Consider the following 61,376-nt stretch of genomic DNA (forward strand, 5'->3'; position numbering starts at 1 on the left):
GGTGCCACGGGTCACCCCGATCACTCCTCGCTGCCCCCCCCCCGCCCTGCCGAGCGCCCAAACGGCCCAACGGCCGCTCCGGCCAACGACCACGCGGGCCAACGGCCGCCGGGGCGGGGGCGGGGGCGGGGCGGGGCCGAGGCCCCGCCCCCGGCCGAGCGGGGCGGCGCGGGCGGCGCTCGCCGGGGTCCAGCATCCCGCGGCGCGGCTGCTGCCCCTGTTTTTGCGGCTGCCGCTGCCCCGACGGCGCCGGCGGGCAGACGGGTGGCTCCTCGCTCCGCAACGCCCGCAGCCGAGCCGCCCCCGGCAGCGCCCCGCGGCCGCGGCATGGAGCTCGGCGCGGCGCTGGCGCTGGTGGTCGTGCAGTGCCTGGCTGCCGGTAAGAGGCACCGTCGGGGCGCCCCGCGGGGGGACGGGGCGCTGCGCCGCTGCGGCGGCGCGGGGTGCCGAGGAGGGGGCGCGGCGGCGCGGGCTGGAGCTGCGGGACAGCCGCGGGGCGCTGTCGGCCGGGCCGCGGGTCTCGCGGGGGCGGCGCGGCGCGGCGGGCGCGCCGGCGGGGGAAGGGGCTGCCGCGGACGGCCACCGACTGCACCACGAGGAAATACGAGGGGAAGCGCAGGGGAAGAGCGAAGGCTCCCAGCCCGGCCTCGCTGCCTCGTCAGCCGTCGCGGCTGGCCGCGCTGTCCCCGTCGGGGTTCCCGGTACTCCCCTGGGGGCGATATCCTGCGGGAGCCTGGGGGCGGCCTGCAGGCCTCTTGCTATGTGCCGCGCAAGCCTTGCGCAGGCTGCGCGGCTGCCGAAGAGCGGGCGCTGGCCCCGAAATCGCGGCCTTCCCGGGCGCAGGTGGCGCGGGGCGAGCCCGACGCCACCCCTTGCGCGGAGAGAGCCGGAGAGTGATGGCCTTTGCCTAACTGCTTAGGAAGAGAGGGATAGCATTAGAAAAATGTGGTAAAGGGAAGCAGCGCTGGGTTCATAGCACCTTGAATTTGTGACAAACTGTGCAAAATAATTCTTCACAGAATTCATTAATCAGCAGGCTCAAAGAATGTAAATATATTCAATTTATTATAAGAAAAGCTGGTGATCCCTTTCCCCAGGGGGTGAGATCATCAGATGAAGGTTCGCTTTATTTCAATGTCCCACATCCTCTTGTTAGACCTTGAAGTTGGCAATGCAAAAAAACAGGAACTCCACCCTGGCTCGATGAATTGTAGTGCTCTCAGCTAGGTCCTGACCATCTGCCTTTTCTTCCTGTTATGACAGAGTTTTTGAACTTTCTGGGATGTGTGAAAAGTCATTATTTACCTCTACACTGTTAACCAAATGATGTGAAAATGTCCACTTAAAACATATGGCATATACTTGTATATGATGCTTTTCTGACTGAGTAGCATTTACTTTTGTCTTGTTGTTGCTTTGATTTGAGGTTTTTCATATATGTTTTTGCAGGTTTATTTATTTCTCTGGATCAACCAAGCCTTAGCATCCAAAAAGATGTCCTCACAATAACTGCAAATGCTACTCTAAATATTACTTGCAGGTAAGGGCAAATCTGGCCAGTGTGATTTTGATGTGGGTGATTTATGCAGAGGGTTTTTGTACAGAGTTACAGATGAATCTCTCTCTCCCCTTTCATCTCTCCTGTTTCTCTCCCTTCCCTTCATGATTCCCCCTCCCCCCGTGCTTTTTCCTGGTGGGCTTTAGAAATGATCTTAAAGGGTTACAGCAAGGGAAGATCACTGAAAAGTGCAGCAGCAGGCTAGCCAAGGGGCATGGCATAAAAAGTGCTTCGAAGAAGCCTTGGTGTAGTCCCGACCACTACCCTGTGAGAGGAGCTGGGGAGCGCAGGGAGATGCGGCGCTAGCTGGATCCTCGCAGGGTGTGCCAGGCAGGGAGGCTCTTGCCTCTCCCTTTTAGGTTTTGTGTTACTTAGATTCACCATAACTGAATTCTCAAAATGAAATAGCTTCCACGTGAGTATTAATAATAGCTCGGTTCATGTGAATTTGTCATATTTGGCTCGACAATCCGTGTCAGGTACTGAAGCCAATTCTTTTTTGTACCTGTGGAGACTAGCAGGACTGAGTTTTACCAGCTTGGCAATAGTACCGGTGCCTGTCATGTGCTAATGCTTCTCTGACTTTTGCTTTCCTAGGGGTCAGAGAGCGCTGGACTGGTTCTGGCCGAACAATCAGAGCAGTACTGAGAAGCGTATTGCTGTGACAAACTGTAGCGATGGCCCCTACTGTAAGATGCTTACTCTTCTAAAAGTAATAGGCAATGACACAGGAGACTACAGGTGCCTTTACAGGGACAACCAGGCAGCTACAACCATTTATGTCTATGTTCAAGGTAAGTGCTTACACAGTTCTTATGTGATTCCCACCTATCTGCAAAATGAAAAAGGCTATCAAGCATCTCAAAATGACTTTGGCATTAAAATTTCTAAATCCTAGAATTTTTAGTCCTATGAAACTATTATTTTTCCTATTCATTTTCATGGTGAGTAGTTACATGCCAATATGCTTGCTGCCATCAATAGAAAAATATCTGTGCTTGTAATTTTAAATTAGCCTTCCCTATACAGTACTTGATCTGCTTTTCTCCTCTGCCCAGAACTTAGCCTGCATCTCTCTGCTGTGCTCTGAGCCTGTCTTCATGATTGCAGAGCTATTAATGACTTCAGTAGGAGTTTCATGCAGGGGAAGATTATAGAGATTGTATATATTTATTAAAACAGACATATCATCCACCCTTTTACCATTTGTACTATCTGATACTGTTCAAAAAATTAAACCATGAGCTTCCATACATTTGTTGACTATAACAGTAAAATCTATATTTTAAAAGCTAAGTTTCAAACTCAGGCTGTCAGTTCTATTGATAGAAATGCAGAAGTGTGTGGCAGCCGCTGCAAAGCCTTCAGTTATACACTCAGCTTAAGAAGGCACACACACTAAGGCATCTGCCTTTTTTGCACTCATCTTGATACCCATATTCTAATGCACCCTATTTCCTTTTTATTCTAACTTATGGCAACATTTTTAAAAATGGGGTGTTATTATATACATGGGTTAGCTTGTTCTATAAGATCATGAACTTACTTTTTTTTGGACTCACTTTGAAAAGGACCTTGCCATTTTGGGGGCTGTATAGCATGTCAGTACTTTAACTGATATTTCCTGTAATACTTATGCAAGCAAAGTCATACTAGGGTAAATCAGATTTTTGCCAGCACAAAGAGTGCTGTGGCAGGAAGCTATTCTCTGAATTGCATACTCCTGCTGATAACTGTTTGGAGAATAATGGTATTATAAAACTGTGTGGCTGTCAAAACATAGTCCCCTCCCCATTTAGTCTCATCATTTAAGTGTTTTATCAAGTAGAAAGAAATAAAACTGATCTGAGAAGGAATAAACAGAGGAAGAAAAGATGGAAAAATTTGCTCCAAAATCACTTGACAAATAGTATCTATTTACCAACCAAATGTTCTTATAGATTACAGATCTCCATTTGTGACTTCAGTTAGTGATCAACTTGGCATTGTATACATCACTAAGAATAAAACAGTGGTAGTACCATGCCTTGGAACTGTGTCAAATCTCAATGTATCTCTACATGCGGTAAGGAAAAAGCCCGTTATTATTTTAACAGTTAGTTAAAGTCAATATGATTAAATACATCATTTGAAGTATAAATATGTTTCTTAAAAACTTCTTTCTCTCTCTGGGAATTTTACAGCCTATGATTAGAAGGTGAGTGCTGTAACAATACTCATCCATGCCCCTGCACTCTGAAAATACAGGGTGATTGTCTGTGAAAGGAAGATTGCCTGAGTTAAGATGTTAAAACTAGGCTTGTGCTGTTATGGAAAATATTGGACTTAAAACTTTGTGATTGCTTGATTTTTTTTTTTAAATTTGATCATATATTTTATCAATATTTTAAACAGAAATATCCAGAGAAGATATTTGTTCCTGATGGTAAATCAATTTCATGGAATAATAAAAAAGGCTTCACTATACCCAGTCATTTAATCAACTATGCGGGCATGGTCTTCTGTGAAGCTAAAATAGATGATGAAAGCTACCAGTCTGTGATATACATAGTTGCAGTTGTAGGTAAGCCAAAGATTTTTCTCTATAGCCTATGTTATTTTGCTTGATACAATTTACTGAACCAATTACATTTTGTTAGACTGTAGGTTATTCAGCACTGACAATACAGCTAATGCAAAATGGATGTTGTGATATATATTACTTTGCTTTTAAATGCAATGTATTGTGTTCTTTCTGGTTGATTGTTGGGATAAGTGCTTCTATTTTTAGTATTTTACATGGATGCCGGGGATTTTTTTTTTCCAACAATGCAAGCCTTTTTTCCTAAAGTCACTCTCTTTTGTACTTTATTCACTTATCTAGGGTCCAAGTCAAAACTGAAGGGAACTAGAGGCAGGCATCCCTTAGCAGCAGATGGAAGGGAGTTGCTCTGAGGTGATACCAAGGGAATAAGGAACTGAAGAGGGGGTGTCACACTAAGAATTTGGTTGTCTTGTCTGCCTTCATACTTAAGTCCTGACTCTGAAAGAAATTTATACTCTCTTGATATCTTGTCAGTTGTTCATCAAAACTCAGAAATAACATGATGATTCTGTGAAGGCTCAAGCCTGAATTAAAACTGCATTTTTTCCTCTTTTGACTCTGAGGACACAACGACCACTTGAAAAGGCTAGTTAGTACCTAGACAGTCTCACTTGCCTGGCAGTGCCATTGAAGCAGGAAGACATAAGTGTAACAGCCCTCCATCTTTTACTCTGTGTGGCAGACTCTTGCTTCTCCACCTAGTTCATCATTCTTTGCTCTGATTTGGAGCAAATTCAGAATTTCTATATATTCTGGAATATTTTAAATATTTGATTGCACAAAGAAAACTTTGGGTAATTTTACCAACATCAGACTGTCATTCTTAATAAAGTTCCAAGTTATTGTTGGGGTGGGGATTCATCTCCTTTAGCTTTAGGTCTCATAGGGCTAAGATGGTGTCTGAGACTGGCCAAAGGAACTGCTCTGTGGTGGTGTGCCTTGCCTTTCTCCTGTTAACTGTGGAGGAGAGAAACAGCTCATGTTAAACATCTAACTTTTAAGCGTCTAGAAAGTATTGAGGGTGTCCTGCCCCGCATGCCTGCTTTCAAGCTGTAGTGGCAACGATGGGGAGTGGGATTTGTCACTGTGCTGTCAGGACTTGATGGCTGCTCATTGAATTTCTCCTATAATCAGCTGCTTGATAACAGATGGGGATGTCCCTTTGCTCTAACTGAGGCGTAGGATGAATTTGCTCAGGCTCAGTGCTGTGCTTATGGGGGCTGTGGCCTGGCCTCTGGTCACCTGGAAGTGTGGCAGACCTCAGTTGCACCTCACTGGAAAAGATGGTGTGGGTCAGTGTTTCCTGTCTACCTCCTACCCTGCCTCAGGAAGGGAAGGTTTCTTCTGACCACACCAGGGGGGCTCCAATCAAGTGCATATGTCCTGCTTCACTGCTGTCTGATGCAGCTCGCACATCACAGATCAGAAGTGGTCAGTGCAGACATATCCCTTCTCTCCAGACTTCTTTAGCCAGTCACTGCACCATGCTAGAGCTTCGAGAGGATGAATGTTCCTGGGAAAGTGGCTGCTAAATGCTGTGAAGAAAGTTTTTCTTCCCTCCATTTTTGTGCCTTTTTTCTTCTTCTAGGATACCGAATTTATGACCTTACTATGAACCCGCATTACCAAGTAGAAATGGCAGTAGGAGAAAAACTGGTTCTAAATTGTACCGTAAGGACGGAACTGAATGTGGGAATTGATTTTAAATGGGACTACCCTTCTATCAAGGTAAAACCATAGCCTAAAGGTGCCGACATCACAACAAAATTAGGCTTAGTTAGAATGTTGCTTCCTCCTTTGTAATATTAACAAAACAGCTGATAATACACAAAGTCTAGTCTGTTGTATATACAGTTCTGCAAAGGATGAGAGGAAGAATAAGAATAAACCAATTCCAAAACAATTCTATCTTTTATCTGTTACAGGAAAAGCGTGCAACCATAAGGGATTTAAAAATCACTGCAGGAGAAATAAACAAGTTTGTAAGCACTCTTACCATTGACAGTGTGTCCTTAAGTGATAAAGGTCGATATACTTGTGCAGCATCCAGTGGCCGTATGAACATGAAAAACAGCAGTTACTTCATTATCCATGGTATGGGATGTTCAGATTCAGTTCTGTTGGTTGTTTGAGAGTTGGGATTGATTACTGGGATGCAGAATGTCCATATGATATATATAGGCTATGTTATATAATGAAAAACTTCAATGTACAGCAGTTAACCAAATTGTAGCTACAGTATTGCACTCACTAGCATGTGCTTCAATAGAATTATATTTATATCACAAGATTATCTAATGATAAGCTTTTAAAGGATAGTGTATGTGATTGTTACTGAAAGCTATAAAATCCCATAGGAAAATGAACAGTAAAATAAACTGAGGATAACTTCTGATCCTCTTCTGTGTTATCCTCTCTGAAGTACTGTAAAGCTAGTTTGTGTGGATAATTGTGTAAAGGTTGGCTTTTCTCACACCAAGTGAACTTAAGCTAGATTCTGGTGTCTCCATGGGACGGGAGTCTGGGTCAGCATGAATGAAGCTAGGAGAATAAAACTTTTGGCCTTTATATTATGAATATCTGAATCAACTCTAGTTCTGGTCATACAGAAATGATGCAAAGGAAACAACTCTGGTTAAGTGCATAGATAAGTACGAGGCCACATCCTACAGTCTTTTTCTCAAGGCCCTCTTGTGCAGAGCCCCAGCAGCTTCCACTGGCTTACTTCTAGAAAACTTACCAGCATGAGAATGGCAGATTTTTAATTAACTTCTCAGACAAAGTTTTTTATGTTTTGGAGGAGACTGTGGTTTTCCTGAGGTCTGATTTCAGAGGGTTTAATAGCTTTTTTTTTTTTTACCTTCAAACTTCTTATGTGACAGTGATTCAAGATAGAAAGGACCCAAGAGAAAATTGAGTCTCTTTCTCTTCAGGAGCCAAAACCAGATCATTTGCTATAGTGAGTGTACCAGATATTAAATCAATACCACCCTAAATCTTAGCCAATGGGCCAATCACTGTCTTAGTCTGAATGAAGGTTTTTAAAAAGTAGAGTAAATCATTTCAGAGTATTCTGTGACTGCAAATAGAGTGTTCAAATAAATATTTTCAGCCTCTCCTCAATTATGTAACTATCACATGCAGTTTTGAATACTTTATTTCCTGAAATGAGTCAGTCAAGCCTGTTTTCTGATACACATATATATAAGTGGAAATAGTGGAAAGGCTAAAATGGGATACTGTGCAGCTGAGCATGTGCCTTTCACGTCTCAGAATTGCTTTGTCACAAAGTAATAGTGGCTAGATAGACAGTGTCTGATAGGTGGTGTGCAGTCCTGAGAGCTGAGTCTTGTCTTCGTTGCTCTCAAGAGCTCCCCAGTGAGGGAACTGGTCCCTTCCACTGTGTGAGGGAAAGGACTGTGGGCATGGTGGGTCCGTCTCTCCAGAGCCCAACTTGGGGTTTAGGGCTCAGGCTTGTCTCATAGATCATACGTTTGAAGCTGCCCGTGCTGTTTCAGTGGCATCCTATCATGGACCTTTCTCTGTCAACTGCTGTTAAACGCAAACCCAAATGGAGACAATTTAGATTTCTGTCAGTGTGAAAAGACCATGGTTTTTTTTTTTTTTTTTTTTTTTTTTTTTGCAGAAAGTCCTTTTATTCATCTGGAGAAAATGGAGAATGTGGTTGAGACAAAGTTAGGTGACACAGTCAAAATTCCTGTCAGGTATAAAGGATATCCTCCACCAGAGGCAAAATGGTAAGAATCAGGACACACAATGTTAGAAAAACTGAACTTAGTCAAGGTAAATCCCTGAAGTCTTCAAAGCACCATATATTTTCTTTAGGTATAAAAATGGAAAAGCCATCAATGCAAATCATACAGTTAAACTTGGCTACACATTAGTAATCACTGAAGCAACTGAAAAGGATGCTGGGAATTATACTGTTGTACTTATAAACCCCAATAACAAGATGCAAAAGAGACATACGTTCAACCTCTTTGTGAATGGTAAGTGATATATGAGTGATACCTTTCTTTTACATGTAGACAAAGTATACTACCATTTCTAGGATTAAATTTATCTCAGTGCTATGAAGATTTCAATGGTGGGGGGGGAAGGCGCCTGAAGATTACTTAAAACCTCAGTCGTGGGAATGCAGAGATGGCCCATCCTTGTTTCAGGATTTACCTCTCGAGAGACTGCAGACTTTTGTTGTTGTGATGATGCTTGTGTGTGTGTGTGTGTGTCTCTGTGTGTGTGTGTGTGTGTTCCTTTTTATTTTCTGTATATTATTTCTTTGCCTCTGTGTCCTGCTCTCTTCCTGCCCTTTACGCTCTCTCCCTCTTGCTTTGCTGCCAGAGTCCTCCCCCACCCTGCTCCGTCCTGGCCTGTCTCACCCATCCTTCCTGCCCCAGGCGGGCTGCTCCTTCTCTTCTGCCCTGCCCCGCTGAGCCCTCCTCCTCCTCTCTGCTCCCCAGGAAACAGCCTAGCCTGAGTGCTTTGGAAGCCACAGGTCTTGAAAAGGGCAGTGAGCCTAAATGCAGTGGGGTCAGGGCTGGGAAGTAATATGCTTTTAATGGCTGGAGTTAGTAGTGCAAGTTTGAAGGCTACATTTTAAGCCTGGAGAGTAATGAAAGAAGTTTTTGTTAGAGCTATTAAGCATTTTGTCTTGAGGGCCTGATCCTGCAAGGTGTTGGGCATGTTCATCTCTTCCTCATATATACTTTTTCTTTGGAGATGTTCTCTGTTGCAGTCAGATGGCATTGAGGACAGCCAGCTTCCTACAGGATGAAGCAATTTGGGGCACTGAGTGACTTAGTTGCCATGAGAGGTTGTTTATACCATGCAGTCCAAGAACATCCCTCCTTTCTAGCAGAAGAGGGACTGTCCACCTAGGAGGTGTAACATGCTGGATCTCTCTTCTAGTTCCTCCTCAAATTGGTGAGAACTCATTGCTGGCGCCTGTTGACTCCTACAAGTATGGTTCGACTCAAACACTCACCTGCACTGTCTACGCGGTCCCGCCTCCCGCCACCATCCTGTGGTACTGGCAGCTGGAGGAGGAGTGCACTTTCAGCCCCCAGTAAGTGCTAAGTGATACGGCAACTTTTCTATCTTCTGTGACTTCTGTAGCCCCTTGGGGATTTTTTTTTTTGGTATCCATTGGCTTATCACCTTTGTGACCAGGCTCTTTACTGAGTACAAATTTGAGCCCTGTGCAGACAGAACTTCTGATATGAGGCAGAAAGGCAGGAACATTAACTTCCCTGAGAGGCTTTCCCAGAGGGCAGGGAGCTTCCTGGCGGGGAATGAACATAGCTGGAAAATTTCTCTGCTTTCAAGGTCGCTGATTGCTGAAATGTCCTCTTAAGCCTGCTCTCAGCTAGAAACAGAGTTAGCACAGCTAGCTAAAGTTTTAGAGCGGGGTTTGATCAGAATTGCAGGGTTGGAAGGTAACCGTGATGTCTTCCTCCATTTCGATTTCGAACTGAATTCAGCTGAGCTAGACTGGAAAATTAGGGCCACCCTGTACAAGTATATATCGCTGGACAGAGAGTTGGATACAGAAAGGTTCAGGCTCAGGAACTGTTGCCACCAGATAGATCTCTCTCTCTCTGTGTTTTGCTCCCATTTAAGTCATGGCTGAGCTTTTGCTTGTGACAACTATAGGCTCAAAGTGACTTCATGTTGTAGGACATGGTTAAAATTAACCCAATAACCAGTCAAGGAAAGACTGTGTTACTTAATAGGCAGGCTGCCACAGTCAGGCTCTGCTGAGGTTGTAGGCAATGAGCTGTAAAGGCAAGGGCCACCCTCAGCGAGAAGCCGGCAGCACTCATTTGTTGTCTTCAGGCCTTCTTGAAGGTATCTTGGTTTGTGCTGGGTTTCAGAGACAGCTATCTGTATGCTGTCCCATCAGATCTCTCATTGGGCAGCTGCAGGCCCAAAACTCAATCCCAAACACAGGAAATTTGCTGTTTATGCTAATTACAGATCTTTGTGTTTTTTTTCTTGCTCTGGTCAAGTGCGGAGTATATGGTGCTCTTTATCTGTGTGAAAGTGTATCTCAGAGGAAGTGCACTGCTTGATGTTGGGGAATGATAGAGAGAGTGCCTGACTGAGATTCATGCAGCTTTCCTTATCTGGGCCTGCCATAAGCCCAGATTTCCTTTTTAAAAAAAAAAAAAAAAAGGCAAAAAAAAAAAGCATTCTTCTTTCCTGTTGTTGTTTTTAAAATGACTTCCACTAGTTTCTTCCTTTGGTGCCTGGTTGCTTCCTACACAAGGGCTACTGTCCTCAAGAAATTCTTTTAGGGACTTCAGTGATTTCTATGTCTCTCTGTCTTCCTTTGAACTAAATTAACTTGAATCACCCATTTGTGAATGGAGGTTTGTTCCCAGAATAGCTGCTTCCCTCCAAGCATCCTGATTGAGCTGACATAGCCAGATTAATTAGGAAATTCACCTTTAGGCTTGGGGAATTCTTATTTTACAGAGCATAAAGGTCTCAGAAGGTTATAGGGTGCAATTTAATAGAAATGTTTCCAGAAACATACTCTTCCCTCTCAGATGTAGAGTATGGCCACTTATCCATCTGATTTATAGATAAGTATCTGTATATTATAAAGAGAACAAAAAAACCCCCACATTCTTGAAGGGCTAATATTTACCTTATCTAAAGCATATGTCTCTACTTCTCTCTCAGAAAAGTCCGCTCGGGAGCCAGTCCATATGCATGCAGAAAATGGAAAGTGATCTCAGAGAGAAAGGGTGGGAATCAGATTGAAATTAAACATCGAGTTGTTACTATTGCTGGAAAAACGAAGGTGAGCAGATTTTCTTTTCTATTAGTTGGGAATGATTAGCCCTGTTCAGTGGTCCAAGGATCTGGAAATATGTCATTAAAGATTAGACTCCTTTCATCTAATGTTAGCCACTTAAAACTTAGGGATCTGCTCTAGCCTAGTCATTCAAATGCCTACTGAAAGTAATAGACAGAGATAGATGCTTCAAATATTTGAGATGCTTACCCAAAGTGACCCTCCATTGAGAAACCTGACTTACTTAGATTTCAGTGCTTACTCTTTATGGGTTTGGAGTTAGGTGAGTTAATGTCACCTTTTAACTGCATCAGGGGGAGTTTGGAGAGACTGAAGAGCAGAAAAAATTGTGGGTGCAGCGTTTATTAACATGTACACTGAAGTGAGCATTCTGGCAGGTTTTTTTGTTGTTTTCTTCTGTCTTATTGTTACACACCTAAGCAAAAAAATGTAAACAGCAGTAACAAACTGTGCACACGACATGTCCTGGGTTTGTGGGGAGGAATTTTCAGTTTTGCAGATACCTACATGATACTTTGCTGAGCTATTTTGATGATTAGGCTCACCTGCATTGGCACTAACACTCGATTGTTCTTTTGTAGACGGTGAGCACCCTTGTGATTCAAGCAGCAAATGTGTCTGCTTTGTACAGATGTATGGCTACAAACAGAGCCGGGTCAAGTGAGAGAGTTATCTCCTTTCATGTGACCAGTAAGTGTACCTTGTTGAAAACAGTCGTGTTAAATTAATCTTATTTCCTCTGCTTCAATAATGACATGAGCTTCAACGCTATTATTTGATTCCTGTCTTTTTTAAAATCCTTTAATCCATATGGCCTACTGAATATTTTCCTAATGCAATCTTTAAAATCTCTAATTACCTTTTACTGAGTGGTTAGTTTTATTGGCATCAATGGAGTGACAGGCCCATGAAAATGATGTAGAATGGGCACTATTGTCCTGACAGTAATTGCTATTGGGCTACTGTAGTCACTGAAAAAAAGCAAGGGAGAAATTGTGCTAGTGTCACAAGATGAGTGAAGTTGTACTATAAAAGCTAAGACTAACATTTTCAAAACTGGGTGAAAAAGAGCTTCTGTCTTTTTGAAAATCAGTCTCCATATTTACATGCTGAAATAATATTTTAATTCAAATCTAAAAATTAACCATAAAATAATGCTGAGAATCATCTTAGGCTGCCAGAAATTTCTATAGGAAGAGGAACTCTATTCATTACATGGGCCTATCTTTGATCTATATTAAGTGTGTTGCTTTAATGAGATTATTTTCTTTATAAAAATAATTGCTCTGATTTGTAAATGTTTTATTTCCACATTTACATCTGGGTAAAATGAGGATAAGGCTATATTTGCAGGTTTCCAAAGAAGCTTTCTCAAGTTAATGTTGGCAACAAAAACGTACAACCTAATAGGAATTTCTTTTATTTTTTGATTTGCAGGGGGTCTTGAAATTAATCTCCAGCCTCGGAATCAACTCACAGAGAAGGATAACATGTCCTTGCAATGCACAGCAGACAAATTCACCTTTGAGAAGCTATCATGGTACAAACTCAGTGCTCATGCTTCACAGACTCCCTTTGGAGGGCTACCCATGCCTGTTTGCAAGAACCTTGATGCTCTTCAGAAGCTGAATGCAACGGTTTCAAATACCGATGGTGAAAATGTCACCTTAGAGCTCATCCTCCGTAACATCTCTCTCCAGGATGGAGGCGACTATGTTTGCATTGCTCAGGACAAAAAGGCTAAAACACAGCACTGCCTGGTCAAGCATCTCACTGTTCAAGGTATGTATCTCTAACTGCGAACCAAAATGTGTTGTTGCATAAGAAAACTACTGCAATAGTGTCAGTCCTTGGTATGTTCAGGCCCTGCGTGTGACGCTTAATGGTGCGCTCATTTTGTTAAATAGATTTAGACTGTTTGTTGTAAACAAAGGGGATGCCTTGAACGTATTGACTGCTGCTGATATTGTGGGTCTGGGAGTTGTGCAGGCAGCAGGGATTTACCATTTCATCAGTACCAGTGAGAAAACATTGACAGTGCAATTGTGCTATGCAAGGAGTCGAGTTTGGCTTTTGCCCAGATAGTGTCACATGTTGGTAGCTCAATAACTTTGCAATTTTACATTTCAAAACACCTTTTCCTGTTTAGCTGTAAACGCCTGTTTATATTGGTGGCATTCATGTTACTGCATTGTGTCACTGATTCTTGAGTTTGAGATTATATGTATAATTTAAAACTGTTATCAGATAACGCTGAGATTTAGACACCAGCAATACAAACTTATAATCAATTAGCTTTTGACACAAATAAAGATGCTTTTGTTTTGGGGCCTAGATATCTAGGATGATTAGGCAACTGTGGTGCCAATTCAGGGAAATACCTATGTGTGCTCATGGGCTGTCCTGAACCAATGTCTGCAGGACTGACGGTATCAGACTTCTTGTAACAGGCCTGAAAATTGAAATGTGAGGGAAGCAATTTCTCACCTATTCCTTCTTCCCTCAGCAGCCTGTACAAATTGTACAGTCCAAAGCAGGTTACATCAACACTGTTAAAAACTTTCTTAGTATTATGATTTTCTCATAAAATATGGAAGGTTAACTATGATCTTTATATGAACCTTGGGACTGTTGATGTTATAAAAGGATTTGAGACTTCTTTACTGGGTCAACTGTGTCATCAAATACTAGTACTGCAAAAGTAGATGTTTTCTTAAATTCTCAGAGATTTTTTCTTATTTTTGTACCAACAGAGCCCATGGCACCCACACTTGTAGGAAATCTGGAAAATCAAACAACAAACATTGGTGAAACTATAGAAGTATCATGCACAGCGAATGGCATTCCTCCTCCAAACATCATGTGGTTTAAAAATAATGAAACACTTGTGGAAGATTCTGGTGAGGGATTGCTCGTTTGTTATGAATTTTATATCACTTAAGGGCTTCCTTTCATGGAACACATTGCTAACTTCCATCAAGAAAAGTTTCATTTTGAATTTTTAAGAATGTCTCAATTTTTTTCTTTGGAAGTGACATTTTGTTTGTATGTATTACCCACTGTTACTTTTTAGAAAGTTTAAAAATGGCCTGAAACTTGAAGCCAACCTTTTTAGTATGGGCCAGGTTAAATGTTCATTTGATATAATTTAAAATTATCAGACTTTTCCTTGTCACAAATCTTGTAAAAAAAAAAAATAAATAAATAAATAATTTTTTTAGGTAGGATTTAGTTCTACCTTTTTGCTTCTGTGTTTTTTTTAATTCCTTATTCTTCTCACTCTAGTGTGACATACTTGTTAAGATTATGTGGACAGATATAAAGCTAAAATAAGTTTAATTCTTTGCACAAACTGTCAAAAAGCTAGCAGAAATAAGAATAATTACTTTTTCCAGGTATTGTTTTGAAAGATGGGAACAAAACATTAACCATACGTCGAGTGAGGAAAGAAGATGGTGGGCTATACACCTGCCTTGCCTGCAATGTCCTTGGATGCAGAAAAGCAGTGGCTTTTTTTGCAGTGGAAGGTTAGTATCAGTTTGTTTCCAGACTGTGCATGAAATTGTTATGAACACTAAAAGGAAAAATCTACCTGCTATCCTGATCAAAATTCTAAAATTATATCATGAGGTTTGTCAAAAGTTCTAACGATTCCCAAAACCTCAGATTGCATCCTGTCATAACCGACTGTCAGCATCATAATTCCAGCTGTTGAGGCTGATGCTTTATTCTCTGCAAGGTTTATTGCATTTCAGCAAAAGCCAAATCTATTGCAAAGAAAACTCTGACAGTTTAAACTGCATATATACCTATAAAGCATAACCTGCCTAAACATGCAGAAGTCCTGGGACACCTCTATTGTCTTGGTAACTCAGCTGTCAAATGATGATTTTTAAAGAGTAATAACTTTTAAAACTATCTAATTGATGTCACAGCATCTAAGAAAAACAGAGTGAAGACTTTGTGCAGCCTGTTGTAATGCTGTCCGATTTCAGTGATAGGAGCAGATAGTGTTTTGGGGTTAAGGGACTCCAGGCTTAATCCACCAAGCTCTGAAATTAGTGGTTGAGAGACCCATGTCTCATTTGTTCCCATCCTATTATGGCACACTGAACTGCAACCCGCAAAAATAAAAAGTAGATCCCAGCAAGGGGTTAGTCCACAGGCTGAGGAACCACTATGGACTTTCCAAGAAGAGTTAAGACTTTGCAATTAAAAACCTTGAACTAAAAGCTCCCTGGCCATGATACTAGTATGTTTATGAAAACTAGTCATTGAATCCTTCACAAGTCTCTGTCATGTTAGTCAGGGTGATTGTCCATTCTATTACATTAAGCTATTTAAAGCAGTATTCTGTTATTCATAGATGCCATTAGGATATCAAGATGTTGCGCACTATGTTTACATGAGGTAGAAATTATCTGCAGATAACATTAATGTAGATTTCAGCTGATGTAGTAAATATAGTTGGGTCATGATCTGCAAGTCTGTAAAAATCGGAAATGTTTGTATGACATTGTTTCATTGTCAGAAATTTATAATACAGCTTATGAGGGGCCAAACAATGGAGAAAACTTAGTGTGTTATTATATAGGAGAAACGATATCCTGCGAGGGATAAAATGGAACATAATATGGGGGATGGGAGCTGGAGAAGAGAGCTACTTTCACGTGTCACTAGATGCTCAAGTGGTGTTCAAGTGCTGGTGACTTTTGAACTGGAAAAGGGATGCTGTAAATAAGTCTTTATTTTCATGTGTTGTTGCAGAACCAAATTTTTCATACCCCTGCTGAAGCATGTAAAGAGACAAGAGAGAGATTGTTTTCTGAATCATTCTCACAGCACTTTATTTACTACATGATATACATATTTTTCTTTTCTGGAGAAAGAATCATTCATTTGGGGTATTCCAAAACAACGGTTTCTTTTTAAAATACGAGATTTTACTTCTTATTAGCTGTCAAAGGTCCAGATTCTGTCCTTGGTTATCCCCATTCAGCATTTGATGAACAAAGCTGATGCTAAGCAACTGTGTGGTGTAAAACAACACAGAACTAAGAGTAATATTCCAACATAAAAAGCAAGCTTTTTGTTTTGCTTTGCTTTCATTTCCTTGCTACATGTTGCATTTTTAAAACGAACCTTCAGAACAAGGAACTTCATTCTGTATTTTAATGAATGAACAAAACCAATGTGTTTCCAGCTATCACTCAAACATTCATTTATTTCTTCCCAGGCGCTGAAGAGAAAACAAACCTGGAGCTCATTATCCTAGTTGGCACTGCAGTGATTGCCATGTTCTTCTGGTTGCTTCTTGTAATCATCCTCCGGACCGTTAAGCGGGTAATGAAATAATTCTCTTACTGTCCTATCAGCACTGGTCTTGCATGACAAATGAAAGCTGACTTGAGTTCTTTTGTGTTGTTTCTTTCTATTGTTCTTAAATCAACAGACACGTTTTTTCTCTCCATGCCATAACATTCTTGCTTGGAACTGAAGGCACAGAAATTTGTTTTTAATTGAACTGGCCCTCAGAAGAGAAAAAGTGTTTCAATTGTTTTTGTTTATTAAAAATACAAGTAATTAATGATGATCACACTGACAATGACAATGTGTAGGGGAATGGTAGCTTGACATTTCTGGGAAGTAGTAGAACGCTACAGAGTGAGAAACTGGCACTTTGTCTCTACATCTCCACTAAAAAATCTGCAACTACAACTAATATCGTTTTCCAGGCCAATGGAGGGGACATGAAGACTGGCTACTTGTCAATCATAATGGATCCTGATGAAGTCCCTATAGATGAGCACTGTGAACGGCTCCCTTATGATGCCAGCAAGTGGGAGTTTCCCAGAGACCGGCTAAAGCTAGGTGTGTTTTCACTACATAAACCATTTAGTAATATTGCAGCCCTGGGCCGGGAGGCATTTTAGAACATGGCCTGTTTGCCTGCAGACTACTCTGCTGCTGAAGCCCCTGGGGGAGTACTCTGAGGCTGATGCATGCAGAACTGGCACTGTAAGAGAGCGGTTCTTTTCTGTACTTGGGTAAGATGCCAAAATGCCCTTCCTCCATATTACCAGTCAAAGCTGTAGGAGACTGCTGGATCACAGCCTCATCTGACTCCACGCTGGAGAAAAAGTTAATGATTATATTTAATGTATCCTCTCCTCTCAAATATATAATTTGAATTTACAGCTGTTGTTTATTCTGCATCTTTTGCCCACTGTGTCAGACAAATAAATCACGGTCTGTTCATCTCCTCCACTGAAGGCAAACCTCTTGGACGTGGAGCTTTTGGCCAGGTGATAGAAGCAGATGCATTTGGGATTGACAAAACCGCTACCTGCAAAACAGTGGCAGTCAAAATGCTTAAAGGTAAAAATGACGACTAAAATTTTGCAGAATCATGGAATCACAGAATGGTTGAGGTTGGAAGGGACCTCTGGAGATCATCTACTCCAACCCCCCTGCTCAAGAAGGGTCACCCAGAGCACATTGCACAGGATCGCATCCAGGCGGGTTTTGAATATCTCCAGAGGAGACTCCACAACCTCTCTGGGCAACCTGTTCCAGTGCTCTGTCACCCTCACAGTGAAAAAGTTTTTCCTCATGTTCAGATGGAACTGTCTGTGTTTCAGTTTGTGCCCGTTGCCTCGCGTCCTGTCACTGGGCACCACTGAAAAGAGTCTGGCTCCATCCTCTTGATACCCTCCCTTCAGATACTTGTACACGTTAATAAGATCTCCTCTCAGCCTTCTCTTCTCCAGGCTGAACAGTCCCAGCTCTCTCAGTCTTTCCTCATAAGAGAGATGCTCCAGGCCCCTAATCATCTTTGTAGCCCTTTGCTGGACTTGCTCCAGTAGTGCCACATCCCTCTTGTACTGGGGAGCCCAGAACTGGATGCAGTACTCCAGATGTGGCCTCACCAAGGCTGAGTAGAGGGGGAGAATCACCTCCCTCGACCTGCTGGCAACACTCTTCCTGATGCACCCCAGCATACCATTGGCCTTCTTGGCCACAGGGGCACATTGCTGCCTCATGCTTAACTTCAGTCTTCAATTTCACCTTGAAGACACAGTGTATGGGTATTGCCAGTCTCATAACCAGCAGATGGAAAAGGGAACAAAAACAACCAAAGTATTTGTACCAATGATGTATACAAGTTTAGCTTAACAGCTAGTGTAATGAGGCAAAGACTAGACTAAGTACATACATTAACCTCTTTAGTAATTACTAAAGATCAGTGCCTCTGTGGTTTCTTAGCCATTATGTTGTAAGTCTACCAACATTCAGAACGTGAACTTGCTCCTGCAAGCAGTTTGCACGTGTCCATTTTTGCTGTATGCTGCCTGACAGGGGGGCTTTCTGCCAAGTCTCAAACAATGACTTAGCCATGCTCCAAAATGAGTAGTAGTTTTGAGCAGCTTTCTCCTCACTTTAGAACATGTTATACTGCCTCTCATTCACCACAGGAAAGTTCAAAGCTACAGTTCCCAGAAACACTGTTCCTGAAGAGGACTTAGCTGGAACAGCAAAGTGGGGCTCTTTGTGGCTAGGGGATGTATCCCAGCCCTGTGCTGTACTGGAGGAAGGGTGGGAAAGGCCTGGGGGATTTTTGATGGTACAGTGTGAGCAGTTGCAGAGCTTAGGCACTGTTATTAACACTGACTGTTGTATACTGCCAAGACTCATTACCAGTGGGACAAGTGTGCCGTAATGACAGGGGTGCAGCCCTGTCCCTCCAGTTTTCTGGCGCTCAGGCAGCCTGCAGAGACCTGCCTCCTCTGTCTCTCTCTCCTTGTTGCTTCAGCTCTTTCCTCTTCTCCTTTCTGTCTATGCGAGATGGGGACACCTGCCTCATCTCTAGCCTTTTGGTAAGGCTGGGGGGTCAGACCCTCCACCCCCTGGCCATATCTCCCCCAGTCTGTGGACCCATCAGATCCAAGCATGGACCTTAGCAAAGGCTATGGGGTGATGTTTCTACCTCTGCTCGGCAACTGACTGCTGGGTGGGCTGGGCCTGGAGGGTCAAACAGCAGAGTATGAACTACTCAAGAGGTTCGTAGAAAAGATGATGCTTGCTGGTCTGGACTGTCTGTGTCCCTGTTGTGATGTATTACCCTTGCAGAGTTTGGAAATGGTTTAAAAACAGAGGAGAACCAACCCTGTTATGTGTGTGCCTAACCTTTAGAGGAGCCCTGCAGCATTGCTGACCTAGGCTAACCAACAAGACTTCTCATTAGATGGGCTGAAAAAAATGAAGGAAGGGGAGTTGGAGGAGGGAAAACCCTTTCTGTCTGCAATGCTTCTCATCTGTGTTATGTTACCTTTACAGAAGGTGCAACCCACAGTGAGCACAGAGCACTTATGTCGGAGCTGAAGATTCTCATTCATATTGGCCATCATCTAAATGTTGTCAATTTACTTGGAGCTTGTACAAAACCAGGAGGTAAGTAATGGGGTTGCCCTCCAGGTTTTCAGTGAGCAGGAAAGTGCTAATGAAAACCCCGTGGAGCACAGAGAAATGAGTTTCATCATCAAGAGTTGGAAGAAATTGTCTTTTCTAAATGATGGCACCAGGGTGATTCCTGATAAGAGTGAGCAGGTTCAGCGACAGGGAAAAGAGGTCCTAAGCCCTGAGTTCTGCATCTAGCTCTGTCCCTGGGTTGTTCTGTCACTTCGTCTTTCTGTACCTCAGATCAGTTTTTATAGTGGGCACCCCATGTATGTGGGGCTTGGAGTCTGAATCCAGTACCAGATTTCACAAGTCAGTCTTATTCTCGTCACTGTCTACAGAGCAACTGCAGGCTCTGACTCCCCTCCTTGGCTTTGGATTGTGTGTGTGTGTGTAGGAAGGGAGATTGCAATTTGGATTCCAGCTCTGGGTGAATGAACCTATTTTACTTTATAATCTGGGACAGATATTTAGTTTAACAAACCATCGCTGCATGCTGATTTGGAAGAAATTCAGTGCAAAGTAACTTTGCAATGATTTTTCAGGGAAGCTGACTTGTTGGTTTACTCTGGGATCAGAATTTAGTTTGTAAGGTTCCATGAAAGTTTTTGAAGGAAACATAGTCCATAAATATTTATTTTCTTGTTTATTCCATAATAAAATAGAATGTCTGGTATCTGGAAACTAGGGTGGAAATTTGTCAATGTAACATGCATATATGAAGCAATTTGAGCATGAAATAACACGTTTGGGCTGTATGTTAAGGCATCTAGGTTTGAAACAGATTTCTGTTTTAAGTTTTTAGAATTTAACTGTCTGCACAAAAATGCATGGCTAATCATATACCTATGTATTTTACTGCAGCTGAGTGGTTAACTGCACTGAAGTTCATTCAAATGTATATGTTACAACCTTACAGTGTCAATTAGTTTAGACAATTATTAGCACTTTCATGTAAATATAAACACACATATAAATACACTTTCACATACCAAATTAGGCCCATTCTTTTGAAAATCAAATGCTTTCTTTTCTTTCCTTATACAACAGAAAAGGAGTAATTTCCCTGCTTTGAACAGTGTGTTGTTTTTTTTTTTTATGAGTATTTTTAAACCTTTGGGAAAGCAGTAGAATGCTTTTTGAAATGTATATATTTCTAATCACAAATCATGCTTAAGATAAGTTGGAATATAAATGATCTTTTTACATAATTGCTTTGTGTATTGTACAGGCCCACTCATGGTGATTGTGGAATATTGCAAGTTCGGAAATTTGTCAGCTTACCTGCGGAGCAAGAGGGGTGAATTTGTTCCATACAAGGTATTGGAGTCAAGATTAATTGTATGTTTGATACCTTTTTTTTTTTCCACACACAGTTTTTCTGCTTCTAGTGGAGAGTGTAGTGGCAATTCTTGAGGATGCTTAATAAGAGTATCTAGTACTTCTTGTGGGAATGAGAGACGGCAAAGACATCAGAGGTCATCTAGTCTTTCCCCTGGCCCCTGCATTGTAGCTATTTTGTTATTGTTAGCTTAAAATGTGCAAAGAAACTGGGCTTCCACTATTTCCCTTGGCAGATTATTCTACACTTGGCTGAATCTGTCAGGAAGTTTTTTCTGATTATCAGCCTGAATTTTTTCCTTTCTCAGTTAAGCTCCAGACCACCTTAAATAACTGCACTCTCTGCTTAGTGTATATATGCATCAAATATTCGTAGATATTTTTCAACATGTCATGATCTTTTCCACTCTCTGCTTGGCTCATGGTTGAACCAGCCTACACATACTTTGCTCAGTTAATCTTTTTGTATAATCAATATATCTATTGAGTTAGTTAAACTTTACATCTTGAAGGTTCTTTACAAAGGAGGACTTGCATCACATCCCATGTTTATATTCCTATTTTAAAGGGAGATGGAGGATGGCATTTTCAGGCTTTTTTCTGATACATGTGTGAGGGGGTTTGATTTCCAGAGAGAGCTGGGTGGATTCAGTCCCTCTGAGAATCACATGCCTGATGAAGAACACGGCTGTGGGTGCTCAGTAATGAACATCATGATCAGGAGGCCTAACCCTCTTCACCAAAACCCAGAGGGAGGCTCTTGCACTGTGCGCTGCAGTGCTGGTAGGCTTACGCTTCTGTTTTCCTGCAGCTGCTGTATTTAGATCAGAGTTTCTTCAAAATGTTTATCAATTCTCCAGGGGGTTATTTTTCTTTATCCTTGGAGCCATTGTTTACTACTTTATATTGGCAAAGGTAACTTGTTTTTGTGAGGTAAAAAGGATAAACAAATATCCGAGAGGCTGTGAAGAAAGAGGCAAGGTTTCAGAAGGGTGTTGACCCTTGCTTATACAAGCAATGGGGGTGGGAATCAGTAATGGAAAAAGCTAGTGCTGCCATGGGAGGAAAGTAACAAAATCGAAGCAGGAGAGAATGGAAATGGAGTAGAGGAAGTCTTTGGACCTGGGATTCTCTCCAGAGGCATTCAGTGGCTTAGGAGAAGAAGGAAATAAATCAGATTTTGAGGGCTGTTTGGGGTTTGGCCAAGGTTAAGGTTTAGCGGAATGGTCTCTGCTGCAGATGAAGCAATAGTAGTGTAGAGAGAGATTCAGCAGTATGAGAGGGGATTCACCAGCATCATATGTGCTTAGCAAGTTGTGGGGACCAGGAATCCAGCCAGAGACAGGCCACAGGCTGTGAGAACCAGACAGCCCGGCATTTGTGAGCATGGCTTTCTTCCTAAAGATAAAAACATTGCCCTGGGGGCAGCTGAAAGGATGCGGGGACAGGCTAAAGATATTCTGGCCGTGGGAAGTGGAGTGCTGTGATTGAGCCAGTGGACACCGGAGCCAGTGAGCCCGTGTGGTGATGGGCTGGAGGCTGGAGGCTGGCGCTGGCTCACACAGTGTCTGCTAGTGCAGTCACTGTGCCAGCCCAGATGGGCAAGGCAGCACCTGACTGGGGCCAGCTTGGAGCTGAGCAGCCCGAAGGCACCTGTACTGGGCTGCCTGCCCTACCAGCTCTGGGGTTTGGGCAAGTGGCCTGGACACCGAGGCCCACACAAGCTGTCTCGACATGACTTCAGTGATGCCCCTGTTGCAGAACGGGTGGAACATCATTTCCTCTATTGGAAAAGCTTCTGATATGTTTTTTTTTTTTGATTTCCCTCCTCCTCTCCCCTTTTCCTTTCTAGACTAAAAGTGCCAGGTTTAGGCAGGGGAAAGAGAACTACGTTGGTGATATCTCCGCTGACCTGAAGCAACGGTTGGACAGCATCACAAGCAGCCAGAGCTCAGCAAGCTCTGGGTTCGTGGAGGAGCGGTCCCTGAGTGATGTGGAAGAGGAGGATGGTAGGATATGTCTTCTCTTGGTTTTGGAACAGCTTTCATTGGCAGGGGCTGATGTAGGGCATGGGTGACTGAGTGATTTCCAAAGCTCCCTTGTAACTGTGTGCAGAGTATTTCCTGGATGACCAAAGTTCCTGATTTATGGATCACCGTAGTCTAGCATCCCAAACCCTTGACCCAATCCCAAATAATTTACAATCTAGAAAGGGTGTATGTATGTGTAGTGCACTATTTTCTGAAGATCAGTCTTTTTAACATTCCAGTGTCTTCAGTACAAATCAAGGGGCAAACACTCTGAAGGCAGTGCAGAGGGGGATGTGCCAGGGTTTACCAGAAAGCTAACAATTTCCTCAGTGTTTGCCCAGAAGTTAAATATCATGAAATGCCATATGCTTCACTGCTTACTAGCAGAGAAGTTGATTTGCCTTCCTTCTCTGCAGATGGTATGTCAGGAACAGGAACCTGATTTATACTCTTGTTTAAAGCCTCCCCTGGATATGCATACTCTTTGCAGTGGTTTCACTGATACATTTGCCATGTTCTGCTTTGGCAGTGGTAGTCCTAAGTGCTCAGTGCAGCCAAAATGTTTCACAGATAACTGATTTCAGCAAGTGGTAGGATCAGACTGGTCAGGATGGAGGCCATAGCTCAACTGTGCGTGTCTGGACTTCTACTAAAAATCATTTAATGTAAAGAAAAACATCAGTAGATTAATGAAGAGGGTGATCTTGCTGTTTCAATGTGATCCTAATAGATGATGTCTGGCATGCACTTGGTTGTGCATTTCCACATCATTTTTGTCCTTTTCAGACCTCTCTGGTGTAACCACTGACCGTCTGAGCTGGGATGATGTAAGAAGTAGTCAGCAGGCCTAAAGTAGGCCTTGAGATGAGGGCTTATACACCAGTGTTGTAATTGTTGATAGATTTCTTCTTAAAATCAGGAGCTGAGCAGAGACCCTTTGTTTATTTCGGCAGGAACAAAATGCTTAGGTAACTTTGTTGGTACTTGAGTACATTACTCCTCTATGTTGCTACAGGATGAGGTTAGGCTGCTTCTTCCCTAAATTAGCAGGGCTTTTTGCCAAACTCAGGTCTTTCTCCCTGTGGCATACTCTTCCCCCATAAGGACTAGGTGGGGCCTCCCTCTCATCAGTCTCCAAAGTCATCTGTTGAAACGAAAGCAAGCCTTTCCTGGCCTAGGAACTTGTGAGCTGGGTTTTTGGTTGTTTTTCTTCTGGGAGTGTTTTGCAGCTCTTTCCACTGGTGAGACCTGTGGAAATAAGCAAGAAGGTATGGGGTATAACGCATGATCTTGAAGTTTATTTTGCACAGGACTAGTTTGGTGTGAAATGCGTTGCTAGTGCTAATGGATGTGGCCAAAAAAAAGGGCTTGGTTTCCTATGGCATAAGTTTAGCACTGGCATCTACCTAAGAAGCAGTTTTAGGCAAAATCAGTGACAGAGGGCAGGCTTGACTGTCATCTGATTCTTTGCAGCTGGTCCTGAAGACCTTTGCAAGAACCCTTTGACCATGGAGGACCTCATCTGTTATAGCTTCCAGGTGGCGAGGGGAATGGAGTTCTTGGCTTCACGCAAAGTAAGGAACTTCTCAGGAAGAGTGGCATGTTATTTATTTGACTGTAGGAAATAGTGCTGTAGGTCTATAAAAGGAAACAGTGTGTTCATCTTTGGGCTAACAATCATCTGCAATGTTTTCTTTTTGCCCTAAAACATGTCTGAATCATAATACTGCTGAGTGAAACAGGCCATGCATTTATTGACACAAATGTTAGTGATCTGTATATGATTCGTGGTCATTGATTCTCAGAAGAATGATTAAGTAGTTGGAGGAGGGGAATTGACTTATGAGGATGATTAAAGGAATTTGGGACAGATTCCTAGTAAGTGGAGCTAAGCAAGAGTAAAAAGAGCTTGCTCTGAGGAAATTGCCTATAGCTTGTGTGGTGGGATTGGAAGGACAGTGTAAGGAGAGATGATGCTTGCCTGTGAAACTCCATGAATCTCTCCTTGGAGAATCTTTTGCCAAAAAATAAATACTCAAGCAGTCAATAACGTCTCCACTGCATTTTGGCCTTCTCCTGTGGGGTTTGATCCTAAATACATATAGTGCATGTTTCAAAGGATATAAATGCCAGTAAGGGAGAGAATTGCCTGCAGTTGTAAAAAAACAAAGAGTACTTACACATGGGAAAAGGAAATAGAAGCTGGGAGTATAATCTGCTCTAGAATGCATGTTAGGTGTAAAAGTGCAGACTTCAGAGCCTTTTCTGTAAACATGCATTTGTCTACATTTTATACATCCTGGTTGGTGTATATATGTATATCTTTCCAGGATCTGTATTCCTAGTCCATACTGGAAGCAAATCTGCAGCCTCCTACAGAGCCTGGCTTTTTTGTCTCAAGCTATTGAGGCTTGAGTTTTAAGTCTTTGGGTTGTTGGCTAAGCTGTCATTCTATATAGGTAAAAGTATGGACTTTCCTCTCTCTAATCAAGATTACTTTGTGTTGGAATTGAATTTAGTGTGCTGTGTTTTCAGAGGAAGAGTAGAGCATACAGATTTGAGTGAACCTACATAATTCTAAAGATAATCAGATCTGAACCTTTTTTGTGTCAGCTTCTTAGGATAATTAATTAGCTAACTTCAAAGGCCCTGTCTGCATAGTGGATAAACAGATGTATGTTTGGACTTGGGAATACGAGTCTTTCTGAGCCAAATCAGTTGTGACCATCAAAAAAGCACTTAAAAATCTGTAACAGTTGATGATGAGGTTTCTTTTGCTTAAAAGGTTTTAAGAACTGTCTGGCCTTTGAGGGTGGGAGAGCACATATGTGAAAGAGATCAGCTCTGTGGACAGAGCTGTGACAACAGGCAGCGTATCAGGTTGTTTACTTCTCTTTGCAGTGCATCCACAGGGACCTGGCTGCTCGTAATATCCTCTTGTCAGACAATAACGTGGTCAAAATCTGTGATTTTGGTTTGGCTCGAGACATCTACAAAGACCCAGATTACGTCAGGAAAGGAGATGTAAGTTTGAGACTCTGTGCTTGAGAAAGATTTAATTCAAAGTCATGGCTTCATTTTCACCATAAGTGTGTTTGTGGAAACTTATTGTTTTACTAATCTCTATGAGATGTTGGATTTTTTTCTTAATGCTTTCAGGCCAGACTACCCCTAAAATGGATGGCGCCAGAAACCATTTTTGATAGAGTATATACCATTCAGAGTGATGTATGGTCTTTTGGAGTTCTGCTGTGGGAAATATTTTCATTAGGTGAGTCATTTCAATTTCATTACTGAGCCATCTTCAAATTTAAATGTCTGTTAAAGAAAATAGTAGAATTGTTCTTGGATCATCTTTAACATTTTACTTCTTTAAAAATTCAGAATTATGAAAATCTTTTTTGTTTTATGCTTTTCTCCATCAAAATAAAATACTCAAATTTCCTCAAAGTACAAATATAAGAATGTGGACTTGAAATGCATCTTCATACAATTTCAGTATGTGATTATGTGCCTCATTTACTCAATCAATTGCCATTGCCATCACAAAATAGAAATTGTTTGCACATCCTAATATGCTGAACTACCTTATTAACTCAGGCCGTAGTGAATTATTTGTTTGAAAATTAAACCAAGAATTTAAGTGTCAAATGCATTAAAATTGCCATTGCTCTCATTTTAGGTGCTTCACCATACCCTGGAGTGAAAATTGATGAGGAGTTTTGCAGAAGACTAAAAGAAGGAACAAGAATGAGAGCACCAGACTATACAACACCAGAAATGTGAGAAACTGTTCTAGCTGTCCACATATATCTCACAATAATAGCAGATGTTCAAATAAGCAATATGCTCTTTTTTCTTCATGCTAATATTTTAATGGGCTTGTCCTTCTAGGTACCAAACAATGCTGGATTGCTGGCATGGAGATCCTAAGCAAAGACCAACTTTTTCTGAGCTAGTGGAACACTTGGGAAATTTACTGCAAGCCAATGTCCGTCAGGTACATGAAACATATTCTGAGTTTGGTAAAACCACCAGCTGAACCCCACCTGCCCCCCAGCCACCGTGAAATCCTGTGGCTGGGTACTGACTGCTAGAGCCATGTTGGAACTCCAGGTTTTTCTGTTGCTCCCATCATTTATCAGCAGTTGGGACAACTGTCAGAAAAGAATGGCTTGGGAGAGAAAAGATCCCAGAGATCTGTCGTGGTGACCAAAAGCCACCTCACCCTGCCAGCAAAGGTTTCCCATAACACCACTGCTTTGGCTATTTACCTTTGAATAACTGGGTTGCTAGTGAGTTATCAGCACAGGCTCACTTCCCTGCTCTGTCTCCATTTTCCATGTATATATCTAACTGCAGAGACATTTCAACAGGTTGCTCCTACTGATTTTACCACTAAAGAAGATAGATATCATAGCATATGTAAGGATATGGGCCACAATGTCTTAATGGCTCCCCTGGAAAATTAGGGCACAGGCATTTTGCTGCATATCAGCGGCTCCATGAGTATAACAGTATTAAGAATCGTCAAGTGTTGTAGTAAGTGAGCCTTTCAGTTAGAGTAAACGGACATCCTTCTGGTTCTCCATCTTGTGACTCCCTCTTCATGTACCGCAAATGTGGACAAGGCCTGGGAAATGGATGCAAACCCTTTAGACTGAGGCTGGATTTTGTCTCATGTTCTCCCTATCCTGCCTATTGGTAGTGATGGGAATTCCCTGTCCTTTAAAATTATCACATCTTCTGTGCAGGCCAAAACTGAGAAAGGATAGTTTGTTTGCTTTCCTAAAGAACCTCTTGAATCTTATGTATGGTCAGAGCACATTTTGTGCACATTTCACCATAACCAATGTGGTTAGATTACTAATGATTTAGACCATCTTGCCATGAACTGTAATGTAACTATAAAAGACAAAAGTGATTTATGCCGTGATAGCTAATAGTTAATTATATGTGTATCATATCATAATCCAAAAGGGAGAGATGCAAAAAATTCCAGGTTTCATAAAATCAACTAAAGGATTTCCTATGGGACTATAAATGCATTACCAAAGGATGCATAATCCATTTTTCTCTTGATACCTCAAAGGGAAATTTAAATGAGTGAAAGAACATTTTTAAGAATATTATTATTGTTATTCATATCAAGTTAAATGCCAAAGTATTTTTATAAAACTTCCCTATTTGCTGTCTGTTTCATTCTTTTTTTCATTTACCTTTTATACTTAGTTTAGTCTTTATAATTCATATGCTGTAGTCCAATTCAATCTCATTTTTAGTTTAAGGTTATTTTTTCCTTCAGGTTCATGTTCTTTGTGTTACTGGGATTCAAACATTACTAAAAATTACACTTTTAATTTCAAAGACATCAAAAAAATGCTGATTCTGCTTTACATTACAGTATGTCATTTAAAAATCATAATTTTTTATCTAAAACTATTTGGTAGTGGCTCTTTAAATTTCCTTCTTTTGATATAGCTGCTTCTGCAAAGGTATATATTCATATCAAAAGATATAATGCTCATAGCTTAATAAAATAACCAAGGTAGTTCTGTTGAACTGATACATTCTCCATGTATGTGTGTGTAACTGTTTATGTCTATATATCTGTATAGCATATTTCATTTTTGTATTTTTCACTGTATTTTGCAGGATGGTAAAGACTATGTTGTCCTTCCTTTGTCAGTATCACTGAATATGGAAGAGGATTCGGGTCTCTCTCTCCCAACTTCACCTGCTTCCTGTAGGGAGGAAGAGGAAGTCTGTGATCCTAAATTCCATTATGACAACACAGCAGGAATTAGGTATTTTATATGGTGGACATCCTATTGGGGCCTCTCGGTGATTTTTGTTCGTGTTGGGGGCAGGGAAAATGAAAGGAAGAGAGTTCAGCTGCTCTGGTCCATATTTAACCTTGTCCATAGGGTTAAAAATGAATCTGTAGAGTTTCTGTAGGCAAAAACTAGTTTCTTACCTCTCCAGATGTTAGTGATAACCTTTAGATTTTTTTTTTTATTGTTCTTTTAAGATTTGGTATTCTCATTCAGGAAAACACAAGAGTATTGTTATTTATTTTTTAAGAAGCAGAACAAATAAAAAGTTTTTCTAATCCAGCTGTATTCACACTCTTATATTGCAGCTCCCTAGGATACTAGTGGTAATAGATATGTCTGTAGGTAGCCTCCCTGGCATTTCTGCTTGCTGCTATTTGAGGAGGAGGAAGAGGAGGATAGAAGGACTTAAATGCAAAAGATCAGGGCAGAGATGGACTCTGCTGATAGCTTTCTTATGGTTTCCACAGTGCTGTCTGAGCCCTCTTCCTCACTGCTTGTATTATACCTACCAAAGACAAAGTTCTCTATGATTTTGGGTGGTGTGGGATCATGGTTTTTTCATGGTCATGGAAAGGACTAGCTAGGCACTGCACAGTTAATTTCAGGTAAACTTGTGGTCCTAGAGCTGAACTCCCAGCCTTGTGTTTTACTAGTGAGGCAGTTCAAAATACAAATATTTAAAAGATGCAAAAGTATGATATGACACTGAAAAAATCACATGTAATTTTAAACTTTTAACACTTCATATATGGCTTTTCCCAGTCCAAACTTCTTGTTATGAATAGGAGTTAAATCTCTCCATCAAACTTTTAATGAGACTTTGAGCAGCTTTTGTATTGTCTTACAGTGTGGCAGAGTTTGAGAGAAAGCACTTGTGGAAAACATGCTAGAAGAGGCAAAGTGGAGACAATGAGACGTGTTTTGGGACTGTCTTTTTCTATTCTTGGAGCTGAAAATTATTTTGCAGGCATGGATCTTACCATGCATGTAGTGGAAAATGTTCATCTGTTCAGTGATGTCTCTTTTAGTCTTCACAGAAATAGTAGCTAAGATGAGAGGCTGATTCATGCAATCCTCAAAGCTGGAGGAAAAGAAGCAAGCACGGGGGAAACATGGTTAAAGAATATTTAGATTGCTGGGGTAAATTTTAATGAGTAAGACCTCATAACATTTGCCATGTTTGGCTTAGGAACTAGCTAAGGCAATTTTTGAACCTTGAAAGATTGTCATTAAGAAAGATTGTCAGGTGATGGTGAGGTAAAAAGAATTTGAAGAAGGGTAAGCATAATGCCTGTCTTTAGAAAGAAAGAAAAAGGAGTCATCTGGGAATAAGATTAACTTGATTCCTGGGAACTATCCTGGAATAAATGATTAAATAAATAATGGTAAATGCCTACAGGAAAATAAAGCAATTAAAAACAACCAACATGGATTTGTCAAGAACAAATCAAGTCAAACCAATCTAAGTTTCCTTCTTTGAAAGAATAATTGGTCTAGTGGATAGCACGGAAAATTGATTCTGATTTTCTGTAAGGCTTTTTGGACCTTTATGTGTGTTATGTGATAGTTTAATACAAAATGCAAACACATTTCAAGAAATACTGTTAGGACGTCAGCTGAGAACCCCAACCATGAGGCTGGAGTCAGACTCCATATTATTGTCTCTCTCTGGCTCCACAGTATTTCTGATTCTGTTTGCACAGTAGTCTAGCTTAACAATGAGGATCTCATTCATTTTAGCCAATCCAGAAGATGTAGATTGACTCTTCTTTGGGCTGAGCAGAACCAGGACTTGCATATCCTGGGTGGTCATTCAGATCATAAAGTTAATATACAAAAAGTAGGATTCCTAGTCCTTACTGTCCCAGGTAACCACAGTCCTAGTCATGTCAAGGTCCCCTGCAAGACTGAAGAAAAATTGGAAGTAAAAAAGGGACCTATTTATCTAGAGATGTTTTGGGGTGGAAGCACTTGCGACAGGCAATTCTGTGCCTGTGTGGACAGTTAGATGTAAGCATACAGGGAGCTTTCAGGCTAAGAAGGCAAAGGTGTGGAATGAATTTCAGGTCACTCAAGGTTGGTTAGTCCAGGAGAGTGAATGTACTAGATTATGGTCTTGGAGATAGGTGGAATCTAGGTACTTTTGGTCCTGGCTGAATTGGGTGGGAAGTGAGTTACAAAGTGGATTGGATACCACCAGAGAATAACAGAAATAGAAGACATGGTCAGTGCAGAGAGCTCCAAAGAACTTAGTTTGTTTAGTCTAGGAAGAGAAAATAGAGAGGGAACGTGGTAACAGTTTTCAGTATATAAAAGGTTGCTCTAAGGAGGATAGTGGTCAGTTATTCCCTGTGTCCCCCAGCAATAGGATAAGTTTTATTTGCAGCAAGAAGGACTTGGGTTTAATGTTTCAAAAACTTTCCAAATTGTAGCTGAGCATCTGAGCAGGCCACAAGGGGAACTTGTAAAATGCCTGCCAGATTAAATGATTGTCTGTTGGAGATGGGCAGGACTCAACATAGTTGGACTCAAAGCTGGGAAATGGGATGAATAATGCTCTGAGTTGCCCTCAGCTTTGTGCTGCAGCATGGCATGGCCCTGCTGAGAGATAAATCGTCCTGGGCAGAGCACCCCACTACTGCGTGCAGACTGCCCTAATCACCTCCTTTAGAAACAGCCTGGGTACCCCACCACAGCCTCGCCTGGTGAATGCAGGTGTAACTCCACAGCTTCCTGGAATACCTTTTTCTTCATCAGCTGTTAGGAAGATAAATTGGTCCTGTTTACCTAGTGAGACAGTAGGGATGAGGTACAAGCAGGCTTTTCTTCTGAGACCTCAGCTACTGTTGCCTTTCCTTTCTGATTTAGGCTGGCCAGACCAGAGACAACATCCATGTAATTACATTGCCACTTAGACAGAGAGAAAGTGGAGGGTAACTGCTGTGTTTGTTGTATTAGTATCTCCATCAAAGGCCACTTTTTTTTTTTTTTTCATTGGGTTACAGACGTCATCCAGGCCAGAGGACTTCTTTTGGAGAAGAGCCTTCAAGAGAGATGTAGCGCTCCCCTTCCTGACCCCCACGGCTGTAGGGAGGCAGACTGCTGAGTCTGCAGTTGTTGTCCTAGGTCCAGCCAGGGGTCTCAGAAGTGCAGTCCAAAAAAAGACTCATATGCCTGTGCTCCAGGCTCCTCTGTTTATTGTACTTCTAAGCTAAGCTTGCAGGAAATGAAGCCCTCCAGTATAACTAAGGAAAGGAACTGTTTTCTCAAAGCTATTTCTTAGAATTTGCTTGGGGATCAAGGTTGTCAAGAGCAGAAGGTCAGAAACGTGCCATTTTCTAGGCAGTTCATCCTTTTCAATAAGTGAATATTTTGAGGTTTGCATAAAATGTTTTGACAAAAGGATTAACTTCTCTGTAGAGAGATAAAAGGATTCTGATATCATTGTGCCATTAGCAGCCAAATCGAAGACAGTGGGGGGAAAAAAACTTTTTTTTTTCTCTTTTCAGTCAGTACCGACAAGGTAGCAAAAGAAAAAGCCGACCTGTGAGCGTGAAAACCTTTGAAGATGTCCCTTTGGTAGCCACTGTAAAGGTTGTTCAGGAGGTAAGGCTGTCCTTTGTATATCTCTTCATTTTGTTAATACAGCTTTTTCTTTTTTATCTCTTTGCATTTAATGAATTTCTAACATCTTTACAGGAAAACCAGACAGACAGTGGGATGGTTCTTGCATCTGAAGAGCTGAAGACACTGGAAGAGAGAGATAAACAAGTGAAAATACCCTTTAGGTAAGGCTCAGGCTGCAGATAGGATTGAATATGACCTTTTGTTTGCAGTAATTCAAAAGATTCATAGCTGTGTGAATTTTCTTAAAAGACGAATTCTTTTCTTACTATACCATCAAAAGCACACAATGAGAAATAGTGCACGGTATGCCTGGTCATCTGTGTTCGGTACCAAAACTCCCAGGTGCACAGAGATGAGAGGTAATACAGCTGTTAAGAACATCAGACAGCACTGCAGAAAGGACTTGTATTTCTCAGCTGCAAAAGCACCAACAGCCCCAGGCCCAGTGCCACGCAGTCGGGCAGTTTTGTGATGGCCTGTCTGCAAGGTTTCTTTTTTTTCTTTTTTTTTTATTTTTTAAAGCTGACTCTTGAGTTTTCAGGATGTACCTGGGTGTATTTTCAGAGCATTGTACAGGGCTTTAATTGTGCAGTTCACAGGAAACACAGTAGCATTAATGTAGCTGAAATCTCACATATACTTTCAGAGAACTTCTCAGAGGAATTATTTTTTCCAGGACAGCTTTAGTGCCAACAAAGGTATGGTGTAGTTACAATTGCAACATGGCTGAAAGGTATGAAGCCTCTCAAAGTTTTCTCTGTTTCATCTGTGGTCACAATCTACCCCCACAGCGTCAGGCTGTACTGTCATAAAATTATCTTTATATGTATTAGTGAAGCTAAGGTGAATGAAAAGGTCTCTCCTTGTGATCTGGCGTCTGTTTAAAAGGGCTTAAAGCCAATTTTGTTAAATGTACCATTTCACTTTTTTTTTTTTTTTTTTTTTTATTGCTGTGATGGGAAACAGCTGTCTGCAGGGATCTCCTACCTGCCCTGCAGGAGAAAGTCTCCACAGCTGTTTCAGGCCTGTTTGTGTTTGGTTTTTGCAGCACGCTTGTGCCCAGCAAGAGTAATGAGTCTGTCATGTCTGAAGCTTCCAACCAGACGAGCGGCTACCAGTCCGGGTACCACTCGGATGACATGGACGCCACTGTCTACTCCAGTGAGGAGACTGAACTCTTGTGTGCCCAGGAGGGTTCGCCCCTGCTCTGCTGCACACAAACGCTTGCGTACGACAACGCCGTTCCCCTCTCCTCCCCGCCACTCTAGGGCGAAGCGAGCAGCTGTGGATTCCCCTGGGATGTGCATTCATTGCTTGGGCTGGTGGTGTTCAGGTTTTATGTATAGAAAGACTGCGTTCATGAGATTAAGATGTTTATTTTTTGTGAAGAGGATACAGGAGTATCTTGCAGCAAAACTGTGCAGTGATAGGCCACGGGACGCTTTCTTCAAGAGACGTTGGTAGCTGAGGACGTAAAGCCCTCTTGCTTCTGTGAGTGTGGGTGTTGTGTTGCCCTGATGGCAGAGGCAGTGTGGTGGCCTTTGGGACCCCAGTAAAACACAGAGCAACACTGAGTGTCTGCCCAAACAGACAGCGGGATGGTGTTCAACTTACTGTTTCTAGTTGTACGAACTAAAGATACGGCCCTGCTTTTTTGTTTTTCCTCTTGCGACTGGACTCCAGGAAGGAAACAACATGGTTCAGGCTTCTTGTTTCTCAGAGTTATGCCTTGCTTGCACCTCCACAAACAAAAAAAGGAACCTCCAGCTCAAGGCTCTGGCACACACTGACGGTTTGTGACTAAACATAGGCTGGGCTAAATATAGATGGGGTTGATGGTCTCTGTCCTTGACAGGGAAAAAAGTTGCTGTACAAGACCTCACGAGCTGCATTACCTTGAGGCAGACTTCCTGGTCAGGTTGGTTAATATGGGGGAGGCAGAGCTCTGATCCAAATGATGGGACACATATGGCTAGGGCATGCTTCCCCTCCGAAGGTGGTTTTGGGGTTGGCTTTCCCCCCTTTCCTCCCCTGGCCCCTTAGCCTCTGCCAGTTACATACCTGTTTCCAAGCTAGACTGAAATGACTGCAAAAAATTCCCACCACTGAATCGCCACTGGGTCAGCCTATAAAACAGGTGGAAAAGGCAATGTAATTTACTTTAGGACTATAGGGATCCGTGTCCTACGAGGTTTCTAAAATGTAACCTACCTTTGCATTTTATCCTCCCTCCCCCAACCATAGGTCAGATTCTTTCACTTGCAAACTCGGAATTTGTTTGCGCCAACAGAGATTTTGGCTTGTGCAGTCTTGCGTATCAGTGACTGGTTTCATGGCAGCTCAAATCCTCTCCAAGTGGTAATATTTTGATTAATTACTGGACAACTTTTTACCTGTATTGTTGTAGTCCCAGAGCTCTAGTGATAGACACAATGCAGACTACAAGATTTTAAAACGTAAAGCTATTTCTACTGAGTTCTTTTTTGTATTTTTTTAGTGTTTGGGGGTTTTTTTTGTTTGTACTTACTATGTCAAATGCTGGAAACCGTGAATATAAGGCATATACAGTATTTATAGCCTCTTTATGTAGAAATAAATGTAATATATTAAAATATAAATATATATATTATATAATGGATATTGTACTATTCACATTTTGTATCTGTGTTCTGTAGCATTACAAAGGTCACAATTTTTAATAGCTAAAACTTTTCACTTTATTAAAAGGGATTGGAAGTTTAAAGGCAGGGCCTATGAGTAGATCTGTTTGCTCTCCTTGCATTTATTTTCTTAAATTCCCTCTATTGACAGGGAAGCTTTTCATCTGCTCTATATTTCAAGTACCATCTAATGAATCTAGTTATTTATACCATCATGCAGGACTAGGAATGTTTCTGTGGGTACCTATGCTAACTAAACTTCAGCTGTTTTTGATAATTGAAAATAGTTGTATTCAGAGAAATGGTCAGAGGAATAGATTATTTGTACAGATTGAATCTCTTCTGAAAGCGTTTATGATCTTCAGTTAGAGAATGGTTGATCTAATTGTATTGTGCCTTTTGCCTGGGGAGAAGCTGTTTCCCTTTAAAGCCTTATTCATCTTTTCCCATTTGTTTTTCTTCCATTTCTGTTCTTAGAGCTGAAATACTGACTCCCACTCTTGTGCAGCAACATTTTCTTTTATTTTAAGTCTATGCTTAAAAACTGTACCTTTTGACCTTCTGTATTGTGTGTTCCTTCATTCTCAGTGCAAGGTTGTCCATCATAAACATATCAGGAATCAAAGAATTCATAACAACTTATGCTAAAAAATATGTAGTGGAAATTAAGCCACAAACTTCAAATTTTAATTCAACTTCTGTTTATTGCAGTTGGAAATGAGACCTTCATAGGCTACTGCGTAGTGAGAGCACTTGTACACAAAGCAGAGATCTTACTGCGAAACTCTCCTCAGGCTGAATACTGGGCAGATACCTTGTACACACTAGATGAATCCCCTGGTATAGGGTGTAGCTTGAGGTATTTCTCCATTCCCCTCCTTGAACCTAAAGCATTTTGTAGCCAGGAAAGCAAGAGCTGGGAGGCCAGATAGAAAAGTAAGTTGGAAACTTCTTAGATCTGCCATAGGGAAGGACTTCTAGGAAGGACTTATGTTCCTGTTTATGTATTTATGACATATATCTTCCTTCATGGGCAAGACTAGCCAGTAGACTACAACTGAGAGACAATGTTGCATTCTTAAAAAACAAAACAAAACAAAAACAACCCTCCCACTTTGTTTGTTCTTCAATATCTTTAATGAAAGTATTCTTCTGCATATTATTATATGATTGTCATAAAATACTGAATCTGGCAGAAGCTCGAAGGGTACCCTGCAGAGCCACAAGTTGGAGAGCCCTGGCAGAGAGGTGAAGATGGAGACTGGTCATTGATGTCTATCTTCCCTAGATCTGGAGTTCCCCAAGATTTGGGATGTACAATTTTGGGGTATAAATTTTGTATGTTTGGTTCATCTGCAGCTTAGGGTAATAGAGAGTATGTGCTGCACACGTAATCAGATGTGCAAGTGCAAGTTAACAATGTTTGCAGTACATCTAAAACAGTTGTCCACCATGATGCAAACTGATGAAATTGCAAAATGGCCATTTCAGCTAGTGAGTTTTGACTTGAAATCCTTGACAGCCAATGAAACTGTCTTGTGGGTTCAAATCATTTTAAAAATATCTGGAAAATGTGTGAACTAGCCCACCTGCTTTAGGAAAGGAAATCAGATTAAAAAAAAAAAAAGTATATTCAGTGTCAGGAACAAGAAAAGCTTCTATAAATGTGTTCATTTATTTGGCACCCAGTTCCACATTTCTTTTCTTAGACCATGGCTATTACATCCTTTAAAACGCCTGGACTTTTTGTTATATTCTGAATACAGCATGTTCAGCTATACTCCAGTCAAGCTACGTCTGTCTTGGTAGGTGTTTTAAATTCTAAAATGGCTATTTCCAATGATACAGCAGGTACAGTGCGCAGATTTGCAAATGCCTCACAAACCAGACCTATTTTTATCCCCATTCTATAGCCATGCAGTGAAATGTCAGTATTTGGATCACCATCCCTCTCCATGAAGTTCATGGGAGATTCCAGCCTGGATTTGAGCCCAAGAAACTGCAAACAGAAGGGGTATTTGCAAGATTTGGGATCTGAATATATCACTATAAGCAGCTGTGTAGGAGTGGGGAGAAGTAGTGATTGGGCTGACTCCTCCAGAATGACCTGGACTTGCTGGTGGGTTTGGAAGTGGGGAATCGAGCAGAGCAGTGCCTGAAAGAGGCAGTCTAGGGGCTTGAGGATGGCCCCGATGTCAGCTCTATCAGCGTAGGCACTGAGCATCTGAAGAATGCAGGGGCATTCAAGCATGGTTGCTAGGTTTGTCTCCATGCAAAACAACTTTCAAAATGTATTGTATCCTATTCTTTGCATGGAAATGTCTTGGGAAACCCAATCCATGCCTCAATTTTTATTAACATAGCTCCACTCACAAACAACTCTTTCACACAGGCATAAAAAAACCTCAGCTGAGAGTATTATGATCCTTCCCATCTTTTTCTGATGTGAATGTCCCCAAGCACCATGCCAGACTCTTGAGATCTAGTACTCATTAATCCTTCAAGTAGTGTGTGACTAATATGGCAAACACTGTACAATCATAGAGCCATTGAAACTGGGGACAGAAATTTCCTGCTAATTACATCTCTTTTTGGTGATTCTAAGGCTGGAAAGCATACTTAGATAGCATGGGTAGCCTCCATATATAAAGCTGGAATTCGCTATTTTTATGTGAAACATTCCCAAACCATGAATCATCTGAGGTTTCCCCTCATGACTGACACTTGAGTACACACCCTGTGTTACCTCACAGTATGGGACCTAACAAAGCAACAGTAAGGGCAAGGAAAACAAAGTTAACGTTTGTTCTTACTAATTGACAAATTTATTAGGGACAGAAGCTAAGCAACAGAGACCTTTTCTTTGGATTTCGGCCCTGGGTTTTCGTTCTGCTTGGCTGCACGTTGCATTCTGTGTCATAATATATGTCCTCAGCTCCTGAACCCCTGACATTCAGGCTGATTAAGGCCCAGAAGGTCATTGGGAAACATAGCAGGAGTTCTTAACATATGGTGCTGATAAACATCGCAGAGGCAGAGATAAGGAGCTGTTCAGTGTAATCTTAGGAAGCTTGGGTTTTGTTGCCATAAAACTATACAATGTAAAGCCTAATCCCTACACAGATTTAATTAGCTGTTAAACGTATCAGGTTCATGATGAAGGGTGTTCTGGTTACCTAGATGTTATTCACTGACTGCCACCAGTTGGTTCAAATGTGAAGTATCTCTGCCTGGCAGCTTGCTAGGATGACATGCTACGGTGAATGATGGCTGCTTTGTAAGTTTGAAGAGAAAAAAGAAAGGCAAATGAATTCAATTTCTAGGCCCAGCTCTAGTGTCGGACACAGCCTCTGGTGCCAGGAAAAATGTCAGTACTGTGTGATTTCCTGAGTCTTGACCAAAAAAAAAGGCTTTCTTTAAAAGGTGGAAGATATGAACTGGGGTTTGAGGCTTAACTGCCTTCCAGGGAGAGCTGAGCTGTTCAGCATCCCACAGGGCTGTTTTCCTGGGCTCTGTGCTGTTCTCTTGTTCTGTGTAATTATGCTAAATGGCCTCCCAGCTCTAATAATGGTTTCACAGAGGCAACTGGAAATGTAGCTACTTCGAGTTTTATTTCTCTTGGGCTGATTTCACACTATAATCAGAAGCATGACTGCAGCACATTATAGATATACCCAAGGTAGTTTTAAGCCTGCCAGACTAAGTACCAGAATCAGTGAAGATTAAGCAGCCTGGGCTTCTGCCTGGCATAGCATCCCATGTGGGCAGCAGGGCATGCAGCAAAGCCAGTGCAGCTGACGCTGAGCTCGCTAGCAGAAAGTGTAGTGTACTAGCTAGTGTGCAAACCCCTGCTCTGAGGAGCCTTTTTAACACTGCAGCTGATGGGGCCGGTGGGCAGCAGGGCTTTGGGTTCAGAGTTCCTGGACTCGGCAGTGCTGCATTAGTGTGGAGCGGGGGAGAGGAGGAAAAGGTTGAAAGAAAATTTTAATAATTGCATATGTCCTTTTCCAATATGCATATGACCTTATCCTGGAGAATTTTACTTTACATCAGGCACTGAGAAACAGAGTTATGCTCATTACAGACCATCAGATTGCATGGCAGGACTGGAAGGCTATTGCTCTCTATCGTTAGTCATCTGAAAGCTGCTTTGCAGTGTGTATTTCGTGCAGAAACAGGCCCCTTTTTCCCTAAAGTTTTCTAGCAATTCACTTGCAAACTTGCATAAAGTGCACTGTTGAGTTTCTTACCCTGTTCAAGCTACAGTTTAAGAGCTGATCAGGCAAGCTGAAACATCTGAACCGGCAATGGGCCCTTATATTTAATATCCTTGGATGGATTTTTCTTCTATGGATTTCCCACTTGCTTTCTGAGCCTATGTAAACTCTTGGCATCTGCCACACTCTGCAGCAAGATCTTCTACACCTTACTCAGGGAGAGCCACCTTTTTTTGTTTTTTGAATTTACTGCATGCAAATTTTCACTTACTTGATGGCCCCGGCTATTTTCCAGTGCCTGGACCAATTAGTCCCTACTCATATTCTCCATGTTATTTATGATTTTATGGATCAGTCATTCCCTTTCCAGCCAGAAGATTCCTAGCCTATAGTAAAATCTGCTTGCATCTCCAAAAATCTGAAAGTACATCCTCTTGGTGAGGAGGTGACATCTGCTTGGCCTGAGGCCCGAAGCAGGTCTCTGCAAGACACTCAATTTCCGGCTGGAGGAGAGAGAGTGGGGGACAGTCATCAAAGGATGGAGTATATCAGATGATTTGCGTGACAGATGTACCACAGTATTTGCAAACATTAGTCAATGTCAAGATCCAGTTTGTTGGCATCTTCTCAGTTTTGCTATTTTTGGCTGGGGAAATGTTTCCAAGGGTTGGGCTGAACTTGTCTCCTGTGTGTCCAGCGTAGTCCCTTTCCCAGACTGTTTGAACTGGCTCCTGGCTGGCTCCGGGGCAGGATAAGACGCAGAAAGCAGTGGCTATATTGCTTGAATGCAGCACAAACAGGGGCACCATTTACTTCTGCAAGCTAGCAGAACAGAGTGAAAGTAGGGCCTATCTAATCAGTTACTTAGTGAGTTAAGACTTGGGGGTATAAAAAGTCTCTTTAAACTCTGGGTAATACTCACAAACAGAGCCCTCAGGAGATAACTTCACAAGTGGAACTTTTTGGGTGCACTTATGTGTAGTTTTAAATTACAATCACAAAGACATCTTTATATTTTCTGATAAAGTTCTTAAGCTGGCAACAACTATTTAACATTACAGTTTAGTTAAGTACTAAAATAGCAGGGAGCGCACAGATAAAGCAATACAATTATTAGCGTATGGTTTGGTAATGCTATTGAAACAATGGCTTTAGGCATTTCAAGCATGTTTTCAGGCTAATGTCACTAATTTTTCATGAGGATTATTAAGTTTTATTAGCAATTTGCATCTTAGTATAATTATATGGATATTAGATAAATCAATATTGTATGATGTAGAGCCCCTTAATGACTATACAGTTTGTTGAGTCTGCTATGGGACCAGTTTGAGAGTCAATTTAAGAAGAAATCTTTATAATTCTGCTGGAATTGGGCTTTGCATAATGAGCCAAATGCCTTAGATGTTGAAGAGAGCATTGCAAAATCTGTCCTCAGTCTTGATCTTTGAATTCAAGTGACAGTTTTACAAGTAAACTAAAGAAAATCGTTGCTGTACGTTTAACTGTCTTCCCCACACTCTGACTGCTAAACTACACTGAAGTTCCTTACCACTATACAGCTTTCAAACAATTTTATGAATAGATATATATACACATATATATGCATATATATATATACACAAATCAGCATGCCGTGAAAGTGCTTCTTTCTCACCCATTGCAAATATTCACTGATCTAAAGTACAAAACTGTATGCCACACTGGTGTCTGTTACAGACTTATCATCCGATTTTTTGATGAAATACTTTTCATTTTTCATAATGTCGTGCTTTCTCCTTTTAAGGGCTTTTACTTTAAGTGCGGGCAGATGACAAGTTACCAGAGCTTTATTACCATGACTTTCTTTTGTCATGGCAAAAAAACACCCGAGATAATCTCGGATAGATCTATAATTTATTAGCATCAGCTTCTTTAGTAGTCATAATACTTAGGTGGTATCTAGATACTCCAGCCAAACATGGGATAACAAGAATTCGGAAGACCATCCCATCCCAGTAACTAGACAGGCCAGGGCACAATGTACAAGCAGAGAAATATGGGACCAGGTTTTAGAAAGTGCAAAGACATAGATGGGGGCTTTGAAGGAAGAGGGGTTCCAGCTCAGCCATGCTGAGCAACTGAAATCCAGCTGAAAGGCAGAGATCATGGGTAATGGGATGGGAGCGGTGGAAATGCAAATCCCATGAAGAATATAAAACATTAAGTGAGCAATGAGACTAGTTTCTGCATGTGGCTCATGTAGGCTTTTGCATACAGTGGTTTCCTTCAAGGCCAGTGCTGCTGGCCCAGGTTCCTGCCTTTCCTCAGGCCCCTTCGGCTTATCCCTGGCCCCACACTGCACACTTACCTGTGCCGGCATAAGTGGCTGCCGATCCACAGAGTGAGTCGGGCCAAAGAGTAGAGTTGGCTGAAAACAAGCTTGTTCGCTTGTTCTTTTTGGTCGGGGTGCTTTTAGCTCAAGTGAGTGCCAGGATCCAGCTTGCCAAGCAGCCAAGCTTGCCCTGCCTGCCTGGCTGCCTCCGGAACCGCAGCCAGCTGCCTCAACGTGGACTTCTCCAGAGGGGGCATGGTGCAACCACAAGCAGTCGCCAAGGCAGCTGCAGAGGACGAAAGCCACCCCAGCCCTTCTGGAGTACTTTTTGAAAGGGCAAGAGAAAAAGGCATCTTTCCCTGTCCGCTACGTATCAATTTATCCTCTTCATTCTAGTCAAAAGGATTTTGAGTAAACTTGGAGATACTCCTGGAGATACTTAAAGTTCTCAGCAAAACAGTTCTCTGCATTTGTTTTTTCTTTTCTTTTCTTTTCTTTTCTTTTCTTTTCTTTTCTTTTCTTTTTTTTTTTTTTGTGATACAGAGAAGAAGAATGGTAATACTTGGCTAGTTCCTCACATCAGCAAGAAGTATCTCGTGGAGGGAGAAATATTCGTAGGGAAAAGCTGTTTTTTGTCTCCTCCAGCACATCACCTGAGAGTAGCAGGGGGCAAGTTCAAAGCAAACACAAGGCTATACTTCTTCATCTGTGCTCAGTGAACCTGTGAAACTCCTTGCAACAGGGCCCTAACATTTACATCGGTTCAAAAAACAGTTGGGCAAATTAATGGAGGAAGAAAAAATTTGCAGGTACTAAATATAAAGCCACCATCTCAAATTCAAAAAGTCTTTCAGCTGCAGATCTTGGGAAACTGTGAGAGGACAACTGGGAGAAGAGCTGCTATATGCTTTTCTACTCTTCCTTAGGCTTCCACTATCAACTGCTAAAAGCTCCTGGAATGGTGTTCTAGTGTACTGTAGCATGCATAAGAGCTCTGAAGTTCTTATAAGTTAACTTATAAGTTCTTATAGTTAACTAAAACATTGACTTAACAAAGTAATTCTCCTCAAGAGCTGTAGTTCTAAGGCTGCTAGTAAAAGCTTACAACGGCGTTTTTCAGCGCGCACTAAAACTGCAACTCTTGGCTGAAATGGTCTGCACTGAGCACCATGCAGGTTACTACAGGGAATTCTGCTAAAATTGCTCTAAGCTGTCCAGAGCCCTTGGAAAATTAATGTGTCTCCAAAAAGCTAATGAACAGATTCTGAATCGGACACTTTACCCAGCATGTGCGACTGCAGGGTGTGGTCTGATTTCGACGATACTTCAGCACCACCATGTACCAGCTGAACAGGTTATACTTAATGTCAGCAGCCTTTGGATGAGAGACTTTAGGCCCTGATTTTCAGCCTTTTGGCTGCAAATAAACAACACATTCCTGACATTTCAAGTACACAGCAAGAATATCACTGGCCATAGCAGGCTGATGACAAGTTGTACAGAGGAAATCTGCAGCCTCAGGAACTGATGGGTAAACAGATTGACTCGTGCTAAATATATATATCCTGCATTTCCACAGACTCTTGGCAAAGAAGTCAATCTATTTACTCTTTTTTTTATTATTATTAAGACAGAGAAAAACACAAGATGAATGTAAAACGGTAATTAATAAAGCAAAAAATAAAGCACATTTTTTTACCACTCCATGCTTGTATCTGAAAGTTTGCTAAACACTAAACCAGACCCTGCTCAGCAATGCCCAAAGAGGAAAGCTCATTGACATCACTGGGAAATGCGCATAATTCGTAAGTTTACAGGGAAAAATTTCCTGGACACCAAAGCACAGAGGTGCTAAACAACTCCTGAAAGTCAATGAGATGTAAACACTATTTACCTTTGGGTCTTTGAATGTTCCCTGGCCATATGGACCTTTCTGAGTTACTCAGATATGTTGGCCATGGGAAAGTGTCCAGTGAGAAAACACAGCTAAATACGGTGAGCTCAGCTCTGAGCTGCCGAGTGCTTCTTGCAAGACTTGCGTGGCCACGGCTTCGCTGCAGACACGTCATTGCACAGAAAATGCGCGTGAGCAGAAAAGCCACGCTGGATTTGAAGCTTGGCATTTAAAGTAACGGAGCATGATGCCAGGAGAGTTACGGCCTGGGACCAGCATCACCCCTGCACACGCCCTGCTTGCTGGGGTTAGGTGTCCAGGAGCTGGTCTGGCCCCACGCATTGCACAGCTGTGCACAATACGTATTGGTAAAGGAGCTCTGCAGGGCTGTAACACAGCAGTTAACTTGTCTTATTTCTTCCTATAATGCTTTTTACTTCTTTCCCATAATGCTGAAGAAACCGGGTCAGTACCTTTATAAAGCTGCTCCCAAAAGGGGGCAGACCCCCTGCCTCAGCTGACACCCCGCTCTCTGTGCACCTTTCCAGGGACCTGCTGCCTCCCTGTGGAGTCCTCCCCAGTGAGGGATACGAAGGCTTTTTTACAAGCTTCCTCCGCAAATATTCCCATAACACTGGGGTGGGGCCCCAGGAAGTTTCAGAAACAACTCACTTTGCTCCCCCTTTAAAAAGACTCTATCTTGAGAGTTTAAGATTAGCCTGTAAGTATTTAAATAGCTTTTCCTGTGCTTTTTCTTGCTCACTTGCTTCACACACATATGTGCACTGACACCTTAACAATTTAGTCATCCTCCCCAGTATCCTTCGAACAAGGCTGTGCAAATTCGGTCTAGCTTTTCTTAGTTATTGCTGGGGAAAGATGGACACATAAGTAAGGCTGTGATGGGCATTGCCAAAGCAAGAGCTAATCAGCCCCTGGTAACTGATGCTTACAATGGTGCTGGAAAGTAGTAGGGAAAACCCAGTTACAGCAGGATTTCTCTAAACTCAGCCCTCCCCAAATAAGGGCATCTTTAAATAAAGCTAATTAGAGAAAGATTATGCTAATATTAGTGGTAACTGGAATAAAAGGGGAAAACAGATAGGCCTGGAGCAGCCTAAAGAAAGAGAGACTGAGTCAAGCCCCTGTTGCCATAGCCTCACCAGACCTCCTTAGTGCACTGGAAGCCGGCATGATTTCCCTGCAACGATATGGTCTTTCCTAAAAATTGCATGCTTCAGCATCAGCAGTCTGGGCGCCTCCAGCAAGGGAGTCTGTGCACCCCCCCTCCCCCAGGGGATGTGTTTTCCTCAAGTCCTCCTCCTCCTCGCGTGGGTCCCGGCAGCACACCAAGCAGAGGAAAGGCACGGGAAATCCCGTATCGGGGCAGCTCCATGCTGCCCCACGAGCCGTGGCACCAGCAAGGCTGTGCTGGCCTCACAGTCACATTTCCTATGGCTTAACAAGCTACAAACCCCCATCTGAAGCCTTTTCCCAACATTGAGGTATATATGAAATGATAACATGGAAAACAAATGGATTAAAATAGTCAATGGATTAAAAAATTTCTCAGGGAGGCAGGAATAGGGGTCAGACAGACAGATGGCTACATAAGCGTGGTTTCCCCTCAGGGGTCTGTATGAACCATCAAAACAATGTTATGCAAAAAGTTAAACGGCAGGACTTCAATACATGCCATGCCATGACAATTTAATATTTTTTTCCAGGGTTCAGGGCAAACAAAAATTTTCTCTGCAGTTCACTGGATTTTGGCCCTCTTATGAACCTCTTCCTGGCAGGGAACACCATCTTGCAAAGGCAACTGAGCAAAACTCTGTCCTCGCTAAAATTCGGGAGTGTTTTCACTGTCAGTTTTAATATAGATTTAATACTTTTGTTTGGGGGGGGTAGAGACTTTACTCATTGCTATCTCTGCAGAATCTCACAGAATGTGTATAGAAAAATCACCTTTCACTGGTCTCGCAGTATTTGAAGCCCGTGGGACATTATCTGTGGAAAAAAACAAGAAGGCAAATTAAATAACAATAACGCAGGCTTCTCCCTGCAGAACAGCAGTCCACTCCCAGCACAGCTAAAGGAAGCAACAAGCCAGATGAGGAAGGTAAACTTTGGAGCTGAAAGGAAAGAGTTTCTGGTATTTATAAAAATCACAGGTTCACACGGAAATTGAGTTACACCACTGATCCTCGCTGGTCTATTTCAGGACACGCAGCCCTTTTCAGACTATATAATTTGACTCACTAGTTTTTGAATATTTTTCCTCTTTTTAACTCTTTGTGTGAAAAACCTTGCACTGGATTTAAGCCCATTATGCCCAGCTAAAATGTAAAAAGTCAGAGCTGGACACCGAAGTTTGTTGCCTGCCCAACAACAGAGTGAAAAATGAATTACAGCTTCCACATGTGATCTGTAAGTAACAGCCCATCCTTTTCTGTGGTTAACAAACTCACGATATGGAAGAAGAAGACGGGAAACCGTGTGCAAAAATCATTATAATCAAGTGCAGAGAATGCTGATAAATATTGCATTTCCAATGCTCACAGCCTCTACAGGAGCTGCATGGGCTGCGCTTAATGCCTTCTCGTAGGATCACAAGGTAACTCAGGTTGGAAGGGGCCAAAACTGGACTCAGTGTTGCAGACGTGGTCTAATGAGCCCTGCATAGAGAGGAATAACCCCTTCCCTTGACCTGCTGCCCGTGCCCCTGCTCATACAGCCCAGGAGGTTGTTGCCCTCCTGCAGCCAGGGCACACTGCCAGTTCACGCTCAGCTCGTGGCCCACCAGCAACCCAGAGCCTTTCTGCAGAGCTGCTCCCCAGCCCGGCAGTCCCCAGCCCCTATGGCTGCAGGGGCTTGTTTCTGTCCAGGAGCAGGACTTTGCCTTTCTCCTTGTTGAATTTCATAATGGTCCTGTTGGCTCATTCCTCCAGCCTGCCTAGGTCCCCCTGGATGGCAGCCCTGCTCGTGAGTGTATCAGCTGCTCCCCCCCCCCCCAGCTTGTTGTCCTCTACACACCTGATAAGAGTGCACTCCACCACCTCCTCAGGGTCACTGATAAAGATGTTTAACGCAACAGGTCCCAATATAGACCCCTATGGTACTCTTCTTGTCACCAGGCTCTAGGTAGAGGATGACCCATTAACCTTCTGAGCCTGATCATCCGACCAGTTTTTTACCCATCTTGTTACCCACCCATCCAAACAGTAATGTCCTAACTGGGGTACAAAGATATTGTGGAAGACAGTGTTGAAAGCCCAACTAAAGCTGAGGTAAATGACATCCACTGCTCTCACCTCATCCACAAATTCAGTCATTTTATCACAGAAAACAATGGATTTGTCAGACGTGATTAACCCTTGGTAAATCCATGCGGACTGTACCCAGTCACCTTTTTCTCCCTCACAAGCCCAGAAATAGCTTCCAAAAGGACTTGCTTCATGATTTTCCCAGGGATCAAAGTGAGGATGACTGGTCCATAGCTCCCTGGATTGTCCTTTTGGGCTTTTTTGATGATGCATGCAACATCTGTTTTTCTTCAATCGTTGCAGACCTCTCCTGATCTCCGCAACCTTTTGAAGGAGAAGGGCCTTGCAAGGACAGTGGCCAGTTCTCTCAGCACCTTCAGATGCGGCCCACCTGCTCTCTTGCTGTGAACATCTTTTATCAGCCATATATTTGAGCAGGTTCTCTTTATACTGTTTGTTATTACTAGCAACCTGGAGTAGCAGTAATAGTACAGAGAAATTGTTACACAGGATGCTAAAACTGGAAAGGCATGCACAAACAGATTTGCATTGGGACAACAGGTGAGTAATGGTAGCCTTCATTGTAAAACCCAGGGAAGCCAAACTAAAGCAAAGACTGATCTCACCATCTGTTCATTCAAACTAAGAAAGAATCCACCGCCAAGGCTTCGCACTGGTATAAATCTGTAGCAGCTCTACATTTTAAACAAAAACTCTTTCAAATGTTTTCACCTGACTCAGTGGTATGGGTGACATTACGTGGATGAAATATTGTTCATTGGTTCTTGGAATTTGATATTTAGGTTCTTGAGAAGTTTGGAGCAAGTGTCTGGATCCTCAGAAATACTGAGGCTCTTATCTCCAGTTGAGATCAATAGAAGAGACACGTCTGGTTTTGGTTTGGTCCTAGACTATTTCTGTCATGTAAGACAGCATCCTGGATAGCATCCAGGCACTCAAGCTGAAGCTTTGCAGTGTGGAGGATGCCCTGCACACAAATACCAGCTAGGCAAAAAAAAGAGGCAAGCTCAGATTTAATCTGTTGGGTAGAAGGTAAGTCATCAACATGGAGAATATTTCTTGGCTTTTTGTTGTTGTATCTGAGTAATTTCATGTGAGTAAATATTCTTGTTTGTGCAGACCAACAGAAATTGTCTGTCAGGCTATGTCTGCATTAGGAGTTAAAGCAGCCCAGCAGGGGCAGATCCTGCAGAGCAAGTCTGTTGATGCTGAGGAACAAACGTCCACATCAGATTTGGGGAGAGAAGGTTACCTTGGACTAGCTCTAATCTGGCCTCACAGACTGAATGCCCATCAGTGGCCAGGACACATTAGTTGTGTTTCTAGAGCTCAGCTTTCAGTTTAGTGTTGCTGGAAGGGAATACAGTTTGCACACTCTGAAATAGTGCTACAGTGTGACCAAAGCATTCACCCTTGGGAGATTTGCTGCAGAAATGGGCTTCGAAATACAACAAAAATGATATTTTAGGTGCAGCCTTAGTTACCCACCATGAATATTGTTCTTGACTGTAGGATTTCCTATACCACTGCAAGTCCGGGCACCTCTCCTTGTCAGGATCCTTTCTGAGACTTGTTAATGTAAGCCCTCAGCTTTTCTCAACAAATCGCTTTGAACTTTTTAACCTCAAAGGTTAAGCCTGCTACTCGGTAAGTATCTTATATTATCTACCTTTATAAACTGGAACAGGGCTGGTGTCATCCCAGCTATAGATACTTGCTCCACTCCTGGCAGGATTTTAAGACTGCAGGTTACACCTGTTTATCATCTGGAATAAGAAAAGCAACGTGAATCTCTCTGTAACAGCACTGTGTTTATCTGAGGGCTCAAGCTCAGGATCGCGAGATCCTCAGGAGACCACATTTCAACTTGGTATCCTGATTTGTGGCCTCTAATTGTTTGTTTTGAAAACAGAACTGTCACCAGCGTCCCTTGAAAGCAGAGCTCTGGGCTTTAACTATGTTGTAGCAGTTACTTGATATTACCGCTAAGATGAGAGTGTGTGTCGGTGTTAATTGAGGTCAGCGTCAGATGTGTTTTATTGGCTTCTGATTGCTACCATTACAATCATTATTATTACTGCTTACCTTTCCATAACTTCCTTGGTCATCCATTAAGTAGTATATCTGTTCAGTGGATTTCTTCCCGTCATAATAAATGGCAAATGAAAGATAATGAAGTTGGCTCCTGCTCCTTGAGACTGATGGAAGTGTTGCCATTTCAGCAGCATAATATCAAGCTGATAGTGTAGAAAGAGATATTATAGCATTTTTCTTGTAAAAAAAAAGGGGGGGTTATGGTCTTCAATCAGTTCTAAAGCTTAAAAGCCAGATTGCAAAAAGAAGAGGAAAAAAAAAAGAGGCACACCTGTCAGCACCATCTAGTCTAATGATAGGCATTTTCCCCTGCTTTCACTTTGAGAAGACACCCCAGTGTCTGGATGCCTGAAAACAGTCACAGGGCACATACATTCACACGTACATTCAGGTATAGTTGTTTCATGACAAGGGATCAAGAAAAAATGATGCCCAGTACCTAACCACAGATTAAGCACACTGCCAATCACAGGAAGTAAGCCTCTCATGATCATATGGGATTTGATGTGTATGTCGCATGATGTGTTGGACAGAAATGTTAGGGCGCTGTCATCTCATTACAGGCCATTCACAGACACCTTGAGATGGTAGAGGAACGGGCTAACGTGGGCAAAAGAGAACCTCGCAAAGTTCAACACAGGTCTGCAAAGCACTGCAACATCTTGTCTGTGGGGTGCAATAACCTCACGTGGCAGCACAGGCTGGGAGCTGGCTGGCCTGGGAGCAGCTCTGCAGCAAAGAGCCTGGGGTGCTAGTGGACGAGATGCTGAACACCAGCCAGCAATGTGCCTTTCCAGCAGTGAAGGCTAACCACACCCTGGGCTGTATTAGTCACAGCATCATCAGCAGGTCAAGGGAAGTGATTATTTCCCACTGCTTGGCACTGGTGAGGCTGCATCTGGGACATAAGGAGTTTGTAAAGGTGCTTGAACATTTGCTTCTCTCCCCCTGGTAAGCAAGGCTGAGACCACACCACAGGCACAGAGAAGGAGACAACCAGGTTGGGAGACCGATGTCCTCCACCTCTGGGATGAAGTGAAGGTAGGTGAAGACTCTACAGTGTCCACTCACCTTTTGCTATTTGTGTTTGTCTGAACTGAAAATATTTACTTTTTTTTTTAGTTGTTTTGTGGCCTCTAAACCTAAGAATACACATCTTGTACATCTTTGTAAAAATGTCTTTCTCTGCAGTAAGGAGACTATGGCCTTCATAGCAAGCTGAAACCTGATACTCTACAGAGTTGGTTGTAACTGGCATTTTGTTTTAACTTTTACTTAAGCATTTGGTGACTTTCTCCAAAGAAATAGGATCTTCTTTTGCATCAGCTGTCAAAGCCCCAGGAGGCCACCCTTCAAGAGAAAAATGAACTCACCTGCTTTATAAGCTGGGTAGTTTGACCAGCCCCAGGTTTTGTGTGTGGAGTTGGGACTGTGACCTCCCAGCCTCCTGCCCACCTACTTCCCCATGCTTGGAGCTCCTCATTTGGTAAAACAGGCGGTTGCTTCTCTTTCTGCTCCTGCTAGTTTGCATCTGTTCTGATCACCTGCTTTGGCTTCCATTTTTCTAAGTCAAGTTCCTGCTGTGTTTTTATTCCTAATAGAAACAGATCCAAATTAGTATTAAGGCGCCGTTATCTTCTGGCACCCTTCATTTCTGAATGGTTTCTTCTAAACCCATAAGAATTTCCTCTGGGTAATGGCAAGTAGTTCACAGAGAATCCAATGAAGAGAGACAATGTCAGAAGTCTGAGACAGACATTTTAATTTATTTTTCAAGATTTTAAAAGGGAGTGTAAGAGGAGACAAGTTTTGCAAGAACCCAGTTCCCATTTGCAGGGACATGAGTCTGAAGAAGTGCTTGAACATTCGCGTCTCTCACCCTGGTAAGCAATGCTGAGAAGTCACCAACCACAGGAGCAGGGAAGGAGACAACCAGGCTGGGACACCAACGTCCTCCAGCTCTGGGCTGAAGTAAGGGTAGGTGAAGACAAGCAGGCAGGGCAGCAGATTTGTTTCTTCTTGGCTGCCAAATACACTGCAGGAGAGGCTAGAGGAGTGCCACGAAAAGGGACCAGAAGCGGCAGCTGGGTTGAGACTGTCTTATCACTTTGGCCAAGGTGGACACTATGGTTGGGGCAATCTCTCCAAAGGGTTCCTCCAGTCTAATGAGCTTGTTGGAAATCTCCTATCGCTTTGTCTTTATTGTCTTTTTCCACACCGTGCTAGCAGCAAGTTAACTGAAAAGCATGCCTGTGATGGAGCGTGGTCCTGCTGCTCACGGTTTTCCTCCTAGCCACTGGGGACGAGTCCCAGGGGCTGAGAGGGTGCGAAGTGAGATGTACTTGGAGGGATGAGGTTTTAACACTGACCCACGTCCAGGCAATTCAAGGATAATAGCTGCCCGTTTCAGCATTCATACGCTTGCACGTGGACGAACTGATTTTACCATCACTGCTTGCATGTTATTAGCACTTCTTGTTCTGGAATTGTCACATGCTTTTAAAATAAACATTATATTTACCTAGTTAATAAAAATGACAGACAGTGTCCTGATCTTGAGGTTTAATATTTTCACACAAAAAAAATGTTTGACTAGTAAAAGCTTGTAATTAACAGCAAAAGACAAGTGATTAATTTACAGCAATTAGGCATAATTTAAGAATGGCACTTTAAACTGATCTGTTGAAAGACCCTTAGAAAAGGAAAATCATCATTCATCTTTGCACTTCTGTTGATTGAAGTTACTTTAGGGATCATCTTTCAGAAGGAAAACAACCTTCGCATATAAACCACTTTGGCCAGTGTTTATCCTAGCCAAGTATGAGGACACAACTTAGGTGCATATAAACACTTAATTTCACGGGGAATTGGTCTGTATTCCAGGGATCAACAGGGCAGTAAGGTACAATGCGCTTCAAGCTGCCACTGAAACTCAGAAATGCACATGGCAAAAGATTTTGTCAAATATGAAATGTTACTCATTTATTTCTGTAGACATTTTTTTCCACTGTCATGTAAGTTTTTATCTGCAACAGCACCTGACAAGGTGACACTGACACTGCTGAGGTGTGGCAAAAATAAAAATAAAAATGAGTAACATGCATTTATGAAGGCTCGTGTGAAGCTGTTCATATGAAGGTTTGAAAATGTCCTCTCCCCATTTTACAGGTGGGAAAGTGAAGGGCAGAGTTTTGAAACAGCAGAATGAGCACGTGACTGTTCTGGCAGCTGAGCCCATGTTACTCTTTGTGCCAGTTCTAGAGTTAGGCATATTTCAGTAATCGAGTGAAACAACTTGTACACACAAAAATATGCAGCATCTTCAGTGATATTTGCAGATTGTTGGATTTCTTTGGCTGGAGTATACCAGGAATTACCATTGTCTTCAGCACTGAAAAAAACTACTTTGTAGAAAAAGCTGCATGAGAAATGTCTTCCTGTTTCCTCAAAGCATTCACAGGTCTTCTGTGCCCGAAGCTGCCCTGGGAGCAAGAGACCCCACAACTGCCCAATGACCAGCAGAAAATTCAGGCTACGCTTTCCTTTTGCCTTGAAAAACCTGCGAGAAGGACTTGAGTAGAAACGGAAAGAGGAAAAACATTCAAGTAATACTAGAATGACTTTTTTAAAGGAAATAAATAATTAAAAAAAACTTATTACAGCTGTGCCTCTTCTAGAGGAAAAAATTCCTCACTTTAATGTTTCCCAAGTAGAAAACTGCAAAAACATTAATAAAATCTACAATTATTTTTAGGCAAAAAGTGTTTTTAAGGTATAATTAATAAACATGATTATGTCACAAGGGACATCAATTTGGAAAGTGTATTTTCTCTCCTTGTTTTCAGAGTAACAGAAGGAGTTAATGAGAATCAAAATCAAAAACCACTTCCAGATTTTGCCTCTCTACTCTTTTTTTCACTTGTAAGTTTGGGAACTTAAAAAAGCAGAAATAAGAACAAAGAATTTGCAATGCAATTTGGAGCATGCCTTTTCTGTATCTGGCCTCTACAGTTAGGCGACTATTACTCTCTGCGCATTTACCTGCTGCATGTATAAATTCTCATGCAAAGCTGATGGCCCCACTTTGTAGCAAGTTTGCACTGTATTTATATGTTGTAGCTATGTGATCCTCATGGACTACTGATGGAGTACCGGGATGAAGAAATGGATTTTCACTTCAGAAGATGCTGAGATTTAAGAATTATCTGCTGGAATCGGCAAGTGAATTTAACTGTTGATTTGGCAGCTGCAGAGAAAGAGTTATCCTCCATGTCGCCGAAGGTGGCCTTTTCCTTCAAGAGAGCTGTGCCGAGAGCTCACGATTACTCAGCGAGGGGGCTGCTCCTCTCATTTGAGCTGCTTTGACATGAAAACCACACGTGTAAACCTGGCCTCTTATTCAGTAGGAAGCTAAGAGTGACAGCACTGGGCTGTTGTGGTCTTAACAACTTCTGCTAGCCAGGATGCCACATTGTACAATTATAATGACAAGTGAACTAGCTGTATTTATTTGAATACATATCCCTTATGCTTGTCTCAGACTGGAGTGTAGCCTTAAAGATCTCTGTTAAAGAGTTCTCCTATTTTGAAGTCTCTGCCATTTCCAGTTATATTTCTTGTGGGGATTCCACTGGAAATGCCCAGCTCTTCCGAATAACACTTGTTTTCTTGGACATTCATTATCTAGGGAAATATTTATCTTGTTCTCACTCGCAGCATCTGTCACTTTTAAGGCTAAGATACTTCTCTGCAGGCTTTGAAGTCAGTCTTTCACATCAGAGCCTATAACAGCATATTTTTCTAAACCTTTTACATAGAATTATATATATCTATATATATAAAATTTATCTATCTATCTATAAATCAAAGCAAATTATAAAATACACCATGTAAATTTTGTTTTTCAGGGAAATTCCACATCAAGTCAGGAGCTGGCTGGCTGTGCTTCTGTATGATATGGCATTTAACATGAAAAAAACAAGTCAAAAAGATCATCAGGGTTCTTACTTCCAGAAAGGAATCTATTTTTAATATTACAAATGCTTTCCTGTTTTCTTTTCTTCAAGATTTCTCCCGTGCATATGAAATCCAAGGGTTTAATTTTTTTTTCCCTCCGACATGATATGCATTCAGGGAAAGAGATCAACATTTGCCATTTGTTATAGGAAGGTCTCTGTACCACATCAACTGCACAGGATAATACTGATAGCCTTTACAGTTCACAAATGTTGCCTTTGTCCTAGGTGAAAAGCTCCTGCTGCTGGAGAGCTTGTGCATTTCATGTGTGTCTAGCGTACGTGGGATACATGTTCTGAGACTGAGGGTGGTCGGGATATCTACTGATCAGCAATTAGACTATCCACGTTATTATTTTTAGTTCTTATTGAACTGGAAATGAAGTGAGCTCAGAAAGTTCAGTGAGATCAGTGATAAACAATTTTTTCCACACGGCAGAGAGCAGTGTAAACACACCCTAGGTTTGCCGTGGTAAAAATGTTTTTTATATAGCAAGAACATCCTTTTCAAATTCTTGTCCAGACTATTGCAACAGGCAGAGAAGAGTGCACGTGGTGAGACTCCTCCAGGCTTTTTGCAGATCCCAGTGCTGGCTGTAGCACAGTCTGGGGAGTGCCGTGAGAACAGACAGCAGTATGGACATGAACAGCTGCAGGTAGAACAGATCCTTTTCTGATGTAAATGGCTGGCCAATGAGTGGGGTCCTGTAGATTACAAGGAAAACCCAGTTATGGAGCTGATTGTCTTTGTTGGGCAGGTGTATCTACAAGAAAATGAAATTCCTTGTTTTAGTTAACAGGAACTTCGGCAGCTCAGACCAGCTAAGATGCTGGTCTCAAGGTACAGCTTGATCATTCCCCAGTTTTACTTTTCAAGATAGCTTTCACAGTGGATGGCTGCTAGAACAGTTTCTTAAAACAGTTTAACTAGTTTTGCTGAAAATCAGTTGCCAAAACACTGTACAAATTATGTTTTTAAAATAATCTTCATATCTGGATTTCCCAGTGTATTATGCTATTCCTGGCCTTTATTATAAAGTCAGAAGCCACAATGCTGTCCACATGAATTTTTGAGTTCACCTCTTCTCTGAGCAATGAGATATCTGGTTTTCAGCCCCAGTTTTTGCCATTTTTGGAACAGGACACACTTCCCACCAATTTTAAATGCAGAAGACAGCTCAATTTTGGAATCCTTCACTTTCCAGACTATCTTGCCTGACTTGTCTTCTGACTATGGTGTTTGCTATTCTTATGCACTGTGTGATTGGTAGCAAAGCTCCCACAATTGGTCTTTTGTCATCCAGACTTAACAATAAAACTGATTTTTATACCCTCAAGTGTTTCCCCTTCTGCTCAATGTCCCTTCCCTTATTCACCTCAGAGAGTGATTTCCATGTGTGATGCTCTCTCCTCTTCTGTTTTGTATTTATTTTTGTGACTGTTTCTTTATTTTTTAATGCATCAGCATTCAGCTGAATGGTTGTCCTATTATAGACAGCTGTGATTGATTTCACTAGTTTTACAAACTGAATTCCATTGTCTTCTGATTCTTCAGGCTTTGTCATGAGTCATATCAGAACCACTGTTTCTCAGCAAGAAATAGGGCTGAAATTACTAGGTTTATAGTGTTCTGCACCCATCTTCCTTTCTAGCATCTGCTTCCTTTTCCGGTGCACTACTACAACAAAAAAGCTAAGCAACATGACAAGTTCCACAGCCATTTGGAGTCATTTGAATTCCATCCACTGACCTTGATCCACAAGCTGAAGTCCAGCTGAATGTCTGTAAATTGGTTCATTGCCAGTTTATCCTGGAAGTCCTTGGTAGCTTTCTTATCCACTAAGAATACATGACTTTGCAGATTCTCTAGCAGCTCAGGTAGAGTCATCTGTTTCCCTCCAAACCCCAAGCCCCCATGTCTTCCTCTTCACTCTCAGCTGTTTCCCCGGGTGGCTGTGGCTGTCTCCAAGCCGCACACTGATGATCTGTACAAGAGCTGGATAATTCAGGTTGTCTTCCAGGGGTCCATTCTGCAACATCATGAGAGATGCACCATTCACACAAGGACATTGATAGATGCTCCATCTCTGTTCGTCTTCCAACAGATTGCAATGAACAGAGCTTAGCGGTCCTGCCAGGCATCACTTCTCTCAAAGAAGGCAGATTTAGCATCTTCGTTAATGACCTGGATGACAGGATGGATGATAGGGCAGAGTGTACCTTCAGCAAGTTTGCAGATGATACAAAATTGGGAGGCATGGCTGATACACCAGATGAGTGTGCTGCCATTCAGAAGGACCTTGACAGGCTGGAGAGATGGACCAACAGGAACCTCGTAAATGGAGTGAAGTGCAGATTCCTGCACCTGAGGAGAAATAACCCCAAGTACCAGTAAAGCCTGGGGGCTGACCAGCTGGACAGCAGCTTTTGCAGAAAAGGCCCTGGGGTCCTGGTGGACACCAAGTTGAACATTAGGCAGCAATGTGCCCTTGAGGCAAAGAAGGCCAATGGTATCTGGGGCTGCCTCAGGAAGAGTGTTGCCAGTGGGTTGAGGGAGGTGATCCTTCCCTTCTACCCAGCACTGGTGAGGCCACATCTGGAGTGCTGTGTTCACTTCTGGGCTTCCCAGTACAAGAAAGTCATGGACTTACAGGAACGGGTCCAGTGAAGGGCCATGAAGATGATTAAGGGACAGGAACATCTCTTGTACAAGGGGTGACTGAGAGATCTGGGACTGTTTTGCCTGGAGAAGAGGAGACACAAGGTGGGGAGGATCTTATCAATGTGTATAAATACCTGATGGGGGGCAGTAAAGAAGATGGATCTGGATGCTTCTCAGTGATGCCCAGTGACAGAATGAGAGGCAATTGGCACAAACTGAAACGCAGAAAATTCCGTTTAAACATAAGAAAAAATTTTTTAACTGTGATAGTGGTCAAACACTGTAATGTGTTGCCCAGAGAGATTGTGAAGTCTCCGTCTTTAGAGATATTCAAAACCTGGCTGGTCTCAGCCCTGAGCAACTTGCTCTGAGCAGGAGGGTTGGACCAGATGATATCCAGAGGTCCCTTCCAACCTCAACCTTTTTGTGAAGCAATGATTTTTGCAGTATCTGAGGTGGGATGATTCAGTCTCTCCCTTTTCCATGGTTAGAGACACTGGAACACAGTCATAACTCATAAAACTGACCTGATTCTTTATTCTTGTGGTTGACTTCTACAACAGCCTGCAAAACTGCTGGTTTCCTTCTGAAACTATTTCTCTGTTTGCTTCTTAAGTCCTTGTGGGAGCTCATTTCTCCTAGCAAGAGCCAAGTTGGCCAGAACATTCCCAGTCTCTCATATTTCAAGTCCATAGCATCCAGGCTGATGTCCTCACTTTGGAATATTATTGGGCTTCCCATTTCTCCAAGACCTAATTAATTTTATCAACAAAGCATCTCAGGCCAAATACCTTTTCTATGCTATTTTTATAAAGCCTACAGATCATGTTGAAAACCTTTCTGCTAAACATCCAGCACTTATTTGGTTTGTTCATCAAATTCTTAAATCATGGACCAGTATTAAGGTATGTGAGGACCTCCACTATTTGTTCATTCTTGGTTCAAAAGGACCACAAAGTCATACTGTCTTTCCAGAAGAAACCAGTCACAGTCCTTGATGCTAGCTAAGTGCTAGTTGAAGTACAGGGCTCTCCAGTAAGAGAAAACATGAGGATGCAGTCCTCATGGTGTCAGATATAATCTCGTTTTCTCTTAACAAATGTATTGCCACTTTTTCCTGAATTTTCCTGAATTCAAATTGAAAGAAATTATATTCTTTACTCAGAAGTCCTTCCTCAACCATATGACTCCTCTGCTCAGCTTAAGTTTTTCTTCAGACAATGATACAAAGGTTCAGTGTCTACTATTCCTTTGTCTTTGTTATTAGTACCTCTTGCCTTTCTGCTGCTTTTCTCCCAACACGCATTCAAACAAGAAATGCTTGGCTCTTGACATTGCTATGTGATTTCCTAGGGTATATGAACAAACATACATAGTGTGCCATCAAAACAGGTGGCTATGGTTGGAAGGTAGCATTCAGCTTTGGTTAAAGGCTTCTGTAGCCTTGTGGTTTGGGCAGTGCCTGCTTTGATCTGACTGCTTAGAAGAGCTTGATGGCTTTGTTATGTCTTTTTTCAGTAAAAATGGGCCAAAACCAAGGAAGCTGTCCACCATATAATAAGGTACGCTTTCCTATTATGGGCCGATGTTTGACAGGCACTGGATTTGATAAGACTCAGATGTCACAAGCAATGCCATATTTCCCAGACCTCATCTATGCACGTGGTATCTGACAGCCTCCAGAGATGTTGCATTTCTAAACAAGAAATCACCAAACCACTAAAAACTCAGAGCATAAATGGTTAACAACAGATTTACCCAAAACTGAGGTACACTGAAGTATCAATTATTAAGCTTTAATCCAGGTTTCTTCTTTTCATTGCTCAGAAACTTTGTAGAAGTAACTAAAAGCTCTAGCAGACTCCAAATTGCTGACCCCAAACTGTAGAGATGGAGGCACTGACCATGATTGTGTAATATTAAGTACTGCACTCCTCTGGCAGTTTCTAGCAAGCTTCTGTGCCTGAAATTCTCTACTATATGCATTAATTTTTAATTCCTTCACTTTCATTATCTGCAAATAGTGATTTTTCCATTATACTTGTGAAGGTGCAGCCAAGAAAAAAAATGTGCAAAACAACAAATGGCCACTGGGCAGGAAATGAATCATTCTGGCATTGAGTGTGCTAACTACAGATACTGCAAATATACAGAAACACTTTGAAAACCTTCCAAGGACAATGCTCTGTTAAAACTATAACATGCATTCTGGGGATCTGGATATATTATTACACAGCTCTTTGAAAAACACACAAAGCATGCAATAAAAAAACCTGTGGATGTGTTTGGATGGGAACATTTGTTTCAAATGGACTGACATATTCTTCTCTCAAGCAGCACTCTGTAGCCAGATCTTGATTCTCCTTTCTAGGAAGGACTCTTCAGACAGCTGAAGGAGAGCAAGTTTAACTCTTGCTGGAGAATTGTCTTTTTTCATCAATGTCTCCCCAAAGGATGCTGCAGTAGCCTGTTGCCTTTTAAGAGAGATGGATCTATTTTGGTGGAGGATAAGCGCCTATTTTTTTTTCAAAAAGAAAAGTAAGGGGTTTCTCCATGTCCTGCTGTGACACCTGGCATTTTTCAGACCACATCTCTAATCATTTGCCATTACATAGGCAGATTATGTCATGCTTCCGGCTTGAGTTGCTCAACAGGATCCCAGCTGCTCAAAAGGACCAAAGAGGACAAAGTTTGCCTCAGTAACTTTTCAGTCTCTCCTACTCCTAAATTATAACAGGGCAAAATATTTGGAGGGAAGCTGTGGCTAAAATTCAGTCCTAACTTACCCTTATTGGCTATATTTAAATTAGGGGAAACAAAAGTGATTCAGACAGGATTCATTGCTTCGCTATGTTTTGCACCCTCTCATGAGTGGAGATTATGTTGATTTCATTGTCTTTTCAGGTATGTGCAGAAGATGATCTAAAAATCAAATAAACTATTGACCTTCTTTTGGAGAATTCTTTACTGTGATTCCTGTTAGAGCTGCCCAGATCTGGCTCGGATAATAGGTGACTCAACCAGGGGAAAAAAACAAAGTAAAACATCTGTGGTTCATTTTGAAAACATCATAACAAACAATATAAAGTGTGAAAGTTCATGCAGCTTTATTTGAACAGCCTAGGTCAGATCAAGCTTGCTGTGTTTCTTTTCCCTCCAGTTGCAGCACAGACTTGGTTTGCCATAGCCATTTGGCCTTCGGTTGCATCTGCAGATGGGTCGGCTCTGAAAAGCAGAGTTGCTGGAAAATTTGTCATTTAAAAAAAAAAACCCAAGGAGAGAAAAAACAGTAAGTAACAGCTGTTACTTAAAAGAAAATTTTAGCTAAGCTAATTTGGCCACATTTCAGACACAAGCACGGCACAAGAGTAAGCAATAGGCAAGTGTGGGCACTAGCCCAGGATTTGGGATAGTACCCTCGCCTGCCGGCCCACGTGCTCCTCGGTCACACGAGTGGGGAGTGCCAAGCGCTGCTCAGCCCGGGGGCAGGCGGCCCAGCAGATGCCACACAGACTGGCTCAGGTTCATAAACAGGTACAGGCACGCTGCTGCATCCTCAGTCTGGCTGGCACACCTTGCTCCTCGCCTGGATGCAATGGTTATGGTGCCCCAAGGACACCCGATAATTCATTTGGAGCTAGCCTGACCCTACCAACAAGCTAGAGGGGATCATTACCTCAGTGCCATGATTTGCTGTATATAAGAGAACCTCAAGTTTCACTGCAAAATATCTGGATGGAGTCTGATAGTTAGCAAAACCTGGAGAGTGCACCATTTCCCTTGGTAGTTTGTTATCGCTGGTAATTGCCCTTGAACAAACACAGTGATCAAATCTATCCGACTTCAGCGTCCAGCTGCTAGTTCTTGCTATGTCTCTGGGCCTGGGATTTTTCTCCCTGTGAAGGTAAATTCACCGTAATCAAATCACCTTTGAGTCTTTCAGGCTCTCTCCGTCACTGCAGCCCTCTTCTGCAGTTTCTCCAGAACTGCAGTGTCCCCATTAAAATGTGATCAGAGACCTGTACGTGATCTCTGTTATCTCTGCTTTACACAGAGAAAAATAGTCCTCTGCTTCCTCTCCCTTGCATATGCCTTCAAAGGTCATGCTAAACCTCTGCGGTTGCTGCAGAGCAGGATTATCTTTCATGCACAATAACTCCTACGGTACTGACTCTGGAGGGGGTTTACAGAATATAGTCCTGCTCTTGCTCTTTAGACATAGCTTTCTGATCATTTGTGTCTGTATTAAAACCCACCTTGTTTAAGAGCTCACACTTACAAGCTGTAAGCTATAAGCAGTATGTTTCTTTTTGTCTTGCTGCTGTGTCCTGGAATTACATATCACTCCACCAAGCTTGGTGGCACCAAAAGTTTTCGTCAGCTGTCTTGCAGTACTGCTGAGTGCTCAGGCAGCTCGCGCTGCCTTCATGGCTCTTGTACACTCAGCAGAAATTCACACCATGGTACAGAATCATCTGAGGCTGAGGAAGCGAGGGAGCGTCTTTCCTTATTATCCGTTTAGTTGCTTTCAGCATATGGAACCCCCCCCCCCCCCGAAAACCTCAAGGCACCAATAAACCAGCTTCAGCCTGATGAGGCTGATAGGAAAAAAGGCTGGTGTAAAGCTTTTAGATGTAGGAACTGTGTCTCACTTCCAATTTTGTAGTGTTTAATGCTATGGGATCCTGTCCTGCTCATGTGCTCCTGCCTTAGCCCTACACAAAATAATAAAAGCAAGGCTATTAAATGGGATCAGCAACTCTCAGGCAGGAGCTTTACACTTTTCTTCCACAGCATCAAGAGGCTGGTGCTTGACGCTGTAATGACAAAAGCAGTTTCACAGGAAACCTTGAGAAGTAAACGAAAACACTCCAAGAAATGTAAGACTAAATGTAATTCCTCGAAATACAGAAATCTCTCTTGGCCTAGGAAGAAGTGAATAGTCCTGAATATAAGAC

The 61,376-nt window shown here is 42.2% G+C and overlaps 1 protein-coding gene across 1 annotated transcript; it reads left to right on the plus strand.

The window, feature by feature from the left end:
- Positions 1–305: 305 nt before the first annotated feature.
- On the plus strand, positions 306–35,493 carry KDR (kinase insert domain receptor). Its single transcript, XM_067298049.1, has 30 exons — positions 306–379; positions 1,450–1,540; positions 2,156–2,352; positions 3,499–3,623; positions 3,953–4,121; positions 5,731–5,870; positions 6,068–6,236; positions 7,789–7,900; positions 7,989–8,152; positions 9,072–9,228; positions 10,851–10,971; positions 11,568–11,676; positions 12,424–12,768; positions 13,740–13,886; positions 14,382–14,513; positions 16,223–16,329; positions 16,722–16,857; positions 17,260–17,364; positions 19,324–19,437; positions 20,675–20,763; positions 22,637–22,793; positions 24,288–24,388; positions 25,716–25,838; positions 25,974–26,085; positions 26,497–26,596; positions 26,709–26,814; positions 28,470–28,621; positions 32,161–32,257; positions 32,351–32,439; positions 33,327–35,493. Exons 1-30 carry the CDS (start codon positions 328–330, stop codon positions 33,544–33,546), a joined length of 4,038 nt encoding a protein of 1,345 aa, XP_067154150.1. The 5' UTR covers positions 306–327; the 3' UTR covers positions 33,547–35,493.
- Positions 35,494–61,376: the final 25,883 nt, after the last annotated feature.

This window comes from Apteryx mantelli, chromosome 5, assembly GCF_036417845.1.
Source record: "Apteryx mantelli isolate bAptMan1 chromosome 5, bAptMan1.hap1, whole genome shotgun sequence".
Taxonomy (NCBI): Eukaryota; Metazoa; Chordata; class Aves; order Apterygiformes; family Apterygidae; genus Apteryx; species Apteryx mantelli.

Bases quoted from the DNA above. Each gene is read 5' to 3' on its own strand.
- KDR (XM_067298049.1), top strand. From the start codon at position 328: ATGGAGCTCGGCGCGGCGCTGGCGCTGGTGGTCGTGCAGTGCCTGGCT. The intron at 10,972-11,567 runs GTGAGCAGATTT...GTTCTTTTGTAG, and splicing joins CTATTGCTGGAAAAACGAAG to ACGGTGAGCACCCTTGTGAT. The intron at 22,794-24,287 runs GTAGGATATGTC...GATTCTTTGCAG, and splicing joins TGATGTGGAAGAGGAGGATG to CTGGTCCTGAAGACCTTTGC.